The 62,709-nt window shown below is 46.5% G+C and overlaps 1 protein-coding gene across 2 annotated transcripts; it reads left to right on the forward strand.

The window, feature by feature from the left end:
* Positions 1 to 25,563: 25,563 nt before the first annotated feature.
* On the forward strand, positions 25,564 to 59,121 carry LOC147009497 (uncharacterized). Of its 2 annotated transcripts, XM_085862069.1 has the most exons (5): positions 25,564 to 25,812; positions 39,690 to 39,886; positions 44,805 to 44,912; positions 49,119 to 49,192; positions 52,014 to 52,151. In XM_085862069.1, the coding sequence occupies exons 2-4, from the start codon at positions 39,703 to 39,705 to the stop codon at positions 49,169 to 49,171; spliced, it is 345 nt and encodes a 114-aa protein (XP_085718195.1). In that variant the 5' UTR covers positions 25,564 to 25,812; positions 39,690 to 39,702; the 3' UTR covers positions 49,172 to 49,192; positions 52,014 to 52,151. The 2 variants fall into 2 exon arrangements, with proteins under 2 accessions (XP_085718195.1, XP_085718194.1); XM_085862068.1 differs by lacking the exon at positions 49,119 to 49,192 and having other exon boundaries at positions 25,578 to 25,812; positions 52,014 to 59,121.
* Positions 59,122 to 62,709: the final 3,588 nt, after the last annotated feature.

The following is a 62,709-nucleotide window of genomic DNA, read 5'->3' on the forward strand; positions in this document are numbered from 1 at the left end:
TCTTTCAGATTGCCATTTGACCTTGACCTTTAACCTGGAGGGGTATGATGTAACTTAATTGTAGATGCACTCTCAGGCCTAGGCCATCTCTGGAGGGCAATCTCGGACAAGCCTTGGTGAAGGTTTGGTGCAAAATGTCAAAATTGGGTCGTGATCTTAAAATTAGGTGGACAAAAAATTAAGTCAACAACGCATGCATTTTATTCAAACGATTGAAGCAAAATTTCATTCCGAAAGTCCCACCCAGGTCCGAGATGGCTTGGAAATTGTGAATGCAGGAAGAATATATATTTTTCTAAATGGTGGTTTTGGACTCCGAGGGGTCGAAAAAAGCTCTGGTGGTTTGGGGGCTGATTCTAGAAACAAGCCAGACAACAGCAGCTGTCAGCCTCACTCTTCCCTCTTGGGGAGGTATAATAAACAACAACATTCTGTGGAGTTGAACTCTCAAAACACCGACGGGGTGCATCTTCGAGCTTGGCTTGTCAAACCGTCTTTTTCTTCGTTTTTTTTTTTTTAGCGTTGGATATTTTTCGCCAGAAAACTATTCGGTAAGATTCTAAAGTGGAAGCAATGCTTTGGTAATACCCGATATTGTGGGTGACATAACGATCGAGATTGATTTGAGAGATGCAATATACGTGTTATAGTAGTTGAGAAGAAGAAGAAGACTCGTGCGTGGATCGGTGTCCCTGGGATACGCACAGTGAGAGAAACAAAAGCGAGTTATGAGTAATGAGGAGGGTAAGTTTTTAAATATGTTCGTGAGGAGGATTAATGCTCGTGATGCAGATTATAACATGTTTGTAAAATATATTTTCATTAAAGACTATTTGGGCTGAAGGTTCATGATGTGAGAAATGGGAGACGCTGAAGGACGGTTTTGTGATGACGTCATCAATTAAACCCCCTTCATGAAGAATCTCAACCGCGATCTCTTCTCGGGGTTTGAAGGGGAGTAAATGTAAAACAGGTAATCTGAGGGAAACCAAGGTAGATGAGATGGGGGTAAAGGTAGGGGGGAAATATGTAAACTGAAGGAAACAAAGGGGGTGAAGAAGTAAGTTTGCAGCAGCTTGGGAAGCTTTCGGGATACTTAGCTCCAGGTCCAGGTGAGTTTACCTCTGAGAGGAGGTAGCATAGCAGATGAGTGAGGTATTAATGAGTAACCTTCGTGACAATCAGGACTGATACCAAATATATATATATATATATATATATATATATATATATATATATATATATATATATATATATATATATATATATATATATTGTTGCGGGCCGGGGTCCGGTGGCGAGAACGACCACTAGGTGGGGGAAGTTACGTCATCTCCCACCAGACTCCCTGGAATTGTAGGCCGTCGCTCACGGATAATTCTGTGACGCGGTGGGTCGCTTAACCGACCGTGGACGCCAATACCACAACCGCGTAGCGTAGGGTCTTCCTACCAGGTGTAATCAGTTTACCTAATTAAGCACGCGGTTTCGACTACCGGGGAACCACGCCCTCGGTACGCCTTACCCAAACCGGATCACTCTACCAACTACGATAGAGTACCAACTCCGGATCAGATGCAGCCGAGCGGAACTGCCAAGGACGTACCAGCAAGAATGAACAGATTAATTGTCGGTGATAAAAACCTGGCTAAACTCAGATCCGAACCATGCTGGACCAACGAAGGAAAAGACAAAAACTAATTGGGAACATTTCTACAATCATTTATTTACACTAGGGCGAGGAAAGTCATGTGGCACAGGAACGGGTTTATTGGTGTGTTATGCAGGAGAAAGAAAGAAGCGTAGTGCGACAATTTTACAGCAACTTGCAAAAGAGGACACAGAGCAGACTTGTCGCGAGAATAATACAGGCAAGATTTACAATGATCAAATAACTTCTACAATGCTACTTATAAGACAGGTGCCACACACTCAGACGCACATGCAGACAAAATAAACCCCAATTGAATGGCAAAGGACTTTTGCAGCCAGGGAAGGGGGGGGGGAGCTGAGGTCACAGTTCTTTAGGTACCTGAACGTTCCGACGGAAGGGATGCTCCATGGTGCGGAACCCGATAGAGGTCGTGCAGTTCGGCCCATAGCCGCGCATGTGGAGACCGTGTCTGCGAAGGAGCCCGGGTGGAGAGCGCAGATTCCCAGGTATGAATGGGGCTGCAGACAGGAGCAGGACCTGACCGAGGCCTGGTCGAGGTCTTTCCAGCTCTCTCACAACCAACCAACCAACCAACCAACGAACGAACTTTCAAATCTCACCAGCGAACCTCTTCCTCCCTCAACCAACAACGAACTCTCCGACTCTCTCACTCTACTCTGAGGATGGTGTCGTAATTTATAGATCCCACTGGGCGGGGAGGGGCCTTGGCGAAGCTGATGTCACCGTCCGCCCTAATTGGACAGGGCCTTCATGGGGTCCGCCCTTTCTGGGCAGGATTTCGGCCAGGCGGGGAAAGCCCGCCCACTCCACGCGTGTTTGAGGAAGGTGGATGGTGGTACAGCCAGATTGAATTGGAACGTTTGGGGAAGCCGAAAAGGAACTGCTGACATGAAGATTCTGACTCGGAAAATCGAGGTTCCGGAGACGCAGGTGGACAGTGGATCGTGATGGAGGGGATATAAAGATTTATTAATCCAACTGAAAAAACATCGCAACACACCCCCTTTGCTTCCCACTACACACAAGGAGGGGTTCTATCTGCAAATATACTTGATGGCATAACTAACTTCGGGACAACTGTATGTCTTGTATGCATAGGGTTCCTAGAACCGTAACACTATATATTGTTGCGGTTCTCAGAATCGCATGCATGCAGCAGATGGGTGTCCTGAGACAGTTATGACATTAATATATGTGCAGATCAACCACTTCCTTTTGTGTAGTGGGAGGACAAGGGAGTGCGTTGTGATGGGCTATTAGTTAGGATTATTAAATAATTTTTCCATTTTATTTTATTCCCACATTTTATTTTCTGAGGTAAATCTGCCTCGCTTGCCCCTCGTCGTGCTTACCACAGCATGACAAACCACAGTAACCTCCCCAACGATCACTTCTGAGGGAAATTGCAACGTGCACTATGGAGTAGACTGGCGCTTTGAGCTTCCACCGTCTACTCGAGGCCAGACATGTGCGGGCGTGTCACGTATGCTTTTGCACCCAGGTGGGCGGGCTATACCGGCGTCTGGCCGAAACCTGGCCCAGGATGGCGGACCACGTGAGGGGTCGGGGCCAGAGCGCCGACTCAGGCGATGACATCGGATTCGGCATGGCCCTTCCCCCGAGCTCTGGGCTTTATCAGAGACATTTTCACAAAAGCGGGTCAGGTAACGGTAAAGACTGTCCGATAATTTTTATCAAGCATATTGTTGCGAATTCGCGCCCGCCGGCGTGCGAACGGCCACGTAACTCGAATCGCGGCACGTCGCCCACCGGACGGACAATTCTGTCGTGACCCTCTCGGACCAACGCCGGGAGCTAGTCACAGGTGGGCCTTTCGGCCTCACCACGATCGTGCCAATCGGCCCCCCGCGTGGGATAGGGTTGCTCGCCAAATTCGACCGACCTAAGTACCCACGCGGAGGGTAGACCGGGCGATCGCACCTCGCCGCAGGTCGACTCCGGACACGGGCCACTTAAGCGACCCGTTCTGTACTATCGGGATAACCGAGCGGTGTTATCGTCGGCCTCGACGGTTCCGATTAATTAATTATCGGGCGTAGTAAGCCCACTACCAACCCTTTGGTAAAAGACGAAGCGAAACGGTAAAAACAGTTCAACATAATGCACATTCATTCCGCGGCACACAGAGAGCACACATATACAATTACAACAATTATGCACCAAAAGCAGATGTAACAAAAGAAACACAACAATGCAGATCTATTACCGACTACGCGTGCACACGGCAACACTTACACAGTTTTACTTTACAGACGGCGCCGACAACTCATTTACTCAAAAGCAAAAGAAAATGGCCACCCTCAAAGACAAGGGGACAGACGGGGCCTGTGGGCCGCGAGACCGGGTGGATCCTACCCGTGTCTTGTGATGAGCCGCAAATGTGGTGGCGCGGCGGTACCCCGACTCCGCGCTCCTTCGCGGGTTTCGTTGGCGCTGCTTGGAGTGGGGTGGGAACGGGGCCCCCTTTTCGCACTATCTCAGCGTGGGGGGGAAAAAGGGGAGAATTGTTGATACTCTGGGGAAAGAGGATAGCTGGCTTGCTTGGGTCCCGCGACGAGCGACTCCACTGCGAGCTCGTCGCCGACCGCCGTCTTCCTTGCCTCGGACCCGAGCTATCCGGTCCCCTCCGCAATTCTCCTCAGCCGACTGCAGCAAATCACCTCGACCGCGCTCCAGGCTCCAGACTTCCTCTCTCTGCAGCTCCCCGACAGACTCCGAACCCCGACAGACTCCGACCTCCGACAGACTGATTCTCCTCCCATACCAGACTTGACTCTTCTCCAACTCGCCTTGACTCTTCTCCAACTCGCCTTGACTCTTCTCCAACTGACTGCCTCGAACTCACCAAATTCGCCCCGCGCTCGGCGCTTTATAGTCCGGCAGCAGATCCCATATGCAAATTTCTGGATCAGAACGAGCTCGGGGGTGGAGCCACGCTCGCCCATTGGACGGAGAAAAAGGGGCGTGAGTCTCCCCTGATCCTCGAATTTGCATATCCCGATTCCACTCCGACGCGCCTGGAGGCGGGGCCAAACCGCCCCGCGCTTGCTGATTGGACGGATCAGAAGTGGGCGTGTATCATTCCTGATCCAAATTCTCCTCGGAAAGGCCGCACTTTGCACTCGCAGTTCGGTGCGCGTCCCGTACGAGGCCAGGAAAGCCTGACGCTCGGTGTTCACAAGTGGTGCGGGAATGGCCGCAGAAGGAGAGGTGAAGGTGGTGGAGGGTTTATTGTTGTGGTTTATGGCCATGGCGACGTTTGGAATGGCGGTGATGCGATGTTTGCGGGAGCGAGTTGTGAAGGTAAAGGTCATGGCTGTTGGCGTTGTTGTTGTTGTGAAGCGGCATTGCGGTCGGTGGTTGTTGTGTGATGGCGGTTGAGACGTGGTTGGTTCAAAATAAAGATAGAACAGAAAAACGGCTATCTTAAAGGGTCGCAGCCCGAATGAATCACATTTATTCCCTCAAAACAACGGGTTTGGGGCTAACTACACATGTACTTACAGAGATATCTCACCTGCGGGACCTGAATGGTGGTTTGCAAATTTCCTCAACTTCAACACTACCCCCTCCCCTTTTTACAGACTCGTCCTGAGTCGTCAAATTTTCGTGTGCCATCATGTGTAGTTCTCCCCGAGTACGTTTTATCTACGGATCCTTGAGTGCGACATTCATGGTATTCGTGTCCCCAAAATAAATAACCTGAGGGCTGAGTAACTAACAAAACAAACCCACTCACACGGATGACTTAAATAAAATTGCCGGCGCTAAGACAGACATGCCGGGGGCGCACTCATATTTACAGTACATCTTAACCTTAACTTACAAATTTTACACTAAACCATGGCCCAGGATCAATGGACTCTGCAAAAAGAAAGCAGTTTGCAGGGAGCCAGGCTGCTCGCATGCAGTCTCTGGCTCAAGCAATGCAGGTGACAGGGAACGTGGCCGGCTGCTCACACGCAGTCCTAGGCCTTCCCTTTTTAAAATGAACCCAGTGAACCACAACAGTGCATGGGCTGCACAAATGCAGTCTCCGTGCCAGCTCAAGTGGCACACACAATGAGCACAACGGATGGATGGATGGATGGATGGATGGATTAATGGATGGACGCAAACACGGTGCACGGGCCACCACTGCAGGCCCGTGTTGTAGCTGCCAACAGGGCAGTTCTCGCAGCTTGCAAACTGTTGCCTTGATCCTGGCGCACATGGAAATGAACGGGGGGGGGGGGCAAAGCAAAATTGAACGGGCCTGGTGAACTGGGGCAGTGGGCATGGCATGGCAAAGGTGAGCAGGCAACCACAGCCTGCAGAACAGGGCCATTGCAGGCAAACACAGCCGGCAGATGAACTGGCCGGCACAGGCCTTGAAGCACAGCAGCTGCAGACGATCCGGCCGGCACAGGCCTTGCAGCAAAACAGCTGCCGATGAAGTGGGCTGGCCTTTGCCTTGCAGTGGAGGGAGTGCAGTGGTGCTGGCCACTCGGAAGGCGAGCTCGGACCTACCCTACGGTCTCCCTCCCACCTATCGCCTTTGCCTGTCACTGTCCCTACCCACTCCCTTAATTTGTAAAACCCAATTTAGCCCCAACTTATTTTTTTGTTGTTTTTATGTTTACTTCCCCACTATAATTCGTCCCCTAACCCCCTTTATCGTCCTTGTTCGGCTAACCTATCTTCCCATCGCCTACTCCCAACCCCTATGTTCCCTTCCCGGAGGGGAATAAGGGAGAGCTAGCGTCTTGTGTCGAGGCCCAATCTAAGCCTCAGGATGGCCTCCCCAGAGTTCAGCGATCTATAACACAAAGTGGGTCCAGCGGTCCACAACGAGAGCGAGGGGATGGATGTGCGGAGGGGTACACTTCCTAATCTACCCTATCCATTTACCTTTAAACTACCCCGGGGCTTTCAACAACGCCTCGCGCTTAAACTATTGGTTCTATCAACCCAAATTCCCGTCGCCTGTGTTGGTGTCCTCACAATTTCGGGCCTCGCCCCCCAATTTTCTTTCCGTGCCCTCACACGGTTTCATGGCTGGGATGCGTGGCTCCCCTTGGCAGGCACGACCCTCTGCCGATTCCCCTACGAAGGCACCCCCGGGCACTACACTGCCTCCGAGCCTACCAGCTCCCTAAACACTGGGGAGTGCTCCCCATGGCACCTCCCCTGAAACGCACACGTGGCAGGCTGGCTTCCCGGGCCCCTTTCCGAGGGTCACCCGTGCCCACAACACTGCCCACGCGGCTAATGGCGCCCCGGGCCCCCGCACCAAGCGGGCGCACCCGTGCCCACTATGCTATCCCGGCCCCCCATGGGCCCTTGGCCTACTACGGCCGACTAGCCTGGTGCCCGGGGTACCCACTCAGCGATACTCACCTTTCGCAGCCATGCTCCCAGCCCGTCAACAGGGCTCCTGCACCCCTCCAAACGGGTATCGAGCCTACACTCCCACCAACAGCAAAACGACCTCCATTTTGTGAATTTAACTAACCCAGTTAACTCACTCTACACTGACCCCGGGGTCCCTTGGGCGGGAGTCACTCCTCCCCCCAATCACTCATTGCACCATGCATTCCACATTCGCTCCATTCACACAGACCCGCTGGCCTCACTCACTCACCCAGCACATGTACTCACTCAACTCACCAACTCTTCAACGGACACACACCGCTGAACTCTGCCATCCTTCTAACTACCTCCCCTAACTAACTCGTGCTCCCACGTTGTCCCTTAAACTACAGCACGTTCCTTTTAACACTACGTAGCTAAGCTACGTCCCCTCTACACAATCAAAGTCTGTCACTGTCTTCTAAATCAAAAAAAATCCATTCCCCATCCTAAATCTGGCTAAAATCCCTCTACCTAATCCATTCCACGGGCCCCATGAGGACTTACCCCTGCCCCATGGTGCCGGTCTAGCTAAGCTTACCCTTCCCCCTAACTAGTTCCATCCTGTGCCCGGGCCAAGGGGATCATCCACCCCTTGCCCAGGGAATCCTGTTCACCCGAAAGCGAGGCTTGCTGTTTTGTTTTTTTTCATCGCGCAGCACCAGCGCGGAAACTCACAACCTGAAATGGGTCACGTGAAAATGGGTCACGGACCGACCCAGAAGGGAGTCGTGGGTCGTGTAACAGATGGGTGTGGCAAGCCTAATGAGTCAGACGGAGTTATTTCGGAAACCGCGCCGGCTCCGCGGGACGATGTGTGCGAGATCCATTCCGTGTTTTGCAAACCGCCCAAGCGAGGACGATTGCATGATGGGAAGCCAGTGTTGAAACGATCTGCGCCTGGTACAAGACCAGAGCGAGGATGGCTAAAATGGAGGCAAATTGAGGGATCAAGTAAATTTGGAAAGCATGTATCCCCATGTGAGCACGTGTACGGGGCCCGACGTGCTGCGCACCACGAGTGGTGTTCGCGGGACGCACGGAACGAGTCCCGACGACGACACCGCTGGACCCGTGGGCATGGCAAGCCTCGCGGAGCGGGCCGTGTGCGAGTGACGTCAGCGGGGATCTCGCAGCACCAAGGGCAGGTGTGTAACGCACGGTGGCTCGCATGGGGGAAATCCCGAAAGCGAGCGTGTAATGTAATTAACGGGGCGATGTTACACTCTCATGTACAGTGGGGAGAACAAGTATTTGATACACTGCTGATTTTGCAGGTTTTCCCACTTACAAAGCACCGAGAGGTCTGTAATTTTTATCATAGGTACATTTCAACTGTGAAAGACGGAATCTAAAACAAAAATCCTGAAAATCACATTGTATGATTTTTAAATAATTAATTTGCATTTTATTGCATGAAATAAGTATTTGATACATCAGAAAAACAGAACTTAATATTTGGTACAGAAACCTTTGTTTGCAATTACAGAGATCAGAGTTTCCTGCAGTTCTTAACCAGGTTTGCACATACTAGAGCAGGGATTTTGGCCCACTCATCCATACAGATCTTCTCCAGATCCTTCAGGTTTCGAGGCTGTCGCTGAGCAACACAGACTTTCAGCTCCCTCCAAAGATTTTCTAATGGGTTCAGGTCTGGAGACTGGCTAGGCCACTCCAGGACCTTGAGATGCTTCTTACAGAGCCACTCCTTAGTTTCTCTGGCTGTGTGTTTCGGGTCGTTGTCATGCTGGAAGACCCAGCCACGCCCCATCTTCAATGCTCTTGTTGAGGGAAGGAGGTTGTTGGCCAAGATCTCGCGATACATGGCCCCATCCATCCTCCCCTCAATACGCTGCAGTCGTCCTGTCCCCTTTGCAGAAAAGCATCCCCAAAGAATGATGTTTCCACCTCCATGCTTCACGGTTGGGATGGTGTTCTTGGGGTTGCACTCATCCTTCTTCTTCCTCCAAACACGGCGAGTGGAGTTTAAACCAAAAAGCACAATTTTGGTCTCATCAGACCACATGACCTTCTCCCATTCCTCCTCTGGATCATCCAGATGATCATTGGCAAACTTCAGACGGGCCTGGACATGCGCTGGCTTGAGCAGAGGGACCTTGCGTGCGCTGCAGGATTTTACTCCACGACGGCGAAGTGTGTTACTTTTGGTTTTCTTTGATACTGTAGTCCCAGCTCTCTTCAGGTCATTGACTAGGTCCTGCCGTGTCGTTCTGGGCTGATCCCTCACCTTTCTTATGATCATTGAGGCTCCACGAGGTAAGATCTTGCATGGAGCCCCAGACCGAGGGAGATTGACTGTTATCTTGAACTTCTTCCATTTTCTCATAATTGCGCCAACATTTGTTCCCTTCTCACCAAGCTGCTTGCCTATTGTCCTGTAGCCCATCCCAGCCTTGTGCAAGTCTACAATTTTGTCCCTGATGTCCTTAGACAACTGTCTGGTCTTGCCCATTGTGGAGAGGTTGGAGTCTGATTGATTGAGTGTGGACAGCTGTCTTTTATGCAGATAACAAGTTCAAAAAGGTGCAGTTAATACAGGTAATGAGTGGAGAATGGGAGGGCTTCTTAAAGACGAAACTAACAGGTCTGTGAGAGCCGGAATTCTTACTGGTTGGTAGGTGATCAAATACTTATTTCATGCAATAAAATGCAAATTAATTATTTAAAAATCATACAATGTGATTTTCAGGATTTTTGTTTTAGATTCTGTCTTTCACAGTTGAAGTGTACTTATGATAAAAATTACAGACCTCTACGTTCTTTGTAAGTGGGAGAACCTGCAAAATCGGCAGTGTATCAAATACTTGTTCTCCCCACTGTATCGGCTAAACGAAAGGGATGAATGTACTGTAAACCGCCTCCCTGGAGACGCAAGGCTTACCAGGACTGTCCACGAGTACACGAACCCGGCCAGGATATAGCAGACATCCTCGCCGGGGGCAAAGGAGCATTAGTTAGGGGAAAGTTTAGCGTTAGATAGACTGGCCTCATGGGGGCATGAGCTGTCCCCCATGGGGCCCGGTAACACGAGTTAGGGGGAATTTAGTATAGAATTTAGAAATGGATTGGAGACATGGACAGACATGGAACGTGTAGTGGGGACGTAGATTAGCTACGTAGAGTTAAATGGAACATGCATTAGAATAAGGGATGACGGGGAGCACGAGTCAGTTAGGGGAACGTAGCTCGTAGAGCATCAGTGTGATGTGAAAAATAAAAATAAAACCAAGAAGAAAGAAACATGATGAGTGAATGTGGGTCAGCAGGCCTGAGTGTGAATGGAGTGAATGTGGAATGCATGGTGCGAACGAATGATTAGGGAGAGGAGTGAATCCCACCCAAGGGAACCCGGGGTTAGTGTAATAATAGTTAGTAGGTCAGTTCACTTAACCAAAAGGATGTCGTTTGGTTGTTGGTGTTGAACGAAGGCACGAAACCTTTTGTAGGGTGCAGGAGACTATTGACTGGCTGGGAGCGTAGCTGGTGAAATATGCGTACTGAGTAGAGGGCACCCCGGGCACCAAAGTAGTTGGCCAGAGTAGGTCATGGGTCCAAGCGACCGAGTTGGTGTAATGGGCACGGGTACCCACGGGAAAGGGACCCGGAGCCACCGAAGTAGTCGGCCAGAGTAAGTCATGGGTCCAAGCGACCGAGTTAGTGTAATGGGCACGGGTACCCACGGGAAAGGGACCCGGAGCGCCAAAATGCCACGTGGGCTTCGACGGGGAAATGCCAGGAAGGGCATTCCCCACATTCATAAGGAGTAGGTAGGCTCGGAGACAGCCTCAGCGACCTGGGGGTGCCGAAGATCGAGTTCGGCAGGTGGGTAGACCTGCCAGTGAAACCACGCTGCCCAGCCACGAAATTGTGCAACAGAACGGGAGAAAATTTGCGGGCCAGGCCCAAATTAATAACGAACACCAACACAGGCAACGGGAATCGTGGTTGCTAGAACCGATAGTTTAAAGAGACAGGCGTGTTGAAAAGCCCCAGGGATAGATTAACATTTAATAAATGCTAGGATAGATAGGAAACGTGTACCCCTTCGCACCATCCGTCTCTTCGCTGTTCGTCGGCCGCTGGACTCGCCTTGGAAATTTCTGAAACCTGTGGGAGCTATTCTGAGGCTGCATTGGGCCTCGAGACAGATTCACTTGTCTCTTCCTCAATCCTTTAAAAAGGGATTTTAGGGATTGGGAATAGACAGTTTGGACAGGTTAGTCAAACAAAGACAATAAGGGAGTTTGGGACACACGTAATTATAAAAAAATAAAAAAATTCTAAATTTAGTTGTTTTTTTTGTTACAAGCTAATGTGGTGGATATGAACAAGGACAGGCATAGGCAATAGGTTGGGGGGGGGGGGGGGAGACCGTAGGGTTGGACCGAGCCCGTCTTCAGACCGGCCAACGCCACCACACTCCCTCCAAAAACTCACGAGACCACACCGAGGCCGGCCAGCTTCATGTGCCGACTTGTTGTATCGCACCTTACCGGGTCTGCATTTGCCATGCCTCTATCTGCCTTTGCCTTGACTCCATTTAGTACTGCAGCAGAGCAAACCAATTGTTCAACTTTTCATAAAAGCACCAAAATTGGCACATATGTTGACTAATATATTCTGAACAATTCTGGATATGGAGCCACTCGAGATTTTGCCTTGGTCAGCTTTGACCAGCTGACCTTGCAGAAGATGACCAGCTTCCTGAAGACTTCGAAGACTGGTGCCATGAGAAAGAGAACGGCTCTCTCCAGTTTTTGTACTGGGCAACAGTCCTGGATCTGGAGCTCTCCATCCTAATCTACGTGCGATCTCTGAGAGAGGGAGATTTCATCATGTACCTGGATGCTCTCACTGAGATAATCCCATGGTTCTTCGCGCTGGACAATATAAACTATGCCCAGTGGATACCGGTCCATCTGCGTGACATGGCAGAACTTCCACAACATCACCCAGAGATCTACAATGAGTTCAAGGCAGGCCACTTCACAGTGCAAAAGACCAAGAGGGCATTCTCAGCAATTCCTCTTGACCAAGCGCATGAAAAAAACAATGCCCGTGTCAAGGGTGATGGAGGTGCCGTTGGCCTGACGGACAATCCCAGTGCTCTGAGGCGCTGGATGGTCGCCGGACCCGAGGTGGCCAGAGTGATCATGGAGTTTGAGGAGGCGAACATGCATCCAAATGCCAATGAGGAGACACGTCACCATGAAGAAAATACTGGCTCATAATATTTGAATACACCTTTTCATGGTCGATTTACTGAATTTTACACTTTCCTTATATCTACCACCAATACAATAAGAAAATAAGAGCATATAGCCAATTTCACTAAAGTGGAATGGTGGCCATTTTGGAAAAATGGTTGCCGAAGCTGACCAAGGCACAATCTCGGGTGGCTCCATATCTAGAATTGTTCGGAATACATTATTCTACATGTGTACCAATTTTGGTGCTTTTATGCAAATTTGAACAACTGATCTGAAATATCAGACTACGCTGCAGGACTAATTTGCCATACCTGCCCATGCCTTTATTTGCCTTACCATGTCACTCAACTTTACCATGTGTGCAAGGACCATCTGTGTGGGAGTATTTGCAAGGACTGCCCTGCAGGCAGCCGCGTTACCAGGGACTGCATTGGTGCAGCCCGGACATCCATCTCCTTGTTGTGTATTAAGGCTAGTTCAAATAGACTGTGAGACGGCATGTGGCTTGCCGTGTTAGGGTGAGTTGCCTCGAGCAGACAGGAACAAAATAAATAAATAAAAACAACAAACAAAAGACCATTGAGGGCCCTGAAGATGCCTGATCATCAATTGCCTGCTGCTGCACTCATCCCCAAATGTTGCCTTTATTGTTCTCTCCTTAAGTCACAGGTCCTGGGCCATGGGTAATGTAAATATTAGAAATGTGAATAGTTCTAACCCACCTGTTTGTTTGTTTCGTTCTGGCAATGTAGATAAGTTGTCTGTATGAGTCTGTTAGTTTAGTTACGCAACGCACTCGGTTATTTATTTTTGGGACATGTATTCAAAATGTCACACTCAGGGATCCGTAGGTAAAATGTACGAGGGGAACCTACACCTGCATGCCACACGAATGTTAACGACTCGGGTCGAGTCGAGCAAAAGGGAGGGGGGTAGTGCTGCGGTTCTCAGAACCGCATGCATGCAGTGGATGGGGGTCCCGAGACAGTTATGCCATTAATATACGTGCAGATAGACGTGAGAGTGTGTCGGAGTGGTGCTGAGGTGTCGTCCACCAGACAGCGGTCTCCTTGGGTTAACTTGAGGCGGTCCCTTCGGGTGGGTGCCTGGAATGTCCTATCCCTAAGAGAGGATGATCACCTGTCTCTGTTATCATCTGAGCTCAAGCGTTTGGACATCGGGATTGCAGCTCTCTCTGAGGTTCGGAGACCGGATTGCGGCGAGATAATGGTGGGTGGTTACACCTACTATTGGTCTGGTCGCTCTGATGGTTACCATACCCAAGGAGTTGCTGTCGCTGTGTCCAATAAGCTGACCCCAATGATAATTGAGGTAACACCGGTCAACGAGCGTATTATGAGATTAAGGATTCGTCACTCCTTAGGTGTCATTTCTCTGGTCTCTGTTTATGCTCCGACTGAGGCGAGTGATCTCACTGTGAAGGATGCATTCTACGCCACGCTCGAGTCTGTGGTTGATCAGTGCCCCAGACGAGATACACTTCTCGTCTTGGGGGATTTCAATGCATCAACTGGAACTGATAGGGATGGTTATGAGGTATGTGTTGGTCCCCATGGGTCAGGAACTATGAACCAGAATAGCACTAAGTTCCTTGACTTTGCAAGAAGTCATGGACTTAGGGTGGCTGGTTCATGGTTTCAGCGCCCACAAGCTCACCGCTGGACTGCGGTGAACCGGTTGAAACGGGGCAAAGCTCCAGGGATCTGTGGCATCCATACTGAACTTCTCAAGGCTGGTGGAAATGCTGCACTCGTGTCGTTGCATGCAGTTTTGTGCTCTGCCTGGAACACAGGCATCATCTCAACTGATTGGAAGAGGGGCATTGTTGTTCCTCTCTGGAAAGGGAAGGGTGATCGCCAAGACTGCAACAACTACCGAGGGGTGACGCTGCTCTCAGTGCCGGGCAAGGTCTTTGCTCAGATAATTCTTGATAGGGTTCGCCACCATCTGCTTGAGCACCGGCGTCCAGAGCAGTCAGGCTTTACACCAAAGAGGCCAACGATTGACCGTATCCTTGCTCTTCGTGTCCTCACCGAACGCAGACGAGAGTTTCGGCAGGGGCTGCTTGCAGCCTATGTTGATCTCTGTAAAGCGTTCGATTCAGTGAATCGGGATGTCCTCTGGAGGTTTCTTGGTTTTCGTGGGGTGCCACCAAAACTGATCGATCTGATGTCTGAACTCTACTCTGGTACTGAGAGTGCTGTGAAGTGTGGTGGTACCATCTCTGACTTATTTCCAGTTGTTACTGGAGTTCGTCAGGGGTGTGTACTGGCCCCCACACTTTTCAGCGCTTGTATGGACTGGATTTTAGGGAGGATGTCGGAGAGATCAAGCTGCGGTGCATCGTTTGGGAATGTTAAGATCTCGGACCTTGATTTTGCAGATGATGCAGTCATCTTTGCGGAGACTTTAGATATCCTTTTGGGGGCCCTCGAGGTGCTGAATGAGGAGTTGGAGCCGCTGGGATTACGGGTTTCTTGGATCAAAACTAAGATCCAGGCTTTCGGTGACATATTGGATGCTGCTGTCCTGTCTGTGTCTGTTTGTGGTGAGGATGTTGAGGTCATGGAGAGATTCACTTACCTTGGCAGTGATATTCATGTCTCTGCTGGCTGTGAGTCAGAGGTCAATAGACGTCTGGGTCGGGCCTGGGGAGTCATGGATTCACTGGATCATGGGGTGTGGCGCTGCCGGTACCTGTGCGGGAGGACGAAAGTCCGAGTCTTCAGGTCGTTGGTACTTCCAGTCTTGCTCTATGGATGCGAGACTTGGACTCTGACCAAGGATCTGAGACGGAGACTTAATTCCTTTGGTACCAGGTCTCTTCGGAGAATCCTTGGCTATCGCTGGTCGGATTTTGTGTCCAACGAGCGGTTGCTGAGAGAGACTCGGATGAGATTTGTTACCTGCATAGTCCGTGAGCTTCAGTTGCGGCTGTATGGACATGTGGCTCGTTTCCCTGACGCTGATCCTGCTCACCAGATTCTCTCAGTGAGGGAGTCTCATGAGTGGAGGAGGCCAGTGGGCTGACCACGTTCCTCATGGTTGCAGCAGGTTGACCATCATCTCAAGGAGATGGGGATGGGCCTGGCATCTGCTTGGGGTATGGCCAGACGGAGGCCCCTGGAATACCGGCGGAAAGTGGACGCAGCGACGCGCTGTTCTGGCACATGATCCCATACCTGACCTGACCTGAGAGACCCCTTCCTTTTGTGTAGTGGGAGGACAAGGGAGTGCGTTGCGATGGGCTATTAGTTAGGATAATTAAATCATTTTTCCCTTTTATTTTATTCCCACCTTTTCTTTTCTGAGGGAAATCTTCATCGCTTGCCCCTCGTCTCGCTTACCACAGCATGACAACCCACGGTACCCTCCCCAATGATCATTTCTGAGGCAAAATCACAACGTGCACTTTGGAGTAGTTAACCAAAATACCCTTTAATGAATTACATGAACATTTAAATAATCAAAAATAATTAATCAAAAATAATCAATTAACCAAAAATACCCTTTATAGCCAAATCACTTGTTCACTGTCGTGTTCAAATATCAGCATCCTAGCTCAAAAGGTGTCTGAGATATTGCCCAGATGAGAAAGAAAATAAATAAGTTATAACTAAATCGATAATAATTAAGTAATTAATCAATTAAGTGATGAATAATAAAAAAAATACTGTTTTTGCCAAAACACATCTTCACTTTTGTCCTCAAATTTCAGCTTCCTTGATCAAAGGATGGCTGTGATATCGCCTGGACAAACAAACAAACAAGAAAATAAAAATGGCCCATAGGGCCAGGACTTGACGAAATTCAACAAGATCGCGTACTATCGAGAATATTGAGCAATAATTGGTATTTTTGGGGTTAAACATAGTTTTTAGGGTAAACAAACAAAAGAACAAAAAAATTAAACTAAAATACCTGTCATCTCCGTAATCCGTAACGGATGTGACCAATTTTTAATCCAGTCAAAGATACTCCCCTCCTACGTCCGTGTTTCAAATTTGAAAGGAATCCGTTAAGATTTGGCGGAGACATGAATTTTGAAAATCGGCCCATGCTAAAGGATCCGGATTTTCGCGATTTTCAGGAATTTTTCCTGACCTTGACCTTTGACCTTGACATGCCAAAAGTTATAGGGTTCGATTCTGGTGGCCAATAAGTCCATTGGTGAAGTTCCATGACATTTCGACTCGAAATGCGACCTGTAGAGCGAGATGTACACACAAACAAACAAATAAATAAATAAACCAATGTCACCTGCAGGGTGACCCGTATTTTGCCAAAAGGTGACCACGTGTGACTTCTTTAAAGTCACACTGAGGTGAACAGAGCTGCTATCCACCAGGAGCGACTCCTTGAGGAATATCTGCCGACGAGAGATTCTGATGAGAATCGTTCTACAGAGTAACCATGAAAAATATGCTTTTGCCTCATAACGTCACCAAATGACATCATAATGTCTCAAGCTTGACATATATAGAAAGCACTCATCGAGGTGTTCAATTTGAGGTACTACACGATATGGTTCCTAAAACTTGAAAATTTGACCTTGGGGTCAAATATGTTTGACCTAAGGTGCTAACCATGAAGGTCAAGGCCAATCGCCACCAAAAATTAATCAACTGAGCGCCAGACCATGAACTATATTCCCATGAAGTTTGAAGACGATCCGATCAAAATTACTCAAAAAATAAGGGTTTGTCGACTCCCCTGATTTGCGACAAAGTGACCTTGACCTTTGACCTTGACCTTCAAAATTTTGTGCACTGAAAGGGACCTCTATAGGCCTCTGATATGCGAAGTTACAAAAATTTCCAATGATAACTGTGCTCTGCAGAATTTTTTATACGTAATTACAGACAAACAAACAAACAAAAAATAAATAATTAAAATAAAAATAAAAAAAACATACAAGCTGACTAACATATCTTGCAAAAACTTCGTTTTGGCAAGATAATAAAAATGGCCTCTCGGGCCAGGACTTGACGAAATTCAACAAGATTGCGTACCATTGAGAATATTGAGCGATAATAGGTATTTTTGGGGTTAAACATAGTTTTTCGGGTAAACAAACAAAAAAACAAAAAGATTAATTTAAAATACCTGTCATCTCCGTAATCCGTAACGGATGTGACCAATTTTTAATCCAGTCAAAGATACTCCCCTCCTACGTCCGTGTTTCAAATTTGAAAGGAATCTGTTAAGATTTGGCGGAGACATTATTTTTTTGAAAATCGGCCCATGCTAAAAGATACGGATTTTCGCGATTTTCAGGAATTTTTCCTGACCTTGACCTTTGACCTTGACATGCCAAAAGTTATAGGGCTCTATTCTGGTGGCCAATAAGTCCATTGGTGAAGTTCCATGAAATGCGACCTGTAGAGTAATGTGCGACCGACTCGAAATGCGACCTGCAGAGCGAGACGTACACACAAACAAACAAACAAACTCACAAACTGAACCGACCAACATACTTGACAAAATCGTAGATTTCGTCAAGTAACAAACAAACTCACAAACTGAACCGACCAACATACTCGACAAAATCGTAGATTTCGTCAAGTAACAAACGGAGTAAAAACTGAGTTTTCCCTTTCTTTGGTGCCTGGCGATGGTGTCATGCATCGCCTGGATGTGGAATTGAGAAGGAGCAGTGTACAATAACACTCACGCATTTAATCTCACAATTTAAAATCTCCCTTTAAGAAAAAGTCAGATCAATTTATAATCTCTTACCCACCGCTTTCTTTTTGACAAAACCATGTATTTTAAGAAATGAAGAAAAAAAAACTTTTTTTGCTTAAAAAAATATTTTGGATCATGTGATAATTTTCACACTGACACAAGACCGACCTTCATAACTGTGTGCCGCCATCTTTTGAAATGCACCACTTTGTGGGATATCCTTTGCAAAATTAAACGTATATTTTTTTTCTTCTTGAAAACAATTACTTCAAGAGAAGAAGAATAAAAATTGTTCAGTTATAATACATCACTTTGCTTTTAAAACCTTTTACCTAAACTTTAAAATAATATTATGGTAACGGGGTTTGGGGTTAACCACAAGGGGAACTTCTTGGACTCTTCACGACTTCCAGCCCTGCAGGCTGCTGTGCCACAGATAAGTCTGCAATCCATCAGGTTGTCAAGCAACTACAGAGGCCAATTGATACCACCAAACCCAGCAGTCTCCCCACTCAAAAATACACTACCAGTCAAACGTTTTAGAACACCCCCATTTTTCAGTTTTTGCTGAAATTTAAGCATTTCAAGTCCATTGAATAACCTGAAATGGTACAAAGCTAAGTGGTAAACTGCCAGAGGTTTAAAAAAAGTGTAGGTTACCAAAAACTGAAAAATAATGTAAGTTTCAGAGTTGTTAAAAAGGCCCTTTTCAGGGAACAAGTAATGGGTTAGCAACTGCAGCTGTTCTGCAGCAATGGAAGTAAATTAAGCCTTGAAAGTTGATGAAAACAATTCCAACAGGTGTCCCAACTTTTGTTGATTAGTTACAAACCCTCCATCTGTATAAAAGCAGTGTTGGAACAGACTGTGATGCTACGCCCTCTGAAGCATTATTTGAACAATATTGTTGTGGGGCCGGGTCTCGGTGGCGAGCACGACCGCTAGATGGAGCAGTAGAGTCAGCTCTACCGAATACCTGGAATTTAGGTAGTACCTTTCAGATAAATCCGAAAGGTCATGGGTCCCTTATCGGGCGAAGATCGCCAATAGGTCGACTACGTGGGATAGGGTCAATTGCAAATTTCAATATACCTAAATACCCACATAGTCCAAACAACCGGGGAAATTCACCCTCGGCAGGATCTGCGCGATCCGGGCCGTTACCGAGCCGGATCCGAGTCGTACCCCGAGTAGAGAGTACCAGAATCCTGCCGGGCCGATTGCAAAATTACGGCAGCAATGAGGCCTCCTAATTCCCGTTCGCAGCGCGGCAAACCAATGATAGAAAGGACAAGGACGAGCTGGTACATTCAACAAGAGGGGAATTTATTAACAATAGTCGGGGGACGAGGGGAGCACGTAAGGGAAGAGTTACCCAACTAAGCAATGCAAATAATGTACAGCAAAAAGCACTTAACGATTCTACTTATAGACTGAGCCCACGCACACACAGATACCCAGAAATGGACCCCGTCGGGTCTTTATTGAAGGCTTCCAGCTCGAGGAAAGGTGAGCCGGAGACCAGAGGCAGCTTGGACCTGTCCACCTCGTGTGGTCTTTGACGTTCTGGATCGGCGGGACTCGAACCCGCAACAACGATGCCACTCCAAGTACCAGGGACAGAGGATGAAGGACAGACGCCATCCAGCACGAGAGAGGACAAGGCTGCGAGCGCCAGCAGGCCAGGCGAGGCGATCCCAGACGATCCGGCCGGCAAACCCTAACTCTCCCAGTCGGATCGCGCCAATCAATTATTCACTCTCCGTCCAGGGGGGGAGGGGACTCCCTCTCGTAACCCGCCCCCCCTCCCCCCCCGTAATGGACAGTTCTGGCGCGCGATCTGCTCGTTGCCCCTGTGATTGGCCAAAAGGGGCGCCAAGTCCGCTGATTGGACTGGCGGGGCGTGACGGGCGTCACGGCAGACCGCCCCTCAAACAGGAAGATGAGTAATATTGTTCTGCATTGGCTCCCATTGGCCGAACGACGGCAAACTCGCTCGCATCTCTCTGATTGGTCGAGAGGGACGCCAAGTCCTTCATTGAACTCTGCCCACCGTGAGCGTTATGGCATCAGGATGAAGCGAGACGAAGGTGTTGTTGTTGTTGTAATTGTAAAAAAAACCCTGACTATCAAAATAACTCTGCAGTGCACGAACATTTAATCACCCATTAGACACAGGGGATGGATTCGAACTATACACATATACTTAATGAAATAACTGAGCTACGTGGCCCTGTCTGTTGTGTGCAGTAAGCTTCCAAATTCGTAACAATATTGCACTGCAGGAAGTAGTATATTGCTATCATAATGGCGAGAAAAGGCAATTAAGAAGACAAAAAAGTGAGAAAAAGAAGACAGACAGACAGACCATTAAAAACCCTTAACAGTGTAGGTTTTCTCCTTTGGAGAAATTGCAAAGAAGCCAAGGTGTCAGTAAGTACAGTTTCCTACACCATCAAAAGGCACTTGGAAACTCTGACAGGAAGAGGTCTGGCAGACCCAAAGCCACAACACAATCAGAAGACAACTTTCTGAGAGTCAACAGCTTGCGTGATAGGCGGCTCACAGGACAGCAGCTTCAAGCACAGCTTAACACTTGTCGAAGTAAGGAAGTCTCAGTTTCAACTGTGAAGAGAAGACTTCGAGCTACAGGTTTAACAGGTCGAGTGGCAATAATAAAGCCATTGCTAAGATGGCAAAATAAGAAAAAGAGGCTTGCCTGGGCCATGAAGCACCGCCAGTGGACTGCTGAAAACTGGAAGGTTTTATGGACCAATGAATCAAAATTTTAAATCTTCGGTTCATCACGCAGGGTTTTTGTATGCCGTCGAGTAGATGAAAGGATAGTTCCTCAGTGTGTGAAACCAACTGTCAAACATGGAGGAGGAAGCGTGATGATCTGGGGCTCTTTTGCTGGATCCAGAGTCGGCGACTTGCACAGAGTGACTGGCTCCCTGAACCAAAAGGGCTACCACAGCATTTTGCAGCACCATGCAATACCCTCTGGTCTACGCCTAGTTGGTCAGGGGTTCATCCTACAGCAAGATAACGACCAAAAACATACTTCCAGGCTATGTCAGAACTACCTTAGAAGAAAAGAACAAGATGGTAGGCTTCAAATCATGGAATGGCCAGCACAGTCTCCAGTATTAAACCCCATTGAGCTGGTTTGGGATGAACTGGACAGAAGGGTGAAAGAAAAGCAACCTACAAGTGCAACACATTTGTGAGAACTTCTTCAACAGTGTTGGGAAGAACTTTCCGAACAATATTTGATTTCCATTGAAGAAAGCATGCCACGAGTATGTTCGGCTGTTATATCTGCAAAAGGTGGCTACTTTGATGAGTCAAAAATTTAGATTAAATTTTGTTCAACAAAACAATTCCATGATTTATTTCCTATCTGCAATTGTTTATTTGTTCTATGCTTTAATTTCAGAGTACATTGAAACATTAAGCTGCTTAAATTTCAGTAAAAACTGGAAAAATGGGGGTGTTCTAAAACTTTTGACCAGTATTGTACGTTACCTTTTCCATTGGTTTGGTAATGCCAATTGGAGTATGTAACCTGAGTGCACACCCACCTATTTATTATGCACGGCCGAGCAGAACCATGAGAACACACTGGCTAATTTTGGAGCCAATAAATGGGGCAGAACTTCCCGCCTATCTAGTCTTAACCGCTAAATCGAGCCAACAAAGAGAATGGGCAGGATGAAAACAAACCCTTTACCCAAATACGGAGATATGTATTTACAAGCACAATAATCAGTCAAGAAAGGCAAAAAATAACAGATTCTAACCCTTCGCTTCATCGTCAGACATTCCAGTGATCTTGAAAGCTGTTGTGTCCATGAAGTAAAGCTTGCAAGATGTAATGCAGTGGAGCCAGCACAGAGGGGAGAGCAGTACTCCATCAAGCTGCAGATGAAAGCCTTGTAGGTGGGTGGATAGGAACTCAGGTGTGCCAAGGAAGGCTTATGCACAACGGAGGATACCTAGTCGGCGTCTGGCTTTCGAGGCCAACTTTGAAATATGGTTTGCCCAAGAGAGATCAGAGCTGAGAGTGAGACCCAAGAGTTTTAGTGATTGAACCTCTTTGAGAGGGTTGTTGAGAAAGGAGGCGGGAGGATTTGGGGTACAGTTCTTTCGGAGAGAGAGAGAGAGAGTGTGTGTGAGATTTCTCAGGATTAAAAGACATGTTCCAAGTGGTTGACCAGTTTGTGATTTTTGTCAAGGTCTGAGGAGAGGGAAGAGGTTGCTGCCTGTCTGTCAGCAGGTTGAGAGATGTCACGGCAGAGGGTGGAGTCACCAGCAAAGAGATAAAGAGGATCTCCAGAGAGTCAGTGAGATCATTGGGGAACTCCAGCCTTGATCGGGAAAGGAGATGAAAGGGTTCTGTTGAGATCCACATGTTGGCTTCCAGAGGTGAGGAAATCAATAATCCAAGAGTGGAGTTGGCCTTGGATTCCACAGACAGACAGTTTGGAGAGCAAGGTAGGATTCCAGAGACGTCCCTGATCTCATGTCTGACATTGAGGGCCTCCGTCCATTGTTGAGAGCGTTGAAGTGGCATGTCCAAGGTACAGTGACCAGGTCTGAATCCGAATTGATGATCTGAGGTGAGGCTGTCAGAGAAAAGGAATGATTTTATGTCAACTGTGATGATGGATTCCATGACCTTGCTGATGATTGGAAGTAAGCTAATTAGTTTGTAGTTAAGGGGATCCATTTTTGTACCTTTTTGTAATGCTGTGATGTTGGCTGATTTCCAAGCAGATTGAAGATGACCTAGGGTAAATGCAGGGTGAAAAGGGCAGAGAGGGGAAGTGCAAGAGCAGCAGAGGTAATTTTTAGGACACGTGAGCTGAATCCGTCCGACCAGTTAGTCAGAGTCGAGGGTTGCTAGAAACTTTTCCACCTTTTCAGGTGCAAAAGATAGAATTCAGGAACAGAGTTGGGTATAACTTGGAAGGATAGAGAGAGAGTGAGAGAGATCGAGAGATTAGGAACACAAGATTTTGAAGTAAACACAGAATTGAGGCATTGGGCCTTCTCATGAACAGAGTCGGCTGTAGTGCCATTTCAAGTGAGAGAAGTGGTGGAAGGGGAGCATACTCCAGAGACACACTTGACAAGGCACCACCATGTTTTAGAGGAGGGAAGACAAGTTTGAAAGATCATTCTTAAGATTGGACAGATGCTCTTTTCTGGCTCTCCTGAGAGTAGACACACACTTGTTGCAAGCTTTGTGGAATGATCTGAGGTTGCCTTCAGTTGGATTTCCCATTCAGAAGGAGAATGCCAGTTGTTTTAAAGGAACTGACTCACCACAGGATTCAGAGTACCAAGAGTGGGAGGTTGGGTCAGATAACTGAAGACAAGATGGTGTGTGTGTGTGTGTGTGTGTGTGTGTGTGTGTGTGTGTGTGTGTGTGTGTGTGTGTGTGTGTGTGTGTGTGTGTGTGTGTGTGTGTGTGTGTGTGTGAGACAGACAGACAGACAGACATATTCTGTGGAAGGATTCCCAGGCTGAATTAGTATTAGCGTCAGTGGATATTACAGACCAGTTCTGAAGTGTGATGGCTGCTTGCAATCCCTGCCAGATTGAGTGAACTGTGAGATTTGCCTGCACAGAGGTCGTTCTCTGAGAAAGGCCAGGGAGATGTTAACCTTCACAAGCACATGATCAGATGAGCCAATTGTGGCAGAAGATGAGCAATATACATTGGTGGGGAAGTTGGTCATTTCCAAATCCAGAAGGTAGGATTTGCCATTGGGAGAAATCTGGGTGGAAAAGTTCACAGATTGAGTCAGACCCATGGAGTCGCAGAAGTTATTTTCAGAAGTGCCATGCTTGGTGAGAGAGGTACTAACACCCAGCCAATTAGCATGGTGACAATTGACGCCACCACATATGAGGAAGAGATAGTTGGGATTAGTAATTAAAAGTTTATCCATGTCGTCTGGGAGAGAGAAATGTAGATGGAGTCGTCACTGCAGGTAGGACGGTTCAATACACAGGCAAACATGAGGTGGGAGCGGAGGGTAATTCACAGCCAAAGGTACTCCTGAGGTTTGGGAGATGTAAGAGCAGTACGTGGAGTGAGAAATTGAGTTTTGTTGATGTACAGCGCAACTCCATCGCCAGTACGGGGTTCATGTCGATCAAACTGGAGGAGACAATAGCCAGCGAGAGACATTAAGGAGTCAGGGACGTTCTGTGGGAGGAAGTATTCAGTTAAACAGATGTCCATTTCATCAGCAGCGGCCTGGATTGAGAGATGTGTCAGTTGTAATGGAGGCCCTAGATGTTTGAGGTCCACACAGTTCGAGACAGGGGGAGAGGAGTTGCTGATGGGACGGAGGGATGTGGAAAGGAGGAAGGAGAGCTTGTGGAGAGGGGGTGACGCTTTAAGCTCGGTACGCACGTGCGCGCGCACACACACACACACACACACACACACACACACACACACACACACACACACACACACACACACACACACACACACACACACACACACACACACACACACGTCAAAAATGTGACAGGTTGGAAAAAAAAACACTACATGTACAAATGTGACCTTATTTTCTTTATCTTCTAGAACGTTTCATTTTGACGGTCCAGCCTCATGAGTGTGCCAAAGTCTGAAGCCTCGGCCTGGCATTAGGTGTACTTATATCTTCATTTATTGGACCACCTACGAATGAAAATGAACACTTGTTTTACTCTGCACATGCTGCACATCACGTGCAGCGAATTTCACCTCCCTGCACCTTGTATTTATTGTTACTTTCAAACCTTCTGTACATCGCCCTTGAGGCCCAGTTGTAGGTCACCGTCTACATTTCCAATTGAACTGACGTAATTAGTCTTTTACGAAAAATGTTTTTCGAGTTTTTTTAATTCTGAAAACTAGACTGCAGTGAACACAGTCGTGGTTAAAAAATTAGAACCCCTCCTTAAATAGTCCTCATGAAGGGGAACTGACAAATACACACTGTGTTTTATAGAGATTTGATTTAATGTCTGGGTATAATCACGTGTTTTTAGCACTCCACTACTCTCTCACTCTCTGCCAATCCGATCTCATTCCCTCACACTCCTTTCTCTCTGTTCCTCTCATACCCGATTACTGTAAAACTCTTCCTCTCCCCACATTTCTCTTCTTTCTCTCATTCTTCATTCTCTCCCTCCGTTGCGTTGCATTTACCTATCGTCTGCACCTATATGTTTGGGGGTTTTTTTGGATACAAGACACGGACAGCAAAGGAAAGTTTGCAAAATGAACGATGAGTGGTCGAGGCTCGTGGAGGAGTTGGGACACAGAATAGATCAGGACATAGCAGAAGCAAAAGAACAGGAGAATTAGTAGGAATGAGGGACAACCCAGAGAAAGGCATCTGATCCTCCAACAACCAGGCATCCAACAATATTAAACAACAATAACAACAACAACCTTTCATTGGTGGTGAACTCTCAAAATGCCAACGGGGGTGTATCTTCGAGCTTGGCTTGTCCGACCTGCTTTTTTACTCGTTTTTTTTCAGCGTTTGATATGTTTGTGTCGATTACCTTTCAGCAAGATTTTAACTTGGGACGATGTTCTGGTAGTAAACGCAAGTTTGGAAGAAACAACAATCGACAGGGATTCGAGAGATGTAATATATTATAGAAAGGAAGAAGAAGAGTCGTGCGTCGATCAATTGTTCGTCCGTGTTGAAGGGTTGTGCACTGCGAAAAATATTTTGCAAAACGAATTTTTGAGTACTGAGTCGGGTAAGTGTTCAGATTTCTGGTTTTAAACATCTTCGTGAGTAAAACTAAAGCTCATGGTCCAGATTATAACATTTTGTTGAATGTTTTTCATTATGTACTCTTTGGAACGAAGGTTCATTGTTTGAGAAATGGGAGATGCTGAAAGACGCCGTTTTGTGATGACGTCATAAATTAAACCCCTTCATCCAGAATCTGAACCGCGATCTATTCTCGGGGTTTGAAGGGGAGTAAATTTAAAACAGGTAATCTGAGGAAAACCAAGGGAGATGAGATCAGGTAAAGGTAGGGGGACTGGGGGGGGGGATATGTAAACTGAAAAGCAAAAGTCTGCAAAAGGTGAATTTGATGTCAGTGTTTGGTCATTCCTAACCCATTATCCACCTCCCCCCCCCCCCACCCCACACTATCATCCCTTGCTGAACTTGTTTTAATGTAAATTATGCCCTCCCCCAACCCCCATTGGTTACAAGTCAAAGTGTGCATCCCGTGTGTATATATATATATATATATATATATATATATATATATATATATATATATATATATATATATATATATATATATATATATATATATATATACACATATACCGCCCCCTCCTTTTCTTCAATATTACGGAGGCGATGAAACGCCCAAATGGTGATGCTTCTTTTTATACCGCTGGATTCCCCATGAAAACCACCGGGAGTATTAAAACACAAAGCTGACTTGCGTGCAGGAGCTTACACACATGCATGCCTCACATGTGGCATCCATTGATCAGCCCTCAGCTCACCCTTAGCTGGAATTGCACTCGCAACTAAAAACTGGGGAAGCCGTTCTAAACTTAAAAAGGTTATCCCTCATGACGGCTTCCCGGATAGCGTTCCTCTCTCTCTCCCCTTGTCCATTCTATGCGCCATACACTCTGGTGCTGTATGATCTTTCTTGCTCACCGAACTCCTCACACACCTGCACATGCCCACACTTTCCCTCCCCCACACATTCACTGGCCTGCACTGACCGCGTGGTTTCAGTCCCATGGCACAGCCGTTCTTTGCATGTCGAAAGATACGGTTAAGGCTAAGCGCATGTAAGTGGTTACCACTCTGTTTCAAAAATGTCAAAAAATGAAGTTTGTTCCATTGCCTTCTTACTATATTTTCCTGAAAGTATAAGTCGAACTGAGTTCAGAACAAAAAACCGTATAGCTTAATTATGATACTTTGAAGAAGGGGTACCTATTCTGATGGTTTTGTGAGTTTGCAATGAAATTACCTAATTTTTCATTTTTTTCTTTTTTTGGCAAAACAAATGAAGGTCACAGTATGTAACTTATTCTAGCAACTAATCTAATAATCAAAATACCAATTTCTGGGATTATTAAGAAATAATACATCCCGATTTTTTTATTACTGCTCTTATTCAGTGATTGTCAGATGCTGAAAAGCACTAAAAGAGAGATTTATCAAACAAATTCTTGGAGTAACAAAAAGCTCTCTAAATTCTTCAAAACTGTTTTAACTGCCTTCTAAATTAATAAAATATTTTTTAAATACCTGGAAAAATATTTTTAAGAAAATTAATTTTTTTATCAAATTCAAAAAAGTGTGACGTGCAGTCGAACAAAAATGCAAAATTACTCTGAACCAAAGCCATGCATTTTTTCAATATTCTTTTATACTATTATATCTATATCACTGTGCCCCATTTGTAAATAAATTTTAGTGAAATAATCTGATGCACAGAAGAATAAAAGCATTTTTTTTAAAAACGTGATGTGCAGTCGGACATTTGGGTTGGAAAGTTCGGTCAAGCCGCTGTAATTAAGTATCCACCCAGATCATCTCAATTTTTTTTACATTGATTATTGGTAATAAGTTGAATAATTTAAGACATGTAAATATGAGTTATTGATAAACTCGTCATTTTGTTAGGGTCCCAGGCTCTAAAAAGGCAATAAAACAAGAAAAAATAAAAATATGCCAGAATGTGCATATATCATGCGAATCCACCACTGACCGACACAAATGCTGATTTTCTCAGATGGTGGGTGACAACCTTTGATTAGATGAGAAATTTCATATAGAATGTTTTATATGTTGTATTTTTGCATGGTCTAATATATGTCATATTTTAAGGTGGAACAAGAAAAAGGCCAATACTGGGCATGTATATTCAATAAAAATCCTGTAGATTCAGTAATGTACATCATAGACCCATGAACCTATATATTTAAGGTCCTATGGAACACTGTCTGTGCAATGAACCAAATTTCATGACCAGTAGTAGTCTTTGTGACTTTCAAAAATGCCACTCAAGTCAGGGTATGCCCTAAAATAGAGGTGGTAACCACTTACATGCGCTTAGCCTTAACAAACTGGCCACACAACCTCCACCACAGCCTCGGGTGTGGGTTCAAACAGTGTGTGTGTGCAGGGTGTGTAGATTGCACACACACACAGGCATGAATACAGGCTCACACACCTCCTTGTGGAGAGCCCCTGACCAGCTCTCTGTTACCTGGCCCCTATCTCCCGATTTGTATCATCACCATGTGCTTCCTCATACCTGATATTGGCGGCAATAACCGCTGGCTCCAATTGTGCCTCCCCTCCGACCACGGCACGGATTCATGCACCATGAACGCCTTCGAGGCCATGTGCTCCTCGCACAAATTCTCCCCCTGCTCACCCCCACACGTACCTGAACCTCCTCTCTTCGCATCAACTTTACTTTCCCTTCTGCCATTGCGCTTAACTGATTTGCTATTTATACAGTCGTGGCCAAAAATATTGGCACCCGTGCACTTTTTTCAAATAATGCATCATTTCTTACAGAAAATTGTTGAAATTAAAAAAAATATTTTTGTATCCACATATGTATTTATTTGGTTTGCAGTGCAACAAAACAAAAAAAGCTGAAAAAATTACTAACTCTTAGCTTATTCCACACACAAATCCTAAAATGGCACAGACAATATTATTGGCACCTTTTTGAAGTGTTATAAAAAATTAGATTTCAAGCAGGTGATTCTCCTTTACTTTGAAATTGAACTCACCTATGGTGAGTTGCAGGTGCCTGTAATGTAAAAATCCCTCATTCAACCAGTTTGAAGAGAGAAAAGGAGTCATTCTGCTGTTTTGTGTCACTGTGTGTACCGCAATGAGCATGGAGAAAAGAAAGAAAACCAGAGAATTGTCTGAGGAGGTCAAACACGATTTTAGCCAAGCATGGACAATCTCAAGGCTACAAGTCGATCTCCAGAGACATTGATGTTCCTGTGTCCACCGTACGCAATGTTATCAGGAAGTTTAAGGCCCATGGCACTAGCCAACCTCCCTGGACGTGGCCACAAGAGAAAACTTGATCGAAGATTGCAGTGAAGGATTGTTCGAATGGTGGAGAAAGCATCTCGATCAACTGCCAAACAGATTCAAGCTGACCTTCAGATACAAGGTACAACAGTTTCAACTTGCACCATCCATTGCCAACTCAATGAAAAGGGTTCTATGGTCAGAGACTCAGGAGGACCCCACTGCTGAGAGAGACATAAGAAAGCCCAACTGGAGTTTGCCAAAACACACCTGCACAAACCAAAATGCTTCTGGGAGAATGTCCTGTGGACAGTTGAGACCAAATTAGAGCTTTTTGTTAAAGCACATCATCTCTATGCTTACAGAAAACAAAATGAAGCCTTCAAAGAATAGAACACCTTCCCTACAGTCAAACATGAAGGAGGTTCAGTGATATTTCGGGGTTGCTGTTCTGCCTCTGACACTGGGTGCCTTGAATGTATGCATGGCATCATTAAATCAGATTACCAAGGCATTTTTGAGAGCAATGTTCAACCCAGTGTCAGAAAGATGGGTCTCCATCAAAGGTCATGGGTCTTGCAGCAGGATAATGACCCCAAACACACTTCAAAAAGCACTCAGGAATGGTTCAAGACAAAATGCTTGACTGTTCTGAAGTGGCCAGCAATGAGTCCAGATCAAAATCCCATTGAATACCTGTGGGGGGGGGGTTGATCTGAAAACCAGTTTAGAGAAGTCACCCTTCAAATCTGGGAGAACTGGAGCAGTTTGTACAAGAAGTGTGGGCCAAACTGCCAGTCGATGGAGATGTAGGAAGCTCATTCATGGCTATAGGAAGTGCTTGACTGCAGTTATTTTGTCCAAAGTCTGTGCTACCAAAATTATGTCTCGGGTGTTAATTTTGTCTATGGCATTTCTTTTTATTTTCTAATTTAAAAGGATATATTAAGTCCTGAATCGAAAACAATGGTTCTGTAATATTGTTATGGCTGTGGAAATTCGCATTACACCATAAAGGGCCCGTAGGTGAGATATCTCTAAGTACATGTGTAGTTTGCCCAAACCCGTTGTATAGAGGGACTTTATGTGATCCATTCGGGCTGCGATCCTTTGAGTTAGGCGTTTTTATTTTTCTATCTTTTATTTCAAACACACAACATTTCAACAACCACGCCATCCCCATCACAGCGCCAACCACACTGCAACCACGCACCTCCACCATCTACTCTAACACATCTTCGCCACTCGCCATTCAACAGGCTCCGTGCGGTTACGATCTCCGCGGAGGAACAAACAAAAACCAACAAGGATGCTCGGTGGGCTTTTCCCGCCTGTTTTTCCCGTCTGACTTCCCCGCGCTTTGGAGTGGAGGAAGAGCGATGCAGGTCAAAGGTCAGAGGTCATGAAAAGGTGGGGCCTCTTTTTGGGGGAATAATTCTCTGCCTCCGAGCCAAAAACTGACTCCCTCGGCCCCCGGAGGGAGCGGGGTGGAGGGAAAGCGTGAGGGAACGCCTTTTTCGGGAACCCTCTCGAAGGAAGGTGGAGCCGAGAACGGGGCGAAGGGCGGATCCCCGGGCGATAAAAGACGGACACGGGCGGGCGCAAGGAGCGCTTTTTCTTCCTCTTTGTCTTGGCTGGAGGTTCGGTTGGTTTTGTGGAGAGTTGGTCTTCAGGAAGAGGTCCTGTGCCCGCGCCTTGGCGAGCGGCCCTGTCACGAAGGCACGGACGGGAGACGCGGCGGCGCCCGTTGCGAGGTGGACCTGTGCGTCCGGACGGGGAGTGCCGGAGAGGGTTCGCCGGCCACGAGAGAGGTCGGGGCCGGGCGTGACCACGCTGACGGTCGCTTGAGAGGGACTCACCAGCCAAAGGGAAGTCGCGACTTCTTTCTTTCTTTTCTTTGGGGTTTTTGTATGGATCTTGTGGCGCCGTGTCTCGTAAAGTAGAACTGTTTAAGTGTTGCCGTGTGTACGCGTATTCGGTTGTAGCTCTGCATCGTTTCTTTTGTTTTAATTGCTTTATGTGCATTTTGATTGTGTATTGCTGTAAATACGTGCCTTACGTGCTTGTCTGTGTGTGCGTGTGAATAAAATGCTTGCTTGTTGGACTGTGCCCGTTTCGCTTTGTCTTTTCTCGATTGACCCTCCATCTTGCATCACGGAAAGGGGTTCGTAGTGGGTGCAACATCCCAGTAATTAATCGGAACCGTCAAGGCCGACGATAACACTGCTCGGTTATCACTGTAGCACGGAACGGACCGCTTAAGCGGTTCGTGTCTGGAGTCGGCCTGTGGCATGGTACGATCGCCCGGTCGACCATCCGCGCAGGTACTTAGGTAGATAGAATTTGGCGAGCAACCCTATCCTGCGCGGGTGGGCAATTGGCACGGTCGTGGTGGGGTTAAACCCCCACCCGTGACTAGCTCCCGGCGTTGTTCCGAGAGGATCACGACAGAATTGTCCGTCCGGTGGGCGACGTGCCGCGATTCGAGTGACGCGGCCGTCCGCACGCCAGCGGACGCGAATTCGCAACACTGGTGTCCGGGAGTGGGATTCGAATCCCTCCCGCCTCCAAGCTAAATTCACGGGAATCGGTTGGGAGTGAGTGGAGCGACCCCCGATTCCCTCCAAATTACGAGCAATTAAAATTAACCTCTTACGTGAAATAAGATGGAGTCTCAAGGCGAGCGGGAGCCGGGGGTAGTAGAAATGGATGTAGAACTGTTAGAATCCATGGCCCAGGATGAAAGCCCCGAGCAGGAAATGTTTATTGTGCAGGAACGGTTTCCCCCCCCCCCAACTGAACCCAGAGCCCGAAATGGGTGCGGCAGCGGCCGCGGTGTATGACACCTCCCCTCCCCCTCGCCGCCAAAACCCCCCGATCCTCGCCGAATCGGCTCAGCCGAGTGCACTCGACGTGGCCCAGCTATTCGCCATGCTGGCAAAGATGAATGCGAATATAAATAACAAAATGGATGGAAACGCACTCGAGATGAAAAACGAAATAAAAGGCATGAATGCGAAGATGGATACAAGCACGAATGAAATAAAAAAACAACATGGAGGCAAATACGCAAATAATGCGGGGTGAGATGCAGCAAATGAGCCGAAGCCTGAAGGGGGAATGAAGGCAATAGCGTGCAGTGAAGCGCGGTCAACGGAGTGTGTAATGGTGACGCCATGTGTGGGAGGGAGTGCAACGGTTGTCAGGCCCGCAATGGAGGCGGGTGAGGAGAAAATAATTTGGGGGACGTGTTGGGCGAGACGCGTGGAGGTGACGGAAACTGTGACGGTGACGCAAGGGGAAAAAACTAATCGTGGTGGAGGAGACCGAAACGTGTGAGACGAGAAACGAGGTGACGACGGAAATAATAAAATGTATAGAGACACGTGAGATAGAGGGTGAATTGGACGGGATTGAAGACGAGCACACACACACATGGAGTTAGTGGAGGACGATGGGGGGGGAGCGTGGGGAATGTGTCGTGACCCGGTGCAAGCAGCCGGATAGCCTCCTTCTGAAACTGAGGGAGACACTATGCTCCCTTGAAGCTGATCACGACCAGGTGAGTTCGTCGTGCTTAGCGAGTTTCACGGGACGAGTGCTGTGAACGGGTGCACACGAAGCTTGGGGGGTATAGAGGCCCCGGAACCCCTTGTGGGGACACAAATCCCCAGTGTGGTTGTCCCGGTGTGTGAGGTAAAAGGTGTGAGTGCGCCCCCGGGTGTGGAAGCGACCCCGTGTGTGAGTGGTGTGGTGGCAAGTGTGCCGAAGTGCGTGCTTCCCAGCATGCCGTGTGTGGATGAGGCACCGCGTGTGAGTGCCACCGCGTGTGCGAGTGCAAGGGAGACCGTGTGTGTGAGAGAGCGGTATGTAAGGGAGATGTCGGTCGGCATGCGGGAGCAGGCAGCCGCGTCTCCCGGTGTGAATGTGATGGAATGGTTTGTGCGTGGCTTGAATGGAGGCGACGACAGCGACAGAGGGACAAAAGCCGGGTAGCGGCCGTAGCTATTTTGGGGACCGCGCCGGGTTTACACTGCGGCGAGCGCGAGGTCCGTGCTGTGCAACGCACGAGGCCGCCACGTGCTCGCTTGCGGGAGTGAAGCCCGGTCCGGTAACGAGCGCGGTGAATGTTGCCGATCCCGCGACGGACAAAGTTTAGGCAGGATTACGGATTTGGACCGGATGGATTCTCCACGCGGGCGTGTGTGTTAAGCTCCAACGGGCAGAGCACATGTGTTCGCGTGGGGGAACGCCTCGAGACGCGGGGCTTGTGTTTTTTTATGCGCCGGGTGATGTCATGGCTGCGTGTATGGTTGGAATCCAGCAGGAGGGTGAATCCCTGCCGGATGGTACCGTCCAAGAGGGACAAGGGACGCGAACAGCTGCCATGACGTCACGTCAAAGGTGCGCGGCTGCGAATTGCCACGCTGGAGCGCAGGTTGCGAGTTTCCGTGCTGGTGCTGCGCATATATATATATATATATATATATATATATATATATATATATATATATATATATATATATATATATATATATATATATATATATCAAGCCTCGCTTTCGGGTGAACAGGATTCCCGGGTAAGGGGTGGAAGACCCTCTGGCCCGGGCACAGGATGGAACTAGCTTGGGGGAAGGGTTAGCTTAGCTCGACCGGCTTCATGGGGCAGGGGTAAGTCCTCATGGGGCCCGTGGAATGGATTAGTTAGAGGGATTTAGTGCAGATTTCGGAGGGGAAATGATTTTTGGGACATTTGAGGACAGTGACAGACTTTGAATGTGTAGAGGTGACGTAGCTTAGCTACGTAATGTTAAATGGTACGTGCTATAGTGTAAGGGATGACGTTGTAGCACGAGTTAGTTAGGGGATGTAGTCAGCAGGATGGCAGAGATCAGCGATGTGTGTGTTGAATAGTTGTGTGGAAACATGTGCTTGGTGAGTGAGTGAGGCCAGCGGGTCTGTGTGAGTGGAGTGAAATGTGGTATGCATGGTGCGACGAGTGATTGGGGGGAGGAGTGACTCCCGCCCAAGGGACCCCGGGGTCAGTGTTGAGTGAGTTAGCTGGGGTTAGTCAAATTGACAAAATGGAGGTCGTTTTGCTGTTGGTGTGAATGTAGGCTCGATACCCGCTTGGAGGGGTGCAGGAGCCCTGTTGACGGGCTGGGAGCGTGGCTGCGAAAGGTGAGTATCGCTGAGTGGGTACCCCGGGCTAGTTGGCCATGGTAGGCCAAGGGCTCATGGGGGGCCGGGATAGCGTAGTGGGCACGGGTGCGTCCGCATGATGCGGGGCCCAGGGCGCCATTAGCCGTGTTGTGGGCATGGGTGACCCTCAGAAAGGGGCCCGGGAAGCCAGCCTGCCACGTGAGCGTTTCAGGGGAGTCGCCATGGAGGGCACTCCCCGGTGTTTAGGGAGCTGGTAGGCTCGGAGGCAGTGTAGTGCCCGGGGGTGCCATAGCTGGAGAATCGGCAGAGGGTAATGCCTGCTAAGGGAGCCACGCGTCCCAGCCATGAGACTGTGTGAGGGCACGGAAAGAAAATTGGGGGGCGAGGCCCGAAATTGTGAGGACACCAACACAGGCGACGGGAATCTGGGGTGTTAGAACCAATAGATTAAGCGAGAGGCGCTTGTTGAAAGCCCCGGGGTAGTTTAAAGATTAATGGTTAGGGTAGATTAGGAAGTGTACCCCTCCGCACCATCCATCCCTTCGCTCTCGTTGTGGACCACTGGACCCACTTTGGGTTAAAGATCGCTGAAGTCTGGGGAAGCCATCCTGAGGCTTCGTTGGGCCTCGACACAGGACGCCAGCTCTCTCTTAATCTCCTCCGGGAAGGGAACGTAGGGGTAGGGAGTAGGCTAGGAGAATATAGTTTAGCCGAACAAGGACAATAAAGGGGGTTAGGGGACGAATTATAGTGGGGAAGAAAGAAATGAAAATAAAAACAACAAAAAAATTAGTTGGGGCTAAATTGGTTTTTGACAAATTAAGGGAGTGGGTATTGACAGTGATAGGTGGGAGGGAGACAGGTAGGTAGGTCTGAGCCCGCCTTTCGAGTGGCCAGCACCACCTCACTCCCTCCACCAACCTGCACTGCACGGCGAGAGGCCGGCCAACTTCGTCTGCGGCTGTGCTTCAAGGCCTGTGCCGATCGGATCGTCCGCCGGCTGTGTTCGCCCGCAGCGGCCCTGTTCTGCCGGCTTTGTGTTTGCCTGCTGCCTTTGCCATGCCATGCCTGCTGCCCTCGATTCTGCGTTTGCCCCGTTCAATTTTGATTTGCCCCCCCCCCCTTGTTCATTGGCATGTGTGCCAGGATCATCAAGCAACAGTTTGCAAGCTGCAAGAACTGTCCTGTTGGCAGCTACAACACGGGCCTGCACCATCAGCCCGTGCACCGTTGTTTGTTTGTGTTCATCCATCCATCCATCCATCCATCTGCACCACGGGCCTGCATTGAGCAGCCCGTGAACCGTTTTGTTGCTTGCGTCAGTGTTCTGCAGGGACTGCCTTGCAAGCAGCCGCACCAGGAGACTGCGTTTGTGTAGCCCATGCACCGTTGTGGTTCAATGTGTTCATTTTAAAAGGGGGAGGCCTTGGACTGCGTGTGAGCAGCCGGCCACGTTCCCTGTCACCTGCATTGCTGAGCCAGAGACTGCATGCGAGCAGCCTGGCTCCCTGCAAACTGCTTTCTCTTTGCAGAGTCCATTGATCCTGGGCCATGGTTTAGTGTAAAATTTGTAAGTTAAGGTTAAGATGTACTGTAAATATGAGTGCGCCCCCGGAATGTCTGTCTAGCACTTTTTTGTTCTGTTCTAGCGCTAACAGCTTTTATTTAAGTCGTCCGTATGAGTGGGTTTGTTTAGTTATTTCTTTTGGGGACACGAATACCATGAATGTCGCACTCAGGAATCCGAAGGTAAAACGTACTCGGGGAGAACTACACATGATGGCACATGAGAATTTGACGACTCGGGACGAGTCTGTAAAAAGGGGAGGGGGTAGTGTTACGGCTGTGGAAATTCGCATTACACCATAAAGGGCCCTCAGGTGAGATGTCTCCATAGGTTCATGTGTAGTTAGCCCAAACCCGTTGTATAGAGGGAATTTATGTGATCCATTCGGGCTGCGATCCTTTGAGTTAGGCGTTTTTCTTTTTCTTTCTTTTATTTCAAACGCACAACATTTCAACAACCACGCCATCCCCATCACAGCGCCAACCACACTGCAACCATGCCACCCCCACCATCTACGCTATCACATCTTCGCCACTCGCCATTCAACAGGCTCCGTGCGGTTACGATCTCCGCGGAGGAACAAACAAAAACCAACAAGGATGCTCGGTGGGCTTTTCCCGCCTGTTTTTCCCGTCTGACTTCCCCGCGCTTTGGAGTGGAGGAAGAGCGATGCAGGTCAAAGGTTAGAGGTCATGTAAAGGTGGGGCCTCTTTTTGGTGGAATAATTCTCTGGCTCCGAGCCACAAACCGACTTCCTCGGCCCCCAGACGGAGCGGGGTGGAGGGAAAGTGTGAGGGAACACCTTTTTCGGGAACCCTCTCGAAGGTAGGTGGAGCCGAGGGCGGTGCGAAGGGCAGAGCCCCAGGCGATAAAAGACGGACACGGGCGGGCGCAAGGAGCGCTTTTTCTTCCTCTTCATCTTGGCTGGTGGTTCGGTTGATTTTTGTGGAGAGTTGGTCTTCAGGAAGAGGTCCTGTGCCCGCGCCTTGGCGAGCGGCCCTGTCACGAAGGCACGGACGGGAGACGCGGCGGTGCCCGTTGCGAGGTGGACCTGTGCGTCCGGACGGGGAGTGCCGGAGAGGGTTCGCCGGCCCCGAGAGAGGTTGTGGCCGGGCGTGACCACGCTGACGGTCGCGGGAGAGGGACTCACCAGCCAAAGGGAAGTCGCGACTTCTTTCTTTCTTTTCTTTGAGGTTTTTGTATGGATCTTGTGGCACCGTGTCTCGTAAAGTAGAACTGTTTAAGTGTTGCCGTGTGTACGCGTATTCGGTTGTAGCTCTGCATCGTTTCTTTTGTTTTCATTGCTTTATGTGCATTTTGATTGTGTATTGCTGTAAATACGTGCCTTACGTGCTTGTCTGTGTGTGCGTGTGAATAAAATGCTTGCTTGTTGAACTCTGCCCGTTTTGTTTTGTCTTTTCTCTATTGACCCTCCATCTTGCATCACGGAAAGGGGTTCGTAGTGGGTGCAACATCCCAGTAATTAATCAGAACCGTCAAGGCCGACGATAACACCGCTCGGTTATCACTGTAGCACGGAACGGACCGCTTAAGCGGTTCGTGTCCGGAGTCGGCCTGTGGCGTGGTACGATCGCCCGGTCGACCATCCGCCAGGTACTTGGGTAGATCGAATTTGGCGAGCAACCCTATCCTGCGCGGCTGGGCAATTGGCACGGTCGTGGTGGGGTTAAACCCCCACCCGTGACTGGCTCCCGGCGTTGTTCTGAGAGGGTCACGACAGAATTGTCCGTCCGGTGGGCGACGTGCCGTGATTCGAGTGACGCGGCCGTCCGCACGCCGGCGGGGGCGAATTTGCAACAATATTAACAGTGGTAAATAATTGTGGAGACCAAATACTTTTGTCAATTTCAACTCGTTTTTAGAGAAAATTGTGAGTTATTTGATAAAACTGCAAAGGTGCCTATATTTTTGGCCACGACTGCATCTCCCATTCCAATGCCATTTTTTTTCCCCACTTGCTCCCGTGCTGGCTTCAATTCCCGGTTTTGTTTTAAATTCATTTATCTCTGTGTATGTTTCCTTTATCCCCCATACTGGTGCTATACCCAATCCCCTTCCTATTCCTGTCTCCCCCTCGACTTTACCTCTGGCTTGATTGACCGCCTCTTCCTACTGTGTGTCCCACACACCGTCGTACCCTGTGCTGCTTGTCCCGTACACCTTATCAATAGCCACTTCATTCACTGCTGCTCCTTACGAACAGCATCGATTTTGCTGTCCTGCTTCTCCACCAGCTCAGCCCAACCAGCCTCTGCCTGTCTAGCCTTGATTTTATCACCAAAGCCAAACCCCTGCCTGACTATCATAGCCATTATAGTATCTAATTGTTGGCTCGTGCCAACGATGCCAGCCTGCTACTTCGTGGCGTTGGTTCATTTGGAAGTGCTGGGCAACTTTGGGGACAATCTATGAAGCCACTAGGCAGTAAATGTAACTCCACTGCATGTTCTCGAGGTCCCTACTCAACAATGCCAATCTGGGTCGCGGTGGCGTCAAGCCAGTTCATGCCCCCCTGGTCCTGCTCGCCTCGACTTGACATTGTGGCGGCTTCCGAACAAAATTTTTCGCTTCGAGGCACGAGCACTTGCACCTCCAGTCCAATCCCAAACTCTAGACACTAATGTGATGGCCACGTGATCTGACCTGATTGCCCAGGTTTGAATCCGGTCAGTCGCTGAGCGACCACGCCAGTCCCCCATCACATCAACTTCCCTCTGGATCCCACGTCCAGAGCCGGGCAAGTGCTGTGCTGAAGCAATCTCAGGAAAGATCTTATCTTTGGCCGAGCTTACCATTAATCCATGTGATTTCCGGCAACTCCAAAGGAACCAGACCATGATCCAATGTCTTTCCTTTAAAAGGGATAACTCAGACCCATTTGATTAAACTGTCAGAGCAGGCAGTGTAAGCCGGAGACCAAATCAGGTTGATGCATGTACAGTATTGAATAACAAGGGTGGGAATACAAGAGGAAGCAAAACAGTTTAACAACAAATGGATCCAAATCGCAATAAAAATGTCCCCACACTACCCTCCAGCAACATATGTGCCCACAAACAGGCAAATTGATGAACGGCAGATTCTTAATTATAATTAATTATCTGGGGTCCTTATTATTAGTTATTATTGTGGTAATTAATTATCTGATAATTATCTGTGGTCCTTAAGGCCTGAAGCACACAATAGTAGAAAGACATTGGGAGCTCACGGGGCAAGAAGAGTTTCATGGCAAACCTGTGGTGTTTGTTCAGTGTTGCCAGCTCGGATCAGTCCACCGCCCCGGCTAGGGTGAAAGGAGGGAGGAACGACTTGGCGGAGCGAGGCATGGCTTTTCCTCAGGAAGCTTTGATTTTAACATCCTTTCTCCATGGTGTTCACTGCATTGTCCTCCCCAATTCTAATTGAGCCTACCTTAACAAAGCTCACCCACCAACATCACTGGTGATGACTTGTGCCCACTCTCCTCCACATCACCATTGAAAGGCCTCATCATTGAATGTCTTCATCCTGAAATTTCTGAACAGCCTCAGATTTAATATCAATATCTAAACCCTTGTATGTTTTATATGTGGCAAAATCAAAATTTGCAACATGCAATACAGTTACAGTGTTGTCTTTAGAACCTGCAACATGTACACTTTATATTGGGGGTACCGCAGGATACACATAGGTGTGTGCTGAATGTTTAAAGTGCCGTAATTGATTTGGGCAGAGGCTAAGGTCTCAAGTACAGAAGTACATTACTTCAAATGTAGTTATTGTGTGAGGTGAAGGTACTCAGGGTGGAGCAAACATCTGGAAGAGTTGTATGTTTACTGTCTCTATAGAGGTTCAACCACCATGTACCCTCGAGTTGGCTGTTGGAAGGATTCCTGTCATGTGCAGCCAGAAATGGAACAGCCAACTGTGCTCGGTTGTGGAATAAAGGTTGAGGAGCTGGAAGGATCTTCTGAGATTCTGCAGATAAAAATGGAGGATGTGAACTCCTTTGATTTGGAAAAGGAGCCAAGCAACCAGCTTAATGGTGAGTTGTGTGATTTGCATCACTTCTGATGGGATCTGCATTTGTTTATTATCGAGTTGTTCTCAGTTTGTTCCTGAACTGTGGAGTGTTATGCAGTGAAAGAAGATGACAAGTGAACGTTTGATACTTCAAGCATTTCTCATTCTGCTTGCACTCTCTGTCACAGATAATTATCAATCTCATACAGTTCAGTGCTTGCTGGGATGCTTGCTCATAGTAAAACCATGTCAGTAGATGAGAAATGGGGTTTCTGGGACTCCCATTCAAATGAATGGGGGGAAAGGGAAAAACTTTCTGACTCAAGCCCCAAAATAGGAGATGATTTTCTCCCCACCAATCCCCTTCCTTCCCATACAAGCAAATGTAAAATTGAGACTGAAAGACAGACTTGCTGATTAAAGCACTTCTTCCCTTTCATATTTTCATTCGACTCAAAGAGCGAACCAGCGAATATTTGTCCATGTTCTACTTTAGGGAATAACTTAATTTTCTTATAACATTCATTTCCATCGAGTATATTCACAAAGAATAACTTGGAACTTGGTTCTTGGTATAAGTGTCTTTGTTGAGCAGAAATGAAATGATAAACTTCTCTTAATGCTCTTATTTGACCACCTCCTGAGCCACATATCATTTTGAGATTGCAGTAAATTGTTTTTCCATTGTTCAATTGATAACCATCAAAGTTTTCATTCCATTCAAGGATATTAATTTTTTTTCTTTACATCCTCCAACTTATTTGTAATTAAATTTATACGCTTATTTGTTTTATCTACTTTTACCCTGGTTATTTCTTCAAGAAGAGTTATTTGATATTTCTCACGTTCTTTGTTTCCCATTTAAATACCAAGTCTAATTACATCTCCACTCCTTGGTTTGGTTATTGCTTGGTTATATCATTTATAAATCGGTAAAAAGACGGTGGTAGCCTGTTGAAATTCCCAACCCAATATCTTAACACTTGTACTTATAACCATAAGGGAGACTATTGATTCCATTCTCTAAAATATTGGTTCACGAGTCAGTGAGTGACCACTATATTCGTTATGGGTGTGTGTCTGTGTGTCTGTCTGTCTGTCTGTCCCGAGCATAGCTCCGTGGGTTTTGATCCAATCCTGATAAAATTTGGGTCAGGTCAGGTATGGGAGCATGTGCCAGAACAGCGCGTCGCTGCGTCCACTTTCCGCCGGTACTCCAGGGGCCTCCGTCTGGCCATCCTCCAGGCAGATTCCAGGCCCATCCCCATCTCCTTGAGATGATGGTCAACCTGCTGCAACCACGAGGCACGTGGTCGGCCCACTGGCCTCCACCACTCATGAGACTCCCTCGCTGAGAGAATCTGGTGAGCAGGATCAGCGTCAGGAAAACGAGCCACATGTCCATACAGCCGCAACTGACGCTCACGGACTATGCAGGTAACAAATGTCATCCGAGACTCTCAGCAACCGCTCGTTGGACACAAAATCCGACCAGCGATAGCCAAGGATTCTCCAAAGAGACCTGGTACCAAAGGAATTAAGTCTCTGTCTCAGATCCTTGGTCAGAGTCCAAGTCTCGCATCCATAGCGCAAGACTGGTAGTACCAAGGACCTGAAGAATCGGACTTTCGTCTTCCCGCACAGGTACCGGCAGTGCCACACCCCATGATCCAGTGAATCCATGACTCCCCAGGCCCGACCCAGACGTCTATTGACCTCTGACTCGCAGCCAGCAGAGACATGAATATCACTGCCAAGGTAAGTGAATCTCTCCACGACCTCACCATCCTCACCACAAACAGACACAGACAGGACAGCAGCATCCAGGATGTCACCGAAAGCCTGGATCTTAGTTTTGACCCAAGAAACCCGTAATCCCAGCGGCTCCGACTCCTCATTCAGCACCTCGAGGGCTCCCAAAAGGATATCTAAAGTCTCCGCAAAGATGACTGCATCATCTGCAAAATCAAGGTCCGAGATCTTAACTTTCCCAAACGATGCACCGCAGCTTGATCTCTCCGACATCCTCCCTAAAATCCAGTCCATACAAGTGCTGAAAAGTGAGGGGGCCAGTACACACCCCTGACGAACTCCAGTAACAAATGGAAATAAGTCAAGAGATGGTACCACCACACTTCACAGCACTCTCAGTACCAGAGTAGAGTTCAGACATCAGATCGATCAGTTTTGGTGGCACCCCACAAAGACCAAGAATCCTCCAGAGGACATACCGATTTACAGAGATCAACATCGGCTGCAAGCAGCCCCTGCCGAAACTCTCGTCTGCGTTCGGTGAGGACACGAAGAGCAAGGATACGGTCAATCGTTCACCTCTTTGGTGTAAAGCCTGACTGCTCTGGATGCTGGTGCTCAAGCAGATGGTGGCGAACCCTATCAAGAATTATCCGAGCAAAGACCTTGCCCGGCACTGAGAGCAGCGTCACCCCTCAGTAGTTGTTGCAGTCTTGGCGATCACCCTTCCCTTTCCAGAGAGGAACAACAAGGCCCCTCTTCCAATCAGTTGGGATGATGCCTGTGTTCCAGGCAGAGCACAAAACTGCATGCAACGACACGAGTGCAGCATTTCCACCAGCCTTGAAGTTCAGCATGGATGCCACAGATCCCTGGAGCTTTGCCCCATTTCAACCGGTTCACCGCAGCCCGTGTTTCCACAAGCGAAGGTGGACCACAGTTGATTGGAGGGTCAGCAACAGGGATTGTAACACCCTTGACGTCCAACCTGACAGCTGGGGGATCAGCCTGGTACAACCGCTCAAAGTAACCGGCCCAGCGGGCCTTCACTTCAGACTCCTCTGTCAAGAGCCTACCACTCTCTGCTCTAACTGCAGTGCTCCGAGGGATGGGCTTGTATGAACGCAATGCGCGAATTCCCCTGCAAGCGGGATGAGAATCACCTGTCCACAGGTGATGCTCTACCTCCTCACAAATTCCTCGCACATAGGCCTCCTTGTCCACCCTCAGTGCACGTACAGTTTTACGCCTCAGCTCCCTGAACAGCTCAGCTCTGCCATTCAGCCTGGCCCTGCGACTCTGATCAATGGTATCCAGTGTCCTTTGAGAGACAAAATTCTTCTTTGCCCTGCGGTGAGTTCCAAGACATCCACCGGCAACATCAAGGACAGTGGTCTTGAAGGCACTCCACAACTCTTCAGGACCCCCCAAAGCACCCAGACCCGCCAAGTGTCCACTCAGCCTGTTCGCAAACTCCTCAGCTACTCTCTCATCCCTGAGCTTGCGAACATTCAGCCTAGGCTGGGATGGTACCATTCTCCAGGATTTAAGGTGCAGCTTTAGAGTTGCTACAACAAGCCTGTGGTCAGTATTGAGGAACTGAGCACTCCGGTAGACCCTGCGGTTCTGGATCATCCTCCAACGACCGTCAATGAGGACATGGTCAATCTCATTTGCCACACCGCCAGCGTTGGAATACCAAGTCCAGCGATGAGCTTGTGGGCGCTGAAACCATGAACCAGCCACCCTAAGTCCATGACTTCTTGCAAAGTCAAGGAACTTAGTGTTATTCTGGTTCATAGTTCCTTACCCATGGGGCGCAAACACACACCTCATAACCATCCCTATCAGTTCCAGTCGATGCATTGAAATCCCCCAAGACTAGAAGTTTATCTCGTCTGGGGCACTGATCAACCACAGACTCGAGCGTGGCGTAGAAAATTTGGGTGGGAGGTTTATATCATGATCTAATTGTGTTTTCCTGAGAATGGGCATGCTGCGCCCATTATGGGCGGAGCCACGCCCCAAAAACGTGTGTACTTAGGGGGTAGGCGATTTCAAGTTACATCTTCTCTGAGGGGGTTTGTCGAATCTGGCAGGGGTTTCGGTATTTGGTTAGCCCAATGGCATCTGCATAGCCCTTCTGAGCTCGATTTTTCATTTTCGTCACAAGGTCACGAACTTAGAAAATGTCAAAAAAATCAATAAATTGGGCATCGAGCACCTCGGGTTTTCAACTGTTTCGAATGAAAGTTGGTATGCAAGTTGTGCTCTTCGATTACTACAACTTTCATCATTTACGTTTTTCCCGATTCCCGCCAGTTTGCCCGTGGCGTCCCATGAAAATATTTTGCCCGTGAAGGTCAAAAAATTAAAAAGGCGAACCGTGTTCATTGCTTGTGAACCATCGCAGTCTCCAGACTTGTTCCTGTGTAAATTGCCAAAGTTATCAAGTATTATTTCATCCTTTCTCAACACTCAGAGATATTGTTCTGATGATTGAAAGTGAGAAAAAAGGGGATTTGATCGATCAGGTCCTGGAGCCACAAGTTGCCAACCCTCGTGTCTCGGCTCTCTTGCCAGACCAGTCCTTAAATATAACAATTGCTCATCAATGCATTATTTTTCTGTGTCCGCTCCAGAGCTTTTCTCTCCTCTTGCTGACTATTTTGCTTCTTTCCACCCCCCCCCACTCCTCCCAACCCCCACCCCCATATGGTCGCATGTCATATAACTTTAGCTATGTAGCTTTAGCCTATTCATTCTATTCTCTGCATGTTTCCATCTGTTTATCTGCCACAGTGTCATTTCATTTTCCATGATTGTTGACTTTAGAGACCAAAAAAATTAAAATAGTCACATGTTGAATCGGAACTGTATGTAACTTGACAAATAATTCAGGTTGAGAGACAACATTTTTCTTGCCTTCTCTGTTTTGTTGGTTGTGATTTGGGATGTTTGTGAAATTCCCACTGAAGTTGGGGTCTGGTGGAAGCATCTCATAACATTGAGGCAGTTTGTACAGAACATAATGCTTTGACACCATGCTATTTCTGTGGGGGAAATGAAGGAATACTTCACATCAATGATTTTAATGCAATATTTATTTAGCTATTTTATGTGTGTGAAACCAGCTGTGCAAATGACACAAGACTGCTTGCATTTAATAAAAGTTACTTTTTTTCCAGATTTATTTGTGAAAGTGGAAGTGAAAACTGAGCATGACAATGTCCACCTGGATCTACCAGAATCAAACGATTCTGAAGCTTCTTTCTTCGAGAGCCATCCCTATGAAGGTTTCTGTCAATGTCTATCTGTACATTTTCATTTGGACAGTATGATGATGAACTCTGGTGTGAAGAAAAAAGTGCTACATTTTGATTTCATTGCTTTAAGAAATATCCATGATGATAGATCAACTTTTCAAACATCCATTATTTCCTTCATCATGAGGTAAAAATATTTTAACCAACAATCGTATACTTTGTAGTATCCTGATATCTTCAATTTCTACTGTTGTCAATTCTGATTGACCTTTAATTGCACACTTTTTATTGATTTATTTTACATGTTTATATGCGATCTTGGCTCATGAAAAGTGAGGTGACAGAAAAAAGGCATAAAATTAACAATAGGGCAGAGACCACAGTTGGACACAAGCAAGACAGGAAGGAAGGCACAGGAAAAGAGGAGAGAGGGGAATGGAAGAAACAGTAATCTGATAATATGGTTGGGTTGGGTGAGGTTGATGTGTGTAGATAATATTGTAGGTGGGGAAGTGGATGGCATGAGATAGTGATGAAATGCTGGCTTGAAGCCCTGGTGGAAACAGTACAGTTCAAGCATCTTCCACCTTATGATACCACCTGAACCAACGACATGTTTAGAAGTTATCTCCGTATGCAAGTTTCAGAGTGTGGAACAGAGCCCTCCCAGGTTTCAAAGTATCCACCTCCGTGTGTGTGTGTGTGTGTGTGTGTGTATGCATATATGTCTGTAGGTGTGTGCGTGCAAGTTGTTGGGTGCTATCTCCAGACGTAGGTGCATTTCAGGAGATGGAACAGAACGGGGACCTACCAGGGGCTAAACATCAACAGCAGGTTTGAAGGAAAAAATAGAGCGAAACTTGAACAAATTAGAAGGGCACTCGATAGAGCACATACCTCCACCATGTAATTCCTGATCCACGAGAACATATCGGGCCCAATACATTATTGAAATATCATGCGATACAGTACAATATAGTTTTTGGCCCTATCTCTCAATGGTGAAAAATCACTTCAAAAAATTAAATAAATATCGTATCCAGATCCGGATTTGGATCTTCACCAAAATCTAATCTATTTGTCATGATCACACACGCAACCTCTCCACCAAGTTTTATCTGAATACATCCACAACTTTTTGAGCTGTTGTGCTATATATTAGTTTAGCCCTATCTCTCAATGGTGAAGAATCACTTTAAAAAATTTTATCAGATCCGGATTCAGACCTTCACCAAAATTGAATCGATTCTTCCTTGTCACACACCCAATGTGTCCACTAAGTTTCGTCCGAATCCGTCCACAACTATTTGAGATATCGTGTTAGACATCGTTTTTGACCCTATCGCTCAATGGTGAAGAATCACTTTAAAAATTCTACAAGTCGGACCTGGATCTTCACTAAAATCTCAGCAGTTCGTCCTTGTAACACACCAAACTCCACCCTCTGTTTTGCTGATGCTGATGACTCCACCTTTACTTTGCTGGTGACTCCACCCTCTGCCGTACCATCTGTCATCCCTCAGACCGGCAAGCAGCAGCTTCTTCGCTCACTGCAGATCTGGATAAAATCACAAACTGGTCCAACATGTGGAATATGTCTTTCAATCCAGACAAATCTCACACTCTCACTATGTCTCTTCGAAAGGACCGTTTAGAAAACCCCCCCATCCACTTTCTCAACAATCCTCTGGAAGAAGTCTTTTCTTTCAAGCTTCTGGGTCTCACTATCTGCCATGACCTTTCGGGGGAAAGTCACATTTCCAACCTCGCCTCCAAAGCCAGTCGCCAACTGGGAATCCTCCGTCGTGCAAAGTCCTTCCTCGGCCCTCTTGAGCTCCTGACCACTTACAAAGCTTTTGTCCATAGCCAGATTGAGTACTGCTCTCCCCTCTGGCCTGGTGCTCCTGCCTCCCACCTTTCTTGGCTTCACGCCGTCGAAACCAGGGCATTTAGGATCATCGGCATCTCCCGCAATGAAGCTGAGTCTTTGGGCCTCTCACTCAATCACCGCAGGTTGGTCGGTGGTCTTTCTGTCTTCTACCGTCTCCTCTCCAGCCTTGCACCCCCCCCCCTGCTCTCTCTGCGATTTGTCCACACCACATTTCCACAGGGCGCTCAAGGTCCGCCAACAACCCCCTTCTGGTAAAACTACCAAAATCACGAATCACTGCTCACCTTCACTCTTTCATTTCTCTTTTTTCCCGCCTTTGGAATAAACTCCCTCACTCTATTCTTTCCCATTCTTCCCTCCAGGCTTTCAAAACAGCTGTTCACCACCACCTCTTGTCATCCCCCATCCAAATCCTTGATCTTTTCTGCCCCCGATAATCCACCCAAGCCCACTTCCTTCAATTCCCCTGCTTTCCTTCCTGAAAGTCCCTATAATGTCCATCTCTCTTCCCCATGTTCCCCGTCCCATCCCTCTCCCTTCCACAGATCTCCTAAGGTGTCTGTTCCCCACTGTTTTGTCCCGCCCCTCTTGTCTCATGCCCCCTTGCTGTGCGTTGTGTGTTAGCTCTCATACGAGCCTCGACAAGGTATACAAAAAAAATTAAAAAAAAACCTGTCCACAAAATTTCATCTGAATCCGTCCACAACTTTTGAGATATCCTGTAAACAGACAAACAGACCGAAAGGTGTGAAAACATAACCTCCTTCACCTTCGGTGGCGGGGGTAATAAGGGAAGTTAGCAGGAATAAGGGGCAGGAGAGGATGCATGGGGTGGTCAAGATGGATACAGGAGCAAACTCAGGAAAAACTGGAATTTGTAAGGAGGTGGGCTTGGAGGTGGAGGGTGGAGGAGCGAGGGAGGGTTAATAGGAGTAGAAAAGGTCTTGGTTTTGGATTGGGGATGATCTGAGATGGTGGTGAACAGCTGTCTTAATGACCTGGAGGGAAGAATGAGATTTAAGAGAATGTGGAAGTTGATTCTGCAGGCAGGAAAAAGAAGGATGAATGAGTGGAGGTGAGCAGTGATCCTGGATTATTGAAATAGGGGTTACATGCATTGCGGCTCTTAATATTGTCATGGTACATTCACTGGGTCACCAGTGGCCCCTCTTGGAGCTGCTTCCCGACCTTTGACACTGAAGCTGATGAGCCACGGATAACTGCACAACCCATCAGGTTTTGCTTGGCAACCACGGATGCCATCTGAGCTGACTAAATCTAGCAGGGTCCCCATGCCAAATCTCGCGTTACCTTACTGGTGATTTAATTATCCCAGATGGGGAACCATGCTCTCGCCGCCCCACCTTTGTCTGTTAATTACATAAGGCCAAGCAGAACTGTAGGTGGAATGTTGGCTAGATTAGCACAGCGAATCAGTGGGGTACAACCTCCCGTCTATTTATTACATACTGTGTCTAACCAATGGAGGAAAATTGACACTGAGCAAGTTTGGAAACAACAAATTTCATATTAACAAAAGGCACGTATTTCCAGCCACTTATTTAGAAGAGATTTCAGTGTCACATAAAGAGTCTCAGCCCCAAATCATACAATCGGCCTTAAAATGAAATACAGACAGGCTCCACATTCATTCGGGGAAATTAGACAGAAAAGGGGCTTTTGGGAAGTGCTTCACTTGTTGCTTTTTGCGTTCCGCTGGGATCCTTTGCTGTTCACTTGGCGCGTTGTTAACTGCTAGTAGCGCACGTCCCGCTTAGCGCTTTTGGGAAGCGCCCTGTTTTGGTGCCTTTTGCATTCCATTTGGAAGAGCTTTGTTCTCCGCTTGGCGTTCCGCAAGCCCGGTCAACTCATGGTGTGGTCAACTTTATTGTCCCTGCACGGTGTGTCAAATCACGTCCACTTTTGGCAACTGACATTAATTGGCTGTCGTGAGTTGTGATCCAGCCGCTAGGATTCGTCCCTCAGAGTCCGGTGGCGGGACGCTCTGTGAGTACCGTGTGGAAGAAATTCTTAAGTCCTCCTGTACATTTGAGTCATTTATTTAACAAACAACATAAACAAAATACAAACAAACAAATATATATGTGCACATGGAGAAATCGAGAGAATATAACAGTCTACCTCCAAATTCTAAAATACATGAAGATTTAACCTCTTTACATGTAGGATCCAGTGAGACGTAGTTCTTTTTGCTGGCGCCACAGCTTGTCAGGTCTTGTTATTCCCAGGTGGAGATCATTTTAAACTTTCGTGCAGCATTCAGCTTAATTTTGTGAAGGATTGTAGCATATATTTCAAACCCAGATGTGTATATTCTCTCCCAGCACAGAATGATGCACAGAATGACGTCAAGACTTGCAACCCTTTGGAACATTGATGGATTTCACATAGGTCCATGGTATGTAGGTTAAAAGTCAGTCCACTGACTGATAAAAAAGATGATGAGAATATCTGGTCATCCTCGGGACAGAATGGCACCATGGCTGACGTTTTGGGGTTCAGGGGAGGGATCACTCGTAGCCTTGTCGCAGCAGCCATCCAGAGGTTAGCTTAATTTCAAATAGCTGGGGAATATTTATGACCTGAAGGTTGATAGGAGTTCTGGACATTATCTTCACACATATTCCATTTAAGCTTGACTCATGCTTTCAGCCAGACTTTCAGACACCAATATATAATTATTGATATAAGAATCTCTTCATAAGCTAAATAGGTGATTTCTATTCTACTGAATAAAGATTAAAGATTATTTGGAAGACCAATCTGTTTTGGGGAACAGAGGTATTTTTACTGAGCAGATTGATTACCTTACAATGCAGTCAAGAGATACAAGGTCCTTTAAGATGCAAATATATATTATTAAAATAGATTCATGTTCAAGCACATAGATGTAATAATCATGTTGTATTTGAATACATTTTCCATTGAAGGGTTATAACAATACATTGTGCTATATGCTTAAAACATTTACTTTTTTGAGTTAATTATCAATCAAGTTGATTTGGCAACATTTTTATTTTAATTATTATGACCCTAAAACCCACTAAGCTAATTTTAGAGAAATTTGTATCCACAACCCCTTAGACCTTTTCACCATTGAAAGACCACTGAGAAATTTACACCCTTTGGACCCCTTGGATCCCTTCATACCCATTTGGACCCATTGGAAATCGATAGACCTTTGACATTAAAGAACACAAATGTAATTTCAAGCCAAAAAATTCGAGGGAATGGAAAAAAAAACTATCATATTTACCTCATCTGCCCATAAATTAACCCCTTCTCTGGAAGGTGAGGCTCTGAGACAAACCCAAACATGCAAAGGGAAAAGCAAATTGTATGTCAGGAGAGGTGATGTATACACCCAGGAAATTGTGATTCCCCTGAAGCAGCAAGTCTGGCCGGTAGACAAACATTTTCCCACAAACAAGAAGTGTCTCAGACTTCCGGGTCACAATACCAGCCAATGCTCCTTGGGCAGCAATCTCGACTCGACTCCAATTTGACTCCTTGTCGCCAACATGAACAAGCACGTCCACCACCGAGTAACGACTTTGATGCCTCGATTCGCTCTGTGATGCTGGTATTTGTGTTCCCAAACCCATGGTGGCATCTTTTTCAGCTCCTCCAATGAACAATGGTAACATATGGGATTTTGAGTTCCAGGGAGTTGCTGGATGGGGGAATGACGTTAAAGGTACACAAAGTTGGGGTGTGGAGGGGGGGGGTGGGATGGGGAGCAGATGCGAACACAAAACGCACCTCGATCGGGTGAGATTGAGGTGAATTCCAGGAACTTTCACAGGTCGCCCTGTCTACCAGCAACTTAACGCTTGATGATGGCAATAACAGTCACTTAACTCGTACAAATTATACAATAAAACTTGAACATTGTACTCTTCCAAAGAGTATCCCAACTATTGGACTATCTGTCAGAGCCAGCTTTCCCAGCAAAAGTAAACAGAAATAGATTGGGTGTGAGGGATGGAATCTATAGTACTTGTATTTATGCATTAATGATTAACACATACCGTTTATGCATTGCAATGACTAACATGTATGCTTTATGGTGAAATTCCATTGCAAGATCACGTGAAATTTCCCTTTGTTAATGCTGGTTGTTTTGGTTTATAATCGACAATTCTGTATAATCACTAATTAACCAAACAACCAGTTGGATTCTCCCTCTCGGATCATCATAAGCTTTTTTTTTTTTGTCATTCTAATATTTAACAGAAAGGATGTTGAGGAAATATAGGACAAGCTTGAATGTCAGGTCTTCTTGTGGTCAAATGTGGTGGTTCATTTTTAGCTCACTTGGAACACCGTTCCTGGGAGCTTATGGGATGACACGTTGTCCATCCGTCCACAAATACTTGCAACTTCTTCTCTGAAACTGCACATATGATTTCAATGAAACTTTACTACAACCTTCATCACGCTGTATGTACCAAATTTTATTCATGGCATCAAAAAAAATCGGGCTTTAAGGGATCTACGGGGGTTGCCCCCCAAAATAGGTATTTGCTTTCTTCTCAGAAACTACACGTGCAATTCCGATGAAATTTGACCACAACTTTCATTACCAGTGATGTACCAAAGTTTGTTCACGGCATTAAAAAAAAATCGGGTCTGAGGGGGTCTATGAAGGGAGTTTATGGGTGGTTGCCCCCTCCGCCCCCCCAACCCCCCAAATATGTACTTGATTTCTTCTCCAAAACTGCACACACTGTTTTAATGAAAGTTGACCACAACCTTCATCACCCATGATGTACCAAAGTTTGTTCATGATGTAAAAAAAAAAAAAAAATTGGGGTCTGGGGGTGTAAGGAGGGATTGCCCCCAAAATATGAATTTGTTTCTTCTCCAAAACTACACACACAATTTCGATGAAACTTCACCACAACCTTCATCACCCATGATGCACCAAACTTTATTCACTGCATTAAAAGAAAATGCATTGGTATTTGTTTTCTTCTCCATTAAATATTTTGTGGGTTATCCATGCCTACCCTGGTTTTCTTATCCAGCCGCTACCAGGTGAACGCCCAGGGGTATTGCCCCTCTTTTTATGTCTCTGCAGTGCAACAAATACATACGTACATGTTAGCCTTGGGTACGTTTGTCAGAATAATGTTTTGGATATTGAACAGAATCCGATATTATTATATAGATATATATATATATATTTTTTGACACATCATGTGATGTATTTGCAGGTGAATCTGCTGAATCTACAAGTGAGACTGCATCTACTTTTGTGAACGGTGCAGATACACATCCACAGGACTCGCCAAATGAAACAAACAAGAGGATTTTTTACGAACAAAACAAACCGAATAAGGAAATGTTTGCAGAGAATAATTTTCACAAGGCTCAAAAAAGAAGGAAAAGTGAACGTCTCTACAAATGCAAAACTTGTGGAAAATCATTCGTTTGGCCATTCCAATTGAAAACACACGTGAGAACTCACAATGGTGAACACCCATACGAATGCACAAATTGTGGAAAAACTTTCAATCGGTTAGACAGTCTTAAAATACACATGTCAGTTCACAGTGGAGAACGCCCATATAAATGCACAGTCTGTGAAAAATCTTTTAATCGGTCATCCACCCTTAAAACACACATAATAATTCACAGTGGAGAACGCCCATACAAATGCACAGTTTGTGGAAAATCTTTTAGTGGGTCGTCCAACCTAAGACAACACGTGATGATTCACAGCACAGAGTGCCCGTACAAATGCACAGTTTGTGGAAAATCTTTTCGTATATCATCGAGCCTGAGTCATCACATGATGATTCACAGTGGAGAGTGCCCACACAAATGCTCAATTTGTGGAAAATCTTTTAGTGGGTCATCTCACCTTAAAATACACATGAGAAGCCACAATGGTGAGCGCCCGTACAAATGCTCAGTTTGTGGAAAAACTTGTAGTCAGTCATCCAACCTTAAAACACACATGAGAATTCATAATGGAGAATGCCCATACGAATGTACAGTTTGTGGAACATATTTTAATTGGTTATCCACCCTTAAAACACACATGACAGTTCACAATGGAGAACAACAATATAAATGCACAGTTTGTGCAAAATCTTTCAGTCGGTCGTCGAGTCTTAGACAACACATGATGATTCACAGCGGAGAGTGCCCGTACAAATGCTTAAGTTGTGGAAAATCTTTCAATCGGTCGTGTCACCTTAAAACACACATGAGAATTCACAATGGTGAACGCCCGTACAAATGCCCCATTTGTGGAAAAACTTTTAATCAGTCATCCAACCTTAAAACGCACATGAGAATCCACAATGTAGAACGCCTGTAGAAATGCACAATTTGTGGAAAGTCTTTCATTCATCCATCCACCCTTAAATACACATTCACAGCAGAGACTGCCCATATGAATGCACAAATTTCAGAACATCTTTCAATAGGCCATCTCACCTAATAGGCCATAAGGTGTGAGCTGAAAAATTGGTCATCGGTACCACTTGGCCTGGCAAATTTTAGTAATGAATTTTAGTGAGGTACATGTTTCCTGATGTTATTGCACTCAGGGGGATATCCCTAATGTGTCGCTTTGTGGTGGAACCAACATGGTTTATATGGTAACTGTCATTTTAAAAAATACAATTATTTGCATATATCAAAGTAACACCACTTGCATACATCATGCACCACTTGCACCTTCCAAAGCACCACTTGTGGCTATTTACATCAATATATCATGATTTATAGAGTAGCTTTTGTATTGATTGTTCTTACATACTCTGTACATGTTTCCAAAAATGTTGTAGCATTTAAGAGTTTGATACTTGAAAATATACATTAAAAATAAATTGTATAAAACTTTTAAAAATTGCTAATTCCAAGTTCCATTGGCTTCAAAGACGAATAACAACTCAATATTGGCAGTTTAATGCATTTTTCATCATAAAAAGTAAGACATAGGTATAGTAGGGCGGTAGAACAAAATAACGCACATGGAACCAGTTACCGTACATCATAGGTATTTCCTTATTCTCATTCTTATCAGGTTTTTTAAGCTAATAAGAATCATGATGCAAACAAACGGGCTGATATCTATTTTGAAAAGGTAATCTGAGGATAAATATTTAGCCTGTGCGGTAACTGGTACCATGTGCGGTATTTTGTTCCACCACCTTAATCGGGTTGTGATGTGCGCACACATTCGTGAACGGGTTTATCATGACAATATGTGCGAACAAAACCACCAATTTGCATTTTAATACAGTTTGTAGCATATTCAAGTTGCATGAACATACAGAATGAAAAAGACTTTGCAAATATGTATCCGGTATGTTTAAAACATTTGGTTTTGCTTTTTTTTTCATCAAATAGAAGTATCGGGTCTATATCTTTAAAATGAAAAGTGGAATTTAATAACAAATCAACCCTGAAAAGGCGATGTCACCTGCTTGCAAGTTGGATCGTCAAACATGTACACAAATAGTTGAAAATGATGAAAGAAAAGTCCAAACATGAAAGCAATTCATCACCTACATCCAGACTTGTGGGATTGTGAACGAGTCAGACATAAGATTATAACATTAGACTCCAACATAGATATCGACAGCGTCACGGAGGAACAAAAAATTGCTCTGTGCCGCCAAATTATGCAATGACAGGTGATAAAAAGGAAATATGATTATCTGACTAGAAAATGAAATAAAATAATTTAAAATTAACAGCTGTACTGATGACAAAACAAAATTATAGAGCAAAAAAGGGTGAGCATCTATGAAGTTTGAATTTATGATGAATCATATCATGATTATACATGTGTTGTATTAATTTGAGTAAAATATAAACTGTGAACAAAATTGTAATTCTTTATACGAAATTCACAGTTTAGCATAGTTTTGAATTTTTGCACAAATTTACTGACGAGAACATGTAGATAATTAAAATATTTTAAAAACTCTTTAGAGATTGTCTGTCTGAAACATATCTACAGTATTCATCTGAAATGATTTGAGCAAATTAAATTATTGTGATAAGAATGAAACACTATCTTGTTTTGAAAATATTGATTGTTTGGTGAAGCCAAATGACAATCGTACACCAATAATAACATTTTGTGTTGCAAAGCTGGTAATAGAGAGATGCAGTCATTTGCTTGCATCTCATTCTTATCTTCATCTGAACTATCATCCATAGCATCGTCATAGTCGTCTTGGTGCATATTGTCACGACTGATATCTACATGCAGGGGAACACTTCAGCCGATTAACAAGACACTGACAGCCAGGGGCTTTGCATTGTCTACTACATTTACTTGTCATCAGGACTTCCAGTGCAGGTGGACCTTGCATCCAACCGATGATTAGCCACCAATCCTAGAACATCCACCCATGTCCCTCTGGACTGAGAACTTCCTGTATGGTTTCTAGACATCTGCTACGTGTGTCGGAGATAACCGTGACACATACATTCTGCATGTAAACTCTTGTACGAGCAGGAACAATTCTGGGGAAAGAATCCTGTTTTTTCCAATAGTCCGGATGTCAAACACCATTTTTCAAGATGACCTTGCATTAGGGTCCGCACAATGTTTTTCTGCATTTTTGTGATCACCAGGCCATCTGAATGAATATTCCGATTGATGCCACTCTGGCACCCTTGAGCATTTTTGTAGAAACCCATTAGTATGCAAATTAGCGGGTGGCCATTGTCGAAATTACTATTTTTTTTTAATATCTCCAAAAGTAAGCATCCAAATAGCCTGGTTGAGGTGTCCAAACCCATGTTTCTAGGGTCTCTGGTCATGATAAACCCACTTACAATTTGATAACATTGAAATTTAGCTAATTAATATGCAAATTAGCAGTCGCCATTATTGAAAATGTAGATAAATAGACATATAGATAGACAAGCCGGTAGGCGGACATGGGTAGTCGACTACCCAATAGAACCTGACGCGATGGGACTGTTCGATGGGGAATGACCTGAGGATTAAGCACAAGAAATTCATGATTCTAGCTTCAAGGGTTAATGCTGCAGATTGTTTTTTCGTTAAAATACCCCCACATTTGGACCATGTAAACCTGTACTAACCTGTTCCATGGTACCATGTAAACTACAGGTACCATGTAAACCTGTACTAACCTGTTCCATGGTCGGGTTGTCGGCGACTAAACCGTCTCCCCCACCAGGTTTTCTGGTGAGGAGGGTGTTTGGATATGGACACCCAGCAGGATTAAAAACAAAACCTGTCAAAGGGCGGAGGAGCTCCTTGTGAGCCAACGGCCATCCATATCTAGTGCCCAACTGTGTCTGCGGACGTCCTCCTGCAGTTGGGTCACTTCTTATTAGGAGGTTGGTGGCAGGATTTGCACTCCGGCCACCGTAAAACCCTTCATTCCGCAAAACGCAAAAAAAATCTGAAAACCCACTCCGTGGGAGTACCTCCTGTGCAGCTTCCCTTCGCAGGGCAGCTCACCGGATGACGGGATTGGGGCAAAGCCTTCGGGACCCCCAATCTTTGATAGGAGGGAAACCACGGGGTAACATCCCTGGGTCAGATTGCGGGAGAGTGTGTCGGAGTGGTGCTGAGGTGTCGTCCACCAGACGGCGGTCTCCTTGGGTTAACCTGAGGCGGTCCCTTCGGGTGGGTGCCTGGAATGTCCTATCCCTAAGAGAGGATGATCACCTGTCTCTGTTATCATCTGAGCTCAAGCGTTTGGACATCGGGATTGCAGCTCTCTCTGAGGTTCGGAGACCGGATTGCGGCGAGATAATGGTGGGTGGTTACACCTACTATTGGTCTGGTCGCTCTGATGGTTACCATACCCAAGGAGTTGTTGTAGCTGTGTCCAATAAGCTGACCCCAATGATAATTGAGGTAACACCGGTCAACGAGCATATTATGAGATTAAGGATTCGTCACTCCTTAGGTGTCATTTCCCTGGTCTCTGTTTATGCTCCGACTGAGGCGAGTGATCTCACCGTGAAGGATGCATTCTACGCCACACTCGAGTCTGTGGTTGATCAGTGCCCCAGACAAGATACACTTCTAGTCTTGGGGCATTTCAATGCATCGGCTGGAACTGATAGGGACGGTTATGAGGTGTGTGTTGGTCCCCATGGGTCAGGAACTATGAACCAGAATAGCACCAAGTTCCTTGACTTTGCAAGAAGTCATGGACTTAGGGTGGCTGGTTCATGGTTTCAGCGCCCACAAGCTCATCGCTGGACTTGGTATTCCAACGCTGGCAGTGTGGCAAAGGAGATTGACCATGTCCTCATTGACGGTCGTTGGAGGATGATCCAGAACTGCAGGGTCTACCGGAGTGCTCAGTTCCTCAATACTGACCACAGGCTTGTTGTAGCAACTCTAAAGCTGCACCTTAAATCCTGGAGAATGGTACCATCCCAGCCTAGGCTGGATGTTGCCAAGCTCAGGGATGAGAGAGTAGCTGAGGAGTTTGCGAACAGGCGGAGTGGACACTTGGGGGTCTGGGTGCTTTGGGGGGTCCTGAAGAGTTGTGGAACGCCTTCAAGACCACCGTCCTTGATGTTGCCGGTGGATGCCTTGGAGCTCACCGCAGGGCAAAGAAGAATTTTGTCTCTCAATGGACACTGGATACCATTGACCAGAGTCGCAGGGCCAGGCTGAATGGCAGAGCTGAGCTGTTCAGGGAGCTGAGGCGTAAAACTGTACGTGCACTGAGGGTGGACAAGGAGGCCTATGTGCGAGGAATCTGTGAGGGGGTAGAGCATCACCTGTGGACAGGTGATTCTCGTCCCGCTTACAGGGGAATTCGCGCATTACGTTCATCCAAGCCCATCCCTCGGAGCACTACAGTTCGAGCAGAGAGTGGTAGGCTCTTGACAGAGGAGTCTGAAGTGAAGGCCCGCTGGGCCGGTTACTTTGAGCGGTTGTACCAGGCTGATCCCCCAACTGTCGAGTTGGACGTCAAGGGTGTTACAATCCCTGTTGCTGACCCTCGAATCAACTGTGGTCCACCTACGCTTGTGGAAACACGGGCTGCGGTGAACCAGTTGAAACGGGGCAAAGCTCCAGGGATCTGTGGCTTCCATGCCGAACTTCTCAAGGCTGGTGGAAATGCTGCACTCGTGTCGTTGCATGCAGTTTTGTGCTCTGCCTGGAACACAGGCATCATCCCAACTGACTGGAAGAGGGGCCTTGTTGTCCCTCTCTGGAAAGGGAAGGGTGATCGCCAAGACTGCAACAACTATCGAGACCTTGACTTTGCAGATGATGCAGTCATCTTTGCGGAGACTTTAGACATCCTCTTGGGGGCCCTCGAGGTGCTGAATGAGGAGTCGGAGCCGTTGGGATTACGGGTTTCTTGGGTCAAAACTAAGATCCAGGCTTTCGGTGACATCTTGGATGCTGCTGTCCTGTCTGTGTCTGTTTGTGGTGAGGATGGTGAGGTCGTGGAGAGATTCACTTACCTTGGCAGTGATATTCATGTCTCTGCTGGCTGCGAGTCAGAGGTCAATAGACGTCTGGGTCGGGCCTGGGGAGTCATGGATTCATTGGATCATGGGGTGTGGCGCTGCCGGTACCTGTGCGGGAGGACGAAAGTCCGAGTCTTCAGGTCCTTGGTACTTCCAGTCTTGCTCTATGGGTGTGAGACTTGGACTCTGACCAAGGATCTGAGACGGAGACTTAATTCTTTGGTACCATGGTCTCTTCGGAGAATCCTTGGCTATCGCTGGTCGGATTTTGTGTCCAACGAGCGGTTGCTGAGAGAGACTCGGATGAGATTTGTTACCTGCATAGTCCGTGAGCGACAGTTGCGGCTGTATGGACATGTGGCTCGTTTTCCTGACTCTGATCTTGCTCACCAGATTCTCTCAGCGAGGGAGTCTCATGAGTGGAGGAGGCCAGTGGGTCGACCACGTTCCTCATGGTTGCAACAGGTTGACCATCATCTCAAGGAGATGGGGATGGGCCTGGCATCTGCCTGGGGGATGGCCAGACGGAGGCCCCTGGAGTACCGGCGGAAAGTGGACGCAGCGACGTGCTGTTCTGGCACATGCTCCCATACCTGACCTGACATTTGGAGGTTTTTCGGCCATTGCTAGGCAACGGAGGGTCCATAGCAACGGTTCTTTCTCACACATAACTAGGACATACCATGAACCTACCATACCAGCTTCATGTATATCTGACTCATAGTCTCTGAGATATAACGAACTTCGTTTTTTTATTGTTTTCGACCAGGGTTCATTGAAAATCTATCTTCTCCGACAGTTTTCATAGGATCCGGCTGGAAATTTTTGACAATATGGCTGAATGTACTGCCCACAGTCGCTCGTGGCCCGATTTTTGAAAAAAAAATTGAGATTTTTTTTTTGAAAATTTCAAAGGTCCGTTGCTTGGCAACGGATGGGTCCATAGCAATGGTTCTCATTTGCACACAACTAGGTCATGGTATGAACCTACCAACCAAGTTTCATCGAAATCGCCATTGTATTAACGGAGCACTGGACCAAACAGACATACATACATACAGACAGACAGACAGACAAACATATCGACGGAAATACTGATGAGGGTAGACGAGATCGACTACCCAAAAAAAACACTGCAGTCTTTGTGAATATAGATCACTTTATTATTCATACACATTCAACAATTTGACAGTATGCAATGAAAGCAGCTAACATGAACAAAAGAAGACATTCCTGTGTAAATCAAATGTTCATATATATATATATATATATATATATATATATATATATATATATATATATATATATATATATATATATATATATATATATATATATATATATATATATATATATATATATATATATATATATATATATATATATATATATATATATTATATATATAATATATATATACACACACACACACACACACACACACACACACACACAACAGGTTTGTAAACCTTATGTAGGCTACTTCAGTGCTTGGTGTCTCATTCAGAGTCATCATCAAGGGCAAATGCAGCAGCTGTCTTGGTGCGCTCATTCCTGCAGCCAGTATCTCCATGGCACGTACAGAAAACTAGGCATGGTAACTTGGCTGCTGTGCAGCGGCATTGAGCTGTGTAGCATTGCTTGTCGGAGGAACATCCACATCGTATTAGCTCCAAGATCTCTGGTGGTGCAAGAGCGACGTTTGGCGGCAGCATAATTGGAAGTAATGATCTTGATGCCTCATCACGTTTCCATCCATATTGAGTGGGATCCAGAGGTGGTGGCTGCAGCTCAGCAGCTGAGTTCCATATTGCTGTCTGGATATGAGCGCATCACACGTTTTGTTCAAAGGACTCTGTAGTTGGTGGCAGGGCCTTTAGGTCTGGTGCTTTGATGGCATTTGGTTTCGCCATCTTCATAGACCATACCTCTTTGCGAACATCAGACATGTTGCTTCTCTCCTTGCTACCATAGCAAACAGCCATGAACACAATGGCTTCGGTGATGACATCATCAATAGATGCAACCACATTCCCAAGTTTTTGAAGTGAATGGCCTGCTGCGAGTGTCTTCTTGCCAGTCAGTTTACCTCTACAATACATCTGGGCAACGGTGTCGCAACCTGTCAGTGCGTGTAAAGCTAGTAGGTCTTGCACCATCCCGGCATGCTTTCTGGCAGTGGCCCCAATATCGATCAACGATAGGCCAGGACATGTTGCTTCCATTGTTATGCAGCATTGCAGATGAAGTTCTGTGATGTGATACACAATCAAGAGAAACACATCAGTATCGTCACAGAAGACTGTGATGCATTTTGTACCATCTTCGGCAACTTTAGCGACTTGCTGAATCATGATGACATCTGCCTCCTCATGCGTAGTCTTCAAATCAGTGCGACACCTTTGGGCTCCATGGTGTATTTCCACTGGGGTAGACTCCTGTCCCGTAATGATGAGCCTGTGTTGGCTCTGCTTTCTCTGTTGACTAACGTCAATCAAATTCTGGCAAATCAGTTCTATCAGCTGAACTTTGTTCTCAGTTACTGACAGAACCACCAGCTGTGGAGGCAGTGTAGTCTGGCGGTTCAACCTGTGGTGCCTGCTAACTTGCTGCCCAGCTCTTGCTAATTTTTTTCCACTCTTGATGCTGAAATCATGATATCTGTCAAATACTACATATACATCTGATTTGTCCACCTTTGCCATGATGTAGCTCGTGAAGTTATCAACAAAGTCTTGCACAATTCCCCTGTTAGGCCAATGAATAACCCAGAGGATTGCACAACCATCTAAGATGGTGACTTCAGGTTGTGGACCCAGTCTTGTTGAGATTTCCACTTGGAGATTATTCTTCAATGTCGACTTGGTCTTTGCTATTCTCATCTCCCCTTTTCATCGAACATTGATGTTGGCACAGGTGCAAGCTCGTACCCTAAGACGTCACATAGTTTGATATTTCGACTTTGTTGGAGTCCCATGACCCTGGAGTAGATGAGATTTAGATCACAAACCTCAGTAGATCCCACACGCATGACTTTCCGTGTCACTGCCATAGTTATGACTTGTTTAGATAAGGGAGCGTTGAATCCTGCTGGCCAGCTTTCTTCATACGAATGCATCTGTGCTCAGCCAATGTCAACTGACCTTGGCGCGTTCACCTTCTCTGGTCCAATTCTGCCAGTTACAATGTTGACAACTCTGTCTGCATGTTCGTTTGGATCAAGTGGGTCGATACAGGACTGGAGTTTTCTCCTTATCTTATCTCGGTCCTCTGCATCAGATCATATGTGTGATGGCTTCTCTTCCCTGTGAATGGTCACCTTTGTGACTCTGTGCCCCTCAGACATATCTGTGAGATTGTGGACTATCTGACTAAACATGTGCATACTATAGGCCCACTTCTTCAGTGTAGAAGGCTTCAGTGTAATGCCAACGATTCCATGTATGCCATGACCGTAGCGCATGAACGTGGACTCTATGTACAATGTACATATCTGACCATATGCCGTTCCCTAGGCCCTTCTTGTGCCGCTTCATGTGGTCTCCTTTTAAGAACATTTCCAGAATGTTTCCATGAAGCCTTTCCATCGATCGAAGGTAGTGGAGCCCATATCTAGCATAATTGTGATATCCAGCCGTGAAGAAGGAGGGGAGCATCTCCTTCATAGCCCAAAGATGCAATGGCCAGTCTCCTTCACACTCAGCACTAACAAACGCCATCATGATGAATACAGATTTCACAAGGTTCTGTACCCATAGTTGTGTGGTCATGCTCTTTGTTGCTTTGGTTTCAAGAGTGTCCATTAAGTCTTCATGACTTTCTGCCTGAGCCACGCTGGAACGAAGGACCTCCTCAGTCACCAATCGCAGGGCCCTGAAGTTAATGGGGAAACTTTTTTTCCACCAAGCATATGAGCAACACCTCCAAAGGCAGATTTAATCACGTCTTCCAGCCCACTTTCAGCCATCAAGTTCCCCACACAACCGATGAAACGCATAAGGGTGCCGCCCAGCCTTGGTATGAACTGGGTAAGTCACTCAGGATAAACCCATTTAACATTAACAGCCCCTATATACAGCTGTTGGTTGTTTGTGAAGATGGTTACGGTTTGTACACACTCTGCGGTCAAGCGTTTTCCCTCCATTGCTGTAAACATCGTGTCCGGTTCAGCTGGATCCATATCTATGAGTGGTGTATAAATGGCCCTCGTTGCAGGTTGAATGGATCGTCCTTGCTCTCTGCAGAGCTTCGTATTAAAGCCACCAAACTCTGGTGTGTTCTGATCAGAAGTGATTTGCTTCAGAAAAGAGAAATCCATATCTTGAACTCTCCTAAGTTATATAGCTTGATGAGCCAATACACGGAGAGGTAACACCACACGTGTGGCTTCTTCAACTGGCATCGCTGGTTTCTCAGGTCCCTTGTACCTTTGAACCGAAATGTCTTCTGTCACAGGTGTCT

This window comes from Eptatretus burgeri, chromosome 17 (genome assembly GCF_056783735.1).
Source record: "Eptatretus burgeri isolate ZD-2024b chromosome 17, Ebu_testis_v1, whole genome shotgun sequence".
NCBI lineage: Eukaryota > Metazoa > Chordata > Myxini > Myxiniformes > Myxinidae > Eptatretus > Eptatretus burgeri.

Excerpts from the sequence above, each read along its gene's own strand:
- LOC147009497 (XM_085862068.1), top strand. The coding sequence starts at position 39,703 with ATGTACCCTCGAGTTGGCTGTTGGAAGGATTCCTGTCATGTGCAGCCA. Across the intron at positions 39,887-44,804 it reads GCCAAGCAACCAGCTTAATG|ATTTATTTGTGAAAGTGGAA; the intron begins GTGAGTTGTGTG and ends CTTTTTTTCCAG. Across the intron at positions 44,913-52,013 it reads CGAGAGCCATCCCTATGAAG|GTGAATCTGCTGAATCTACA; the intron begins GTTTCTGTCAAT and ends ATGTATTTGCAG.